The 72089-nt window shown below is 47.0% G+C and overlaps 1 protein-coding gene across 1 annotated transcript; it reads right to left on the reverse strand.

Annotated features, from left to right (window-relative positions):
- Nucleotides 1-14530: 14530 nt before the first annotated feature.
- EPHA8 (EPH receptor A8) lies at nucleotides 14531-37754 on the reverse strand. Its single transcript, XM_078145612.1, is given in 15 exon segments — nucleotides 14531-15005; nucleotides 15980-16144; nucleotides 16544-16734; nucleotides 17540-17689; nucleotides 18150-18359; nucleotides 19498-19600; nucleotides 19969-20224; nucleotides 21491-21655; nucleotides 22592-22659; nucleotides 24892-24985; nucleotides 27422-27584; nucleotides 27693-27817; nucleotides 28682-29014; nucleotides 29655-29810; nucleotides 37091-37754. Coding segments are annotated over 15 exon segments (2892 nt in total). The 5' UTR covers nucleotides 37689-37754; the 3' UTR covers nucleotides 14531-14890.
- Between the last annotated feature and the right edge of the window lie 34335 nt (nucleotides 37755-72089).

Here is a 72089-nt window from a genome sequence, read left to right on the forward strand (position 1 = left end):
ACCAAGAACAGAATACAGTATTGAAGATGTGATCTGACTGGGACAGGTGCAGCTGGACTCTGACCTCTTATCGTCATCTTTCTTGACTATCATCTCACACCATTGATTTCTACTGAGGTTGCATCTCATTAGAGATGGGAGGTGGGACGGGGCTTAGAATAAGGATTTGCAGAGATGGGATGGGAATTAGAACAAAGATTATCAGAGACAGGAGGGAAATGAGAACATAAAGTATTAGAGCTAGAAAGGACATAGAACGTAGAATGTGACAGCTGACAGGGAAGGGCCGTAGAACAAAGAACACCAAAAATTAGAAGGGAACTTAGAACAAAGACTGGAAAAACACTGAGAACATATGCTATCAGAGATGAAAGGGAGCTTAAAACATAAAATGTGACCTTGATAGTGATCTGGTCCAGAGCTTTCATTTTACTGGTAAGATACTGAATTGGTGGCGTAGTAGGTTTGTGCTGGACCTGGATTCAGGAAGATCTGAGTTCAAAACCTGCCTCAGACACTAATTATATTACCCTGGGGCAAGGCACTTAATTTCTGTTTCCCTCAGTTTCTTCATCTGTAAAATGGGGATAATAATAGCACCTGTTTCACTGGGTTGTTGTGTAAATCAAATGAGATAATAGTTGTGAAGTGCTTAGCACGGTGCCTGGCACATTGGTACTATATGAACATTGACTATTATTACTATTTTCCCAAGGTCATAGTGAGTTTCCCAACCACCCCTTTACTCTTCCATTGGCCCCACTTTCTGCCCGAAGTTCAGGCCTTTCATTTCCCCCTCTGGGTCCTGACTGCTTCAAAGCCAGAGGAGAGCAATTTTGTTTATTCTCTGTTTGAAGTTTGATGGGGCTTTTTAGGGGGTATTCAGAGAGAAGTGTTTGTCTCTAATCTTCCCGCTCTAAATGCTCAGCACATTTCTCTGGACGCCAGAGGAGCTCCCCAATTTTCATCTTTTATTCATCATTTTCTGATGGCTCTAACACAGGAAAAAACATGGAAATTTAAACCCTTCGAGGTCTGAGAATTTTATGAGTGTAGCTGACCCTTTCCCCAGCCGCCTGGGATGGTAGAGAAAGAAAGTCATTCTAATGAGGAGCCAGGCCTTTTGATAATGAAGTTAGAGAAGCCGTCAGCTAAATGAGGCCCGTGCGGTTGGTCTTTGTAGCATAAATGCAGGGGTGAGGAGGGGCTCAAATTAGAGAAGGTAATGATGTAGGTTAACAGGGAGGTGGGCTGCTCCTGATGCTGAGTGGGTCTCCACTGTGCCCTGGAGCACTAACACATCTACCCCTTCCTTCTAGCCCCCTGTAGTAACTGTCTAAGCCCATCAGGTTCTTATATCCAGGAAGAGAATGAGAACATCTTACAGTCATAGAATTTAGAGGGATGTTAGAGCCAGAAACAGAGAGGGTTAGAACTGGGAGGGCCCTTAGAACACAGGATGTCAAAGCTGGGAAGGGCCTTAGAACATAGAATATCAGAGCTGGGAGGGCCCTTAGAACACAAGATGTCAGAGCTGGGAGGACCCTTAGAACACAAGATGTCAGAGCTGGGAGGACCCTTAGAACACAGAGTGTTAGACAGACAGGAATGGGACCTGTGATTTCACTGGTCCAGAGAATTCCCTTGTGAGGAACCTTCCTTTACCAATACAAGTTGGCACCTTGTTGTCTTAAGAGAGTTGCCAAGATCACTGAGAGGTTAAATGACCTTTCCAGGGCTACACAGCCAGAATTGTTACATTTAAGACTTGAACACAAGTCTTCCTTGGTTCAGAGGCTGGCCCTCTATCCACTATGCCATGTTTCTTCTCAGGAATGATAATAATAATAAGTGCATAAAATACCATATTAACATGGATTATTGTTGGCGCTGTGAGTGCCACCCATATTTTACACACAAGAAAGAGGCTTAGAGAGGTGAAGAATTTGCTTATATTTATACAGTTAATAAATGTTGGAACCAGGATTTGAACCCAGATCTTCCGACTTGAAGTAATGTCTATATGGGTCACTATGAGTGTCTATGAGAGTCTCTATATCTCTGTCCCTTGTGTGCCCCTCAATAGCATAAATGTTTTCATTTAAGAATGTCACCACCCCAGAGATTCTACCTAGTAGGTAATTGTTTGGACCAACAGGCTTCTATGTTAAAATGCAGATCTCTCTGAAAGGGTTAAAAATAGCCAATCACTTATTAGTATGAATTAGCTTATTGCTTTCTTGCTCATGGAATCTGAGGTCATCTAGTCCAGCTTTCCCCTTTTACGGATGAGGAAACTGAAGCTCTAAGGACGAATTCATTTGCGCAAAGTCATATTAATACATAGCTGTTCTATGGTAAGTACTGAATGAGATAATAATGGGTGCTCTAGAAGCTGAAAAGACATATTGTATATGTGAGATGCTCTCCTCTTCCTCCTCCTCCTTCCATTCTTCTTCCTTCTCCTCCCCTATTCTTCCTCCTCCTCTACTTTTTCCTCCTCCTCCTCCTGCTCCTTCTCTTCTCCTCCTCTTTCATTCTTCTTCTTCCTCCTCCTCCTTCTGCCCCTACTTCATTCTTCTTCTTCCTCCTCTTTCTTCTTCATTCTTCCTCCTCCTCCTTCATTCTTCTTCTTCTTCCTCTTTCTTCTTCATTCTTCTTCTTCTCCTCCCCTATTCCTCCTCCTTCTCTTCTTTTTCCTCCTCTTCCTCCTGCTCCTTCTCTTCCTCCTCCTTTCATTCTTCTTCCTCCTCCTCCTCCTTCTGCTCCTCCTTCATTCTTCTTCTTCTTCTTCCTCCTCCTCCTGCTTCATTCTTCTTCTTCCTCCTCCACTCTTCTTCCTCCTCTTCCTTCTGCTCCTCCTCTTTTCTTCCTCTTGTTCCTCCTCCTCCTCTTCCTCCTCCTCTCTATGATCTCTGTGGCCATCCTTACTATTTTTTCTCCTCTCATTCCTCAGACTGAGCTTCCTGGGGCAGGAACTAAAATCTCACTTTTGTGCCGTAGGTTGAGATACTAAGCACAATGACTGTTTAGTAAATGACTATTTGAATGGTCCGTTTCATCTGGGAGGCACTTTCTAAACTCCTGTAACCTTATTGTCTGTATTGCTCATCGATCACTTAGCACACATGTAAATGGGTCTCCCACAACTAAATTGTGAACTCCCGGAATCATAGAATATCAGTGAGAGAAGGGCCTTTAGAACAGCCCAGAATGGGAAAGCATAGAATAGCAGGACTGAAAGGGGCCTAGGAACACAGTGCCAGAACCAGGAGCTACCTTGGAATAGAGAATGTCAAAGCTGGGAAGCTTCTTAAAGATCGTGCAGTCCGATTTTTTATTTTTTGCTTCACGTATTCTATATCCGGGGGTGTTCTCATAAATGTTTAACAACTGTTCGCAAAGGCACAAGCCACTTTTAAGTTTAAATTTCAGTATTTACATTTTCTCCATCACTTTCTTAAGTCTGGACAATCAACAAAACACTGAATCAAACCCGGATTTGTAGCATTTGCTGATTTCCAAATTATCAATGCTCACACTGAAAATTTTGCTATTTGTTCTTGAAAGCTGGTAAAAGCTGGCCCCTGCATACCCCTGTATATTAGATCTCAGCTGCCTGATCTGTTGCAGGTAGGGATTTGGATTAGATAATTTCTAAGGTTCTTTCCAACTACATCAATCTTTTCTGATTATTCCATAGATTTATAAATGTATGACTATGTTCTTAACTTAACTTTCTGTATTACAAGGATCCTCCCAGCTCTGGCATTCTCTGTTCTAAGGACCCTCTCAGATCTGACATTCTGGGTCCTATGGCTCTTCTAACTCTGGCATTACTTATTCTAAGGGCTCTCCCAGCTCTGACATTCTGTGTTCCAAAAGTTCTTCCAATATCTTGAATATCATATATAATGGATGAGTGGTTGCATGGCATTGAACTTAGAGTTAGGACACCTGAGTTCAAATCCAACCTGTGTTGCTTACTAGCTGTTTCATCCTGGGCAAGTCACTTAAAAGCTTTCTGCCTCAGTTTCCTCATCTGTAAAATAGTAATGGTAATATGTAGATTACCTCCTTCACAAGGTTTGTTATGAAATCTTTTCAAACATTAAAGTACAATAGAAGTGTGAGTTGTTTTCTTATCTACCACTGTCCTGGGTGGCCAGTGACTCAGTTGACTGCTGTGACTGATCTCATGGTTTGGGCTGCTTTTGATGTGTGAATTTGAGTTAACTTCTGTTTACCTCAGTTTCCTTAAGTGTAAAATAAGAATTATAATAACACATACTTGTAGGATCAAATGAAATAATTATAAGGTATTTAGCATGGTGCCTATTAGGTGCTATATAAATGCTGGCTGTTATTATTATTATCATTATTTCTATGTTTAGAATTAAAGCACATTGAGGGATTAAGCCCCTGCATGGGAGTGGATCCATACAACATTTATTTTTTACAGAAATTGCAAATGCACCACCTATTTTTGGGTAGAGTAACATTTATATTAAGCAGAGTTTATGATAAACCCTTTGGTTAGACATTAAGAATTAATAGTTTTCTTCAAAGTGTAGTCCCTTGTAACTTCATAATTTGCATACTGAAGGTTCAATAGAATTTTTTTTCCTTTGTAGTTTTTTAATCTAATTCTTTCCTCAATTACATGTGTACAAAAAATTTTAACGTTCATTTTTTAAAATTTTGAGTTCCAAATTCTTTCCTTCCCTTCCTCCCCTCCCCTGTCCTTGAGAAAGCAAGCAAGTTGATATAGAATATACCTGTGCAGTCATGCAAAACATTTCCATATTAGCCACATTCCAAAAGAAAATGCAGATTAAAAAGGAATAAAAAAAGAAAGTTTTAAAAAAGCATACTTCAATCTGCCTTCAGACTTCATTAATTAGCTCTTTCTCTGGAGATGGATAGCATTTTTCATCATAAGTCCTTCAGAATTGTCTTGGATCATTGCATTGCATTCACAATTGATGACATTGCTGTTACTGTGCACAATGTTCTTCTGGTTCTGCTCATTTCACTTTGCATCAGTTCATGTAAGTATTCCCAGGTTTTTCTGAAACCATCCTGTTCTTCATTTCTTGCAGCACAATAGTCTTCCATCACAATCATACATCACAACTTGTTCAGCCATTCCACAGCTGATGGGCAGCCCCTCAATTTCCAATTCTTTGCCACCACGAAAGAGCTACTACAAATATTTTTGAACACATAGATCCTTTACCTTTTTTGTTTATCTCTTTTGGATACAGACCCAGTAGTGGCATTGCTGGATCAAAGAGTATGCATAGTTTTATAGCCCTTTGGACATAGTTCCAAATTGTTTTCCAGAATGGCTGGACAAGTTTGCAACTCTACCAGCAATGTATTAGTGTTCATATTTTTCCATATCCCCTCCATCATCCATCATTTTCCTTTTTCATCACATTAGCCAATCTGTTAGGTGTGAGGTGGTACCTCAAAGTTGTTTTCATTTGCATTTCTCTAATCAATAGTGATTTAGAGCATTTTTTTTTAATTGACTATTGATAGCTCGGATTTCTTCTTCTGAAAACTGCTTATATCCTTTGACCATCGATAATTGGGGAACGACTCATATTTTTATAAAATGGATTCAGTTCTCTATATACCCTTTGCAATTTTAAAAAGCAGCTTACCAAACAGCTTTTCTTTACCGTCTTCAACAATAATTCCTCCAAATTCCCCTCCAAAATATATTTTAAAATATATAATATGTATATAATATATACATCTATGTGTATACACACATGTGTATATATTATACAAGCTTCTTCCAGGTCATTCTCAGGATAATCATTAGTACCTCAACTAAGGAGGATCCCCAACCTGAGATGTCTCCTCCCAAATTCACTGACTATATGCTATCCTTAGGCTAATTATGAGAAACTGTGGATTATGGACCTTATCTCCAGATAAGGCCTTCTGTATCTGAGGATGCTGAGAATTTTCATGCAGGCCAGGGTTGTGTTGCCTGAAAGACTAATCGTGGATTCAGAAAACACTCTTCATGAACTCAGTCACTCATACTTTGGTCACCCCAAACCTTCAAGACTGATTATTTTTAAAAAAGGTAAACTTTCTTGATTTCAGAGGCAAAGCATTTTCTTTATATAAGCAAGAAGAACCCAGTCTCAGCTTGCATTACTACTGATGATTTTCCTGTACCTCTCAAATGGATGCTGATACCTGCATTACTGTGTCTATGGTTGACATAGAACCAGAAACTCTACAGGCCTAGAGAAGTGTAGCCCACACCTGGGGTGTCCTTTGAGAAAATGTTTGTAAAAGTGCTTAGCACAGAGCCTGACCCATAGTAGGTGCTTAATAATTGCTTATTCTCTTTCCCTCTCTAACTTGTCACACTATGTGCTGTCTATCTAGAACCTGGCACTGTACCGTGTCCTCCAGAATAGTGGCTACTCAGTAATCGATTCTTTGAATTGTTCTCACCTTTTAGGGTTCAGTTACACTGGAAAGCCTTCCTCGATGACTCTTGCATCTCTAATCTCCCATAGATTCATTATCCGTATTGCTCATTTGATAGAAAGAAGAGTATACTAGTTATCTTTTCGTGTGGGTGGCATCTTTCCCCACTAGATTTCCATCTCCCTGAGTCATAGTATGTCACAGATAGAGGGCATTTTGGAGGGAATAAGCAACTAGTATGCATTAAACAAATACAAATATGATCTCATTTGATGCTTACAACAACCCTGGAAGGGAGGTGCTATTATTATCCCCATTATACAGATGAGGAAACAGAGGTTTGGGAACTTTCCAAGGATTAGACAGCTAGTAAGTGTCTGAGACCAGATCTGAACTCAGGTCTTCCTGACTCCAGGCCCAGCACTCTACCCACTGTGCCACCTAGCTGCCTTTTTGGGGATAGAAGGTTAGAACATAGGATGTCAACTCCCACCAAAACATATATGACTTGTTCATTGGATTTTACATTTTAGTGATGTAACGTACCATACAATGTGCATTTGGAGGGGCATTTGCTGCTAAATATTGGGATATGGGCAGGAGAGACTTATCACCTCTATAATTATTGGAATTAGATTTTTGAACATGGATAGAATAGTCGTATTAGCTCAGAGCTGGGCAAATATTCTAGTAAAGATTTGGTAATTGATTCAAAGCAATAGCCCCAGTTTCTATAATGCTGTGCAATTTACTAAATGCATTCATCACAACAGCTGTGTGAAGGAGATGGTACAAGGATTATTTCTCCCATTTTATAGAGGAGGAAACTGAAACCCAGGGAGTTCAATTGAACCACAGAATTAAGAGTTGGAAGTGACTTGCCCAAGTTAACACAACTGGTTAATGGCAGAGCCAAGACTCAAACCCAGGTCCTTGGAACTACAAGGTTACAATACTTGAATATAATAACACTTGCATGCAATATGGCACTGATTATAGTACACACTCAAGTTTCATAGAAGCCACATTTGGGGAAAAAAAAGGTCCAGCCAATATTCAGTTCAATATGACGTGTATTCGTTTATCATAGTCTAGAAGAGTGTTGAACTTGGAATAAGAGACCTGGGTTCTAATCCTACCTCTGACATATGCTACCTCAATTTCCCTTTCTTTAGGAGGTAGAATGGTACAAGTAGAAAAAGCCCTGGCTCTGGAGTAAGGTTCCAATCCTGTCTCTGACGCAGTATGATCTTTTAATCTCTAAGGTCTTCATACGGTCCCATTGGGGTCTGTTTCCCATTAGGCTCTAATACTCCTAGTGCTGAGAGCTATGGATTGCCCATAATATTTAGCTGGTCAATGTTTGTTGAATGAATGAATGAATGGACATATGCTCAGGTCCTCTAGCTCTGGTCCTGGTCTCTTGCTCAGAAGTGAAGCTAGGCTAGATAATGAGAGCTGCTGGAAGGTTCAGCTTTTATCCGAGTCAGAGAAATCTATGGCTCACCATCAGTTCGGGCCATGTGGTGAAATGGAAAGAGAGGTAACCAAAGGTCACCTTGCCAATTAGCGATCTTGGACATGTCACTCATTCTTTCTGGGCCTCAGTTTCCTTATCTGTAAAATGAAGATAATGATTCTTGAACTACTCATCCCACAGAAGTGTTGTGGGAAATGTGCCATGTTGTACAAAATGTGCCTCTCCAATGGTGGAATTTCTGGCAGTGTGATATTATGGGTGGGATGGAAGAGGGACTTTCTGAAGACCCCCCCAGAAGTTGTGTATGCCACCATCAGGGAAGGTAAATCTTAGGCAAAAGGTGCCCAGATTGTAAGGAAATATGCTTTCGCCATTTAGGGAGGAGGGATCATGTGATCTTAAATGTAGACTATAATGTGGCATAATGGAAAAAGCACTGGCTTCAAACTTAAAACACCTGTATTTACTAGCTGAATCTTAGTTTCCTCATCTGTAAAATGGGCATAATAATACCTTGCATGGCCTATCTCACAGGGCTGTTGTAAGGAAATTGCTTTGCAAAGCTTAGAGGACTATAGAAATGTTCTCCCTCTCTCTCTCTCTCTCTCTCTCTCTCTCTCTCTCTCTCTCTCTCTCTCTCTCTCTCTCTCTCTCTCTCTCTCTCTCTCTCTCTCTCCTAGACCCTCTTTTTTAGGGAAGGTGTGGGGGACTTTTAATGTGGAAACCCTTTCCACAGATTGGAAAATGTAACATGACCTTAAATTACTTGTCCAGTGTAACATAACCAAGATATGGAATAGGCAGGATTCTAACTCAGGTCTTTCTGGCTCCCAGTAAATTCACTCTGCCAGACAGCCTCCCAGGGCTGGCGTTATGTGAGTATTAGCTTGTATTTTCCTCCAGTGGTTGGAGCATGCTCATGGATAGAGCCAGGACCCCTTGGCCTCTCCCAGATGCATGATGGGGTTGGCTGAAGAAAGGAGAGGGGCATCACTCCCAGGCCAGGGAGGGGACAGCCATTGGCAGCTGGCTTTGATGCAGTCGGGGGCTCACTTCCCACAGAGGCAGAGGTTTGAGGTTCCTAAGTGGGTACCTCTCGTGGCCAAGGCAGCACAGTGGGTCCTGGCTAGGGTCCGAAACTCCTGGGTTTGGTTGTTAGCTATTCCCTAATGCTTAGCACAGTGCTTGGCACATAGCAGGCACTTAATAAATGTTTATTGACTGACTGACTGTTACTCTGCATACCCTAAGGCGATCAGACTATGTTCCCTTCTCTTAGCATGAAGGCACAGTGGGGGGTACTGAAAAGATGATTAACCCCAGGCCGGCCAGTTCTCTTCTCTCTGGGACTTCATTCTCTCACCTGTGAAATGTGAATAAAAATGCTTTCATACTACCTCACGAGACCATCGTGGGGAAAACACTTTGTAATAATTTCTCTATATCCAAAGTTTCAAAAATGGCCTCTCCTTTTTGTTAGTAGAAGGAAGCAGCCTGGTGGAGTGACAGAACTGGGAGCCATTTCACCTGGGATCCAGCCTGCCCTGACCCCTGACTCTGCCAGTCACTCACTCTTGGGTTTGGTGATTTGGGATGTCACTTCCCTTCTCAGGCTCCCATCTGCCTAGTCTGCTAAAGATAGGGGCTGCATCAGGTGATTTCTGAGGCTTTTTCCAACTACATCAATCCTTTCCTTGATTATTCTATATTCTTGTAAATGTATGACTATTTCTTAGTTTAACATCCTATGTTCTAAGGTCCTTTCCAGCTCTGATTTTTTTTGTTCTAAGACCCCTCCCAGCTCTGACACCCTGTGTTCTAAGGGCCTCCCAGCTCTGACAAGTCTCCGTTGTAAAAGTCCTTCCAACTCGAATATCCTATATTCTAAGGTTCTTTCTGGCTCTAATTCTTGTACATAACTCCTGTATTTCTGACCTTAGACACATTCCCATCATCCCTCTGGACCTTGGTTTCCTCATCTGTAAAATGAGGGGTCTGGTCTCTAGTTTTCCTTCTAAATAGAAATCCACAAGATGTAGAACTATGATCTTATGAGATAGTTCAGTTACAGTGAAAACTCATTTCTGAGGAGTCTAAGAGGAAAGACCCAGGGCTGGGGTGTTGAGGGAACCCTAGGCTCCCTCTGGTAGCCCTGGGAGTTTGTGAGTATATAAAGGGAGTGCACCTAGCCCCAAGCGCTGGACCACGGTCTCACTAGGACCATAAAGTCAGGATGGAGCAGTGGGGAGGGCACCAGATCGGGAGCTGAGGGAATCCTGGCTTTGCCACTTCCTGCCAGTGTGACCTTGGACAGGTCACTTCCACTCTCTGTAATCCCTGCAGAACCTTCCTCACAAGGTTATTTGTTGAGTCTGAAACAGAACAGCGGGTACACAGCCCTTGTAAATGTCAAAATGCCACACGGACGTCAGCTGTCCAAGGGGGCCAGAGTGGGATAATGGAAAGAACACCAGATCTGGTGTCTGAGGACCCATGTCCAAATCCTACCTGTGCTATTTATTTAGTAGGGGTTTGAGAACTGACTGGCACGCTGGGATTTGTAGTTCAGAGGCATGAGAACGCTTTCTCGGTGTTAGACTTACTACCTGTGTGACCTTGGACAAGTAACTTCCCCAGTCCTCAGTTTCCTCATCTATAATAGTAACAGCTAGCACCTAAGTAACATTTTAAGGTTTGCAAAGCACTTTACAAATACTATTGCATTTGATCCTCACAACCCCAGGAGGTAGGTACTGTTACTATCCCCATTTTACAATGAGGCAGATAGATTAAGTGACTTGCCCAGGGTCACACACCTAGTGTCTGAGGCTAGATTTGAACTCAAGTCTTTTCTGGTTCCAGGCCTAGTGCTCTATCCACTCTACCACCTGGATATCTCTAGAATCCAATAAAATCAAAGTCAGACTAAATGACCCGCCTCTCCCCCCAAGGTCCCTTCTAGCTCTGTATCTCAGATTATTAATCAGCCTAGGAGGGTTAGCATTGTCCTCACAAACATGACGGACTGACTCCATCCTAGGCTCCCACCCAGCTGTTCCCTCACACAAGCCACAAAGAGAGGGATCTGGGCACAAGATGAAGAATTTATTACTCTTCTGGGCAAGTTGCTAACTCAGAGTGAAGAACACAGTGAGGGCTTTGGCGCCCACGGGCAACCTCATCTCCAGGGTGGAAGTGGGAGCCACACTTGGTCCAAACCAGTTCTTCTGACCAAGTGTCTTAAGGGATCCCTGTGCCCTGGGCGGACTCAGGCCCGGGAATGTGCGTGTGTGTGTGTGTGTGTGTGTGTGTGTGTGTGTGTGTGTGCATGTGTGTGTGAGAAGACCAGGGCCCAGCCTGATGTTGTGCTGTGTCCAATCCCAGTCCCCAACTTCCATAGGAAGGAAGGACAAATTGGCTGAGAAAGACAGAGACAGAGACAGAGAGAGAGACAGAGAGACACAGAGAGAGATGTACAGAGAGAGAGAGAGGAGAGAAGAGACCTTGGTGGCCTCAGGGGTACATTGGGCCAGAATTATTGCAGGAACAGAAGGGGCTCAGGGCCTTGGAGGTGCCCCGTGCTGGTGTGTCCTTGGGACAACTGTGCTGATTGGGGGATGATGGGGAAGGAACTAGAGGGGGATGGAGGCCTGGCCTAGCCCCTCACCCCATTCTCCATTGCAGGCTGAGGCAGTGCAGGGGCTGAGGGGAGCCTGCCCCTGACAGCTCTCCCAGCTGCCCAAGACAGGGGCCCCAGCTGGGCCTGGCCTTCTTTTGGAAGATCCATACTCACACTTGGTGGCTTTTTCTGTGCTTTGAAGACCATGTTTGCATTGTTAGGAAGTCAGGAAAAAAATTCTCCAACACAAGTAGAAAAAAAAATATTTACATACCCTGGGGTTGGATGTAGTGAGAGGTTAAAGAGGGTACAGGGTCAGCTTCTGAGAAAGAAGAGGGTTTTTGCAGGCCTCCTCATTGCCCCCCCTAGAGTGAGAAGCTTTCAGTGTGGAATGTGGTTGGGGCAAAGAGCATTGGAGTAGAAGTCAGCAAATTAAGGCCTAGTTCCCATTCTGTTACTCAGTGACTCCCTGAAAAATGAGGAGTTTGGTCTAGGTGCTTTTCAGGGGTCCCTTCAGCTCTGATATTCTCTGTTTGAAAGTCCTTTCCATTTCCAATATTCTGGGTTCTAAGAGCCCTTCCAGCTCTGACATCCTGTGTTCTAAGAGCCCTTTTAGCTCTGACATTCTCTGTTCTAAGGGTCCTCCAGCTCTGACATTCTGTGTTCTAAAGATCTTTTGGGTTCTGATAGTCTAAATATTTCCAGCTCTTTCTAGGCCCTTCTGTTCTAAAGATCCTTCCACTCCTCATTCTATCCTTCTGCGGCCCTTAACCCAAAGGAAGGCCTAGCTGATGTGAGGAGTCCGTTGGTCAGGGGAATGTCTGGAGGCCCGAGGCTCCTCAACAGAGACTGGGGCCTTGGGCAGGAATTGCTGTCTTCCATGGCCAAAGCTTGGCCGTAACTCTGCTCAGGGTGTGTGTGGTGGGGGTGGGGGAGGGAGGAAGGGGGGTGTGGTTTGGCACTGGGGGCCCCATGGGGGCAGTAGGGGCCTGGCAGCCAAAGGTCACATTGCGCCCCCCTTCCCTGGTCAATAGGGCGGTGGAGGGTGTTTCAGATTGGGGAGCCCCTAGGTAGCTGTAGTAATATCTTCATGAAAAAGAATTTGTGATATTGACAACCCTGTTATCCCATTGAAGCAGCAAAAGGACTAAAAACGCCCCCAGGACTGGGGCGGAGACTGGGCAGATGGGGTGGGGAGGATGAGGGGAGAAGGGGCTCCAGACTCCGCGCAGACACTTTGGGCCAGGAGCTCCCCCATAGCTGATGGAGGACAGAGGACCAGGAAGAGCCCAGCCCCCCAAACCTGAGGCTGGATCTCTGGAGGTTCTCACATGTCCCTGGGTGGGGTGGTGGAGTCTTGGTGCTGGTGCATTTCAAAACAAGACTGGTTTCTCCTGGAGTGCCCCAGTGTGTGTGTCGGGGGGAGGGCATCGATCACAGAACCCAGGCACCCATCAGGGGCTCCAAGACCCATGAACTCAAAGTTGGTGTGTGGAAGTGAGGAGGAGGGGGATAAGGGGAAGGCTCGGAACCCTGTCACCTCACCACAACCTCACAAAGAGGGTGCCTTCACATCAACACACACAGCTGCACATAAGCAGCACGTGGACTCATATACACTCATGCAAACACACAAATGCACCCTCTTGGGGTCACATACCTTCCCATGAAATGGGGATATGTGCATTCACAAATATCCTCTCAGGCACATACACACGTGTTTTTATCGGTCATACAAACATGCACCTATGTACACATTTGCACCGTGAACACAGGCATGCACCTTCAACACAGAGTGGTGTGAACACACCCACCCTGCGACGCACCTGGGTGTGAACACCCATCGAACCATAATGTGGACCTGAGAGGTCATTCTGCACAACCTCGGCCTTGACAACCCGCTATGGTCACCCAAACTCTGTTTTTAGACCTCTGAGGAGTGGGAACTCACCACCTGCTGAGGCAGCCCCCTCTGCTTTGAGATCATTCTGATCAGAGGATTGTAAAATAAACCTCAGCTTTCTGCCCAGCCCCTTTCCCTTCACAAAAGGGCCTTAGGGATCCCCCAGTCCAACCCCACTCATTTTAAATAAGGGGAAACTGAGGTCTAGAGAAGGTGAATGACTTGTCTAAAGCCAGGCACTCCCAAGTAGCCCAGGAAAGAACCACTGTTGTGCTGCTCAGGAAAGAGGTCAGAGAGGTAGAAGAAGCCTAGAGACTCAGAGGTCAGCCAGTCCAAAACCCACGTTTTTTTCGATGAAGAAACTGAATGAAGTCCAGGGAGGCAAATGACTTCTCCAAGGTCACATAGGTAGTAACCATTAGGCAAGTTTTTCCCCCTATCAGGCCTCCATTCGCCTCTTTGCAGCATCTCACTGGTGCTCCCAGTTCTGCTCTTGGGACCAAACAGAGTTAACTTAATTCCTCTTTCAGACAACAGCCCTCTAAACAGCCCTTGAGGACAATCACTCGTGTCCCCTGGACCCGAGTCTTCTTCCCTCCAGGCTAATCATGCCCAGTTCCTCCGACCCATTCTCCCATGGCATGATCTCAAGGCCTGTCTCTACCCTGGCTGCCCATCTCTGGCAAACCTCCAGCTTATCAGCATTTTTTCCAAAATGGGGCACCCCAGAGAGAGTGTGACCAGTTCAGAATACCTTTGAACACCCGCCCCCCACCCCCCACACCCCTTAGTGCAAGGAACACACACACACACACACAAGTCCTTAGAACACACTCACACACCATCACTTGACCCTGTGACACACACACACACTTTCACACACTGGTACACATGCACACTAACGCGCAGGGCAGAGGGACAGCGTCTTTGGCCAACACCAGGAGATGAGGCCCAGCTGGGCCCCACCAGCCTTCGGGGATGAGTTCCCAGGACCCTGTGGGAACCCTGGTGGAGAAGATTCCCTCTTCCCCCACCCACCCCCCCTCTCCACCCCATGGGTCCTGGATTGTGATGAGACACGTCAAGGACAGATGAGGGGCTTTCAGTGACACCTCCATCCTGAGAGCCAGCTGGCTTCTAGCCAAGACCTCGCTTGGCTCTCGACCCCAAGCAGAACTACCCTCTGCCCCCATGACCCAGGCCAGGGGGCTAGTCTGATGGTCAGAAGGAAGCATGGGGAGGAAGGGATAGGGGACTGGGGAGGGTGGCCTCCACCTCCCTTCTGTCCTGGGCTGGGTCCTAGGCCTTCTTTCCACGGAGCCAGCTCCAGTTTGCCCTCTGACCTCGAGCCCTTGCAGACCCCCCTTTCCCTCCCAGGTAGGCCTGGCTTTGGGCTCCCTCTCAGTCTCCACAAGCAAACAGCAGGTCAGAGGGGCCTCCGAGGCCCGGTGGGGCTGGTCAGCTGGGAGCGCATGGCCTGGATGCTGCTGACAATCTTCTTCTGGTGTCCCGTGAGGGTGATGCCCAGGCCACGAACATCCCTGACAAGGCAGAAGAACTCCAGTCAAGGCCGTGGACCTTCTCTCCCAAGACAAGGGTGGATGGTGAGCCATGAGCCCCTTCTCCAGCAGCAGAGATGCACTGCACTGACAGCCACATCTCTCAACTGGTTCTAATAATCCATCATGATGACATGATGTCCCACCACCACCCCCTTCCTCTGCCCCTCTCCCTGCAGCGATTCCTAACCTTTCTCCGTGTCATGGACCTTCCCTTGGGTGGTCAGTCTGGCGGAGTCTATGCACTTCTCCGAATAATGTTTTTAAATGCATAAAATAATGCATAGAATTACGAAGCAAATAAATTAAATTGAAATAGTCAAAATATTAAAAAAAATTCAGAGACCTCAGGTTAAGAACCTTTGATCTAGAAGTAGGAGGAATCTTAGAAATCACTGCCTCCAACTGTCTTCTTTTACGAATGAGGAAGCGGAGAGTCAGAGAAATTAAGTGAAAACCGCCTTGTTCTACGAGGGCACCGGTGTCGTGCTGTTCCTCTCAGGAGACACCTACTCCCCATTTCTCTCCTTCTTGCATCTTCACCGGCTGCTCCCCCAAGCCTGGGATGCTCCTTCGCTTCCTCTGCCCTGCAGGGCTCCTTCCGCGGGAAGCCCTTCCCAACCTCTACATTCTAGAGCCTTCTCTTGACAAGATCTACAATGTATCCAGTTTGTAGCTGTTATCCGTATGTTGCACCCTCCATTAGGCTGTAAGGTCCTCGAGGGCAGGGCTGTCTTTTGCCTTTCTTGGGATTCCCAGTACTCGGCACAGCACCAGCCCATGGTAGCATTTAATATATATTGTTGACTTGCCTCGACATAGCTGGTCAGTTGCAAGGGAGGGGTTGATTTAAACCCAGATTTTTTGGCCCTCGGGTTTGGCATTTTTTCCCACCCTATCCTCCTTCCACATCCCTGCCTGCCCCTTGGGCTGCGCACACCCTGCTTTGTACTCACTGGACATTCATGCGCAGGACCATGCCCAGAGACGAGTAGCCGCCGGCTGCAAAATGCTCCCGGTACCGACCCATCCTGATGGAGTCCAACCAGTCGCCCACGGTGACGCCGCCCCCGCCTCCTCGAAGGTCAAAGCAGCTCCGGGCAAAGGCTGGGGGTGGGCACCTGAGGATGGGGGAGGGCCTGGTGAGCGGCGGAACAGCCATTGCCCAGAGCAGGATCTGGCGCCTTCCAAGAGTCAGTTCTTGAGGGAGTTTGACCCTGGGTGGGGCCTAAAGCGGCAGGCTTCCCTAGCCCCCAGCTCAGGTCAGTCACTGGTTTCTTTGCTCAGCAGTGACCCAAGGGGGTTCCAGACTGGGATCACAGTGATGAGGTGGAGGGATCTTAGAGAAGCTTAGAGAACCCACCCCTTCATTTCAGAGATCAGGGACCTAAGAGCCCACAGAGGGGAACAGATAATAGATGAGAAAGTAATAGAGCTGGGATTCGAACCCAGGTCTTAGGATTCCAAATCCAGGGCTCTTTCCACCACACCACGTGGCATCAGCGGGGCAGGGCCGGTACCTGTTCACTGTGGCAGTGACCCTGAGGGTCTCAGGGTTGCGGACAAGGGAGTCAAGGATGCTGACGATCTGGGGGAAGCGTGGCCTCTGGCTCCGCTCTTTCTGCCAACAGTCCTGCATGAGCTGGTGGAGGGCCGTGGGACAGCCCATGGGGGCAGGGAGGCGGTACCCTTCCTCCACCGAGCTAATGACCTGGGCAGCAGGGGAGGTACCGGGATGCGGCTTCGTTCTGGCATCTCCCCCTTCCCAGCCCACTTATTCCTCCAGCCCCCACTCGGCCTTCCCCTTTCCCTCCTTCCTGACCTGTCTCCCCGAGGCCTGGCTGCCTCTTTTACCGGCTCTCCCTCTTTCTGCCTCCCTCCCTCACCTCATCACTAAGGCCTCTTTTGTCCTGATTACCCAGCCACCCCCGAGAACCTGTCAGCCACCAACCTTCCCAGCCAGACTCTCCTTAACTTCTCTGGCCCTTGGCTGGCCTCTCTCCTACTTAACCTCTTCCGGGCCAGCTCCCTCCTAGCCTCCCCTCACAGAAGGACCTCAGAGAATATCGGGTCCAACCCTACTCATTTTGTTTTTCATTTTCAGAGGCAATTGGGGGATGAGTGACTTGCCCAGGACAGAACGCGCTCTGAGTGATGTATTTGGACTCTCCAGTCCGGGGTCTGGCTAGACCACTGGCCGCTATGCTGCGCTTGGGAATGAGAGCGCCTCAGTCGGAATCCTGACTCTATTTCTTACACCTTGGGTGATCTTAGGCAAATCATTCAGCTTCTGGGCCTCAGTTTTTTCTCCTCGGGAAAATGAGTGGGTTGGATAAAAACCCATGTTTAAAATCCCTTCCTGCCCCTTCTTGTGAATCCGTGTCGTTTCCATGATTCCACACCTCTCCCCCAAGCCTTCTCTTTCCCCTCCCCCATCTTGTCCCACCCCCAATCCTTTCCCCTGCATCCCTGACCTTCCACATTCATCCTCATCCCTGTCCCAGGCCGGTACTTACGTCTCGGTTCGTCATATTCCAGTACGGCCGCTCCCCGTAGGCCAGCACCTCCCACATCACCACCCCAAAACTCCACACGTCGCTGGCCGAGGAGAACTTGCGGAAAGCAATGGCTTCAGGGGCCGTCCAACGGATGGGAATCTTCCCTCCCTGAGACAGGACGAGGCCAGAGATGGGCTAGTCATGGGAGGCTCCCTCACACTGACCAAGCCTAAGCTTAGCACCCAAGGGATGGTAGGGAAGGTGTGGGGCAGCAGCTGGGGTTGGCTCTGGGGCCAGTGGGGAGTCAGAGCGTGTCTAAACTGGTACAGATCACCCGGTCAAAAGGAGGAAACAGGCCCATAGAGGGATAATGACTTGTCCAAGGTCACACGGTCAGTGAATGGAAGACTTTGAACCTAGACCTTTTCATTCCAAGGCCAGGGTTCTTGATAAGCCAAGGGCAGGGTTAGGAGGGGAACCTCAGAGCACCCCCTGATGCTGAGATCTTTCTACTATCAGGGGTCTGGGAGGGGGGAAGACAGAAAGGAGTTAAGACTGCCAATCTGCAGGATGCTCCACGCTCAGGGGAGGAGAATGCCTGTGCCACTGAGGGGCACTGGCCACCCACCGTGGTGGTGTAGGCAGCGTCAGGGTCATCTTCCAGGACACGAGAGAGGCCAAAGTCAGACACCTTGCACACCAGCTGGCTGTTGACCAGGACATTGCGGGCAGCCAGATCTCGATGGACATAGCCTAGGTCAGAGAGGTAGCGCATGCCAGCGCCCACCCCTCGCAGCATACCCACCAGTTGCACGATGGTGAACTGCCCGTCATGGGTCTGAGGGGGAGAGAGGGGCCTGGCAGCCTTAGGCTGGCTCTAGCCAAGGGCTCCCATTGCCTGGCCCAGGGAACCAGCTAACTGGGTCCTTCCCCTCTCCCTCCCTCCTTCTCTTCCCTTCCCCTTCCCTCTTTCCCTTCCTTCTTTCCTTCCTTCCCTTCTCCCTTTTCCTTCTTTCTTCCCTTTATTTTCTCCTTCCATCTCACCCTCCCTCCAATCTTCTCTTCCTCCCTTTTCTTTCCCTTCCCTCTTTTCCTCCCTCCTTCCTACCTTCCTTCCTTCCTTCCTTCCTTCCTTCCTTCCTTCCTTCCTTCCTCCCTCCCTTCTTTTCTTTCTCCTTTCCTTTTCAGCTTCTGGACAAAGCCCCTGAGTACATACACTTCTCAGCCTTGGCAAGGGGTGACAGAGAGACCCCATGGGGCAAGAAGGGGCAAGAATGGGGGATCTCCTAATGCGGGGAGGTGGGAGCTAGTCTGATCAGCCTGCCTCTAAGATTCCAACCCCCTGTCCCTTAGAATTAGAGGATCCCACAGTCAGTGCTGGAAGTGAGCTCCAACTAGAAAGATTGGGCCACCGACTGCTGGGTTAGGGTAGGACGCTATGCTATAGAACCTGGGAGCTGGAGGAGCCTGTGGAACTCATAAAGCCCCGCTCCCTTCTTAAGCAAATGAGGAGAAATTATCTGCCCAAGGCCACACTCACAGTTCATAATCTGTAGAGACATTTGCAAATCCAGGTCTTCTGGGTCCCACACCAAAGATCTTTCTACTATACCCCATTAACTCCTATTGTCTTCTGACCAAATCCAAAATGAAGAAGTGGAAGGCATGTGAGTGATTGGTCTAAGCCCTTCACTTTACAGACGGGAAACAGTCACAGAGAGAGGATATGACTTGCTCAGACTAAGGCTAGTGAGTTAGGACAAGAACCCAGGTGTCCTGATCCCAGTCACTACTGCCCCCACCCATCTTCCTCCCAGGTCCAGCTAAATTGGAGGGCCCAGAGCCACAGGGCACCTGGGTATAGGGACATCCCTATCTCCTTCAAGCCTCTGGGGAGTTCTACTTTTCCTCAGGTCTGTGAGCAGGAGAGAGGGCCAATGGATAGAGGTAGGGAATTGGGGGGGTTGGTCACATACCCTCAGGAAAGAATCCAGGGAGCCGTTCTCCATGTATTCAGTCACAATCATTGCCAGGCGGCTTGGACAAGGGGGACAGAGAGGAACGGTGCTCTTGGGGGGTCTTATCTCCTCATCTTGCTCACTCCAGTTTCCCCCACATCCCTCAGTTCCTTTCGGGTCTCTAACTATGGCTGAGGGCTCTGAAGAAGGTAAAAGCTCCAGGCAGGAAATACCCAAGGGAAGTCAACCTTAAGGCCCTCTTCTCAGAGCCGACTTCCAATGGGGTGGATGGTAGCTATTTGGTATTCAACCCAGGCAGGCCCATAGAGCCACCAAGGAGCCCAGCAAAACTGGGGCAGCTCAGTCATATCTGGGCAGGGACACAGCTGGGCCAAGACACTGACCCTTCTCTTGGCCTTTTGAATTATTTTCCCTTAAGTAGTCAGGAGGGGAAGGAGTTTCTCTTGTGGGGTGGGGAGAGTGGGGAGCAGTGGTGGTGATGCTACTATAGACCCAAGGAGGGTGGAGGTGGGTATCTGGGGACATCAAGGGTACTTACCCCGGGTGACAACACCTTCAAGATGGATGATGTTGGGGTGGTCAAACTGTCCCATGATGGAGGCCTCACTGAGGAAGTCTTGTCGTTGGCGCTCTGAGGACCCTGCCTTCAGGGCCTTGATAGCCACTGGCACCTCTCGCTGCCCTGGCATCCGCAGTCGTCCGTAGCACACCTCCCCAGACTCGCCTGAGGGGTTCCGGGAGGCAGTGAGCTCTTCACCTCTCCTCTGGCCTCTGCCATTTCCCAATCCCTATTAATGTCCCTCACTCTCTATTATGTAGGAAAGCTCACTTCACAAAAAAGTGAGGGGTAGAGGAGAGACAGATGGCAATTCCAGTGGGGTGCTCTACAAGCAGGGTTGTTGTGTGGACTCATTTCTGTGGTGATCAACTCTTTGTGACCCTCTTTGGGGCTTTCTTGGCAAAGATGCTGGAGTGGTTTGACATTTCCTTCTCTAGCTCCTTTTACAGATGAGGAAACTGAGCAGAGAGGGTTAAGTGACTTGCCTAGGATCACACAGCTAGGAAGTGTCTGAAGCTGGATTTGAACTCAGGAAGATGAATTTTCCTGACTCCAAGCCCAGTGCTGTATCCACTATGGAGCCACTAGGTTGGTAGATAGCAAATGGTGGTGGATCATGGAGACTGGCCTTGGTTTAGAGAGAGAAGCCTGAGCCTGCTAAAGCATTTGAAGAGTGGACCACGAGCGATATGTAGTCTAGTGTGGGAAGGGCAGTGCTTAATGGCGAGAGGTGAAGCATCTGGAAGGCGACATCTTGGGTCTCCTGCCCTTGGTTACGGAATCTGGGAGAAGTTCTGGTGTTGGAGGGGGCAGGGCCATGCCTGGGGCTGCTAATGAGTCCACACATGCATGGGACTATAGGCTGACAAACTGAGACTGGGAAGGTACATTAGAGATCATCTAATCTAACCTTCTCATTTTACAGATGAGACAAGTGAGGTATAGAGAGATTAAAGTGACTGGTGCCTGGTCACACATTTAGTATCAGCCTGGATTTAAACCCAGTTCCTCTGCCTCTTTGGCAATGGCTCTTTCCACCATGCATATAGAGCATGCCAAGCATAGAGGAAGCAAGCTATGGTGACTGGAAGAGCAGACCCAACCTAACCCTGCTGATCCCCACTGGATTAGAGGAATATTGCATTTTAGAGCTGCCAAAGACCTTAGTCCAATCTCCTTATTTTTCACAAATGAGGAAATAGAGTCCCATTTTGAGACGTGCCCAAAACACGTGGGTAGTAAGTGGCAGAGTCAGGAGACTAGCACACCATGTCCATCTATGCTGATGTTGTGTTATCCAGGCCAGCTGAGAATGGCTCACTGAACTGAGGCTGCTGAGCCCATTAGAGAGGGGTACCCATGCTCACACCCCTTCACCCTCCCCAGCCAGTAGCCCCATATGCCCCAGCCCTGCTCCCCTCAGCTTCTCACCAGAACCAATGATCTTCTCAATGTGAATCCTGGAGGCCTCAATCTCACGACTGAAGCTTCGCCGGGCTCGCCCGGGTTCTTCGTAGGTGTGAGGGTCCGAGTAGAACTGGGGTTCAGGGATCTTCCCGGGGGGATGGTGCAGGGGAAGGAAGACTGGGGGAGGGGCTAGAGAAAGGGAGCAGGAAGATGCCTCTTAGCAGTGTTCCAGGAGGATCCCTCCCTTGGTGGGGCCCTCCACAGCCTCCTCTTTCCCTAGTGGGACCAGACCCCTCCCTGCAATTCTCCTCTGGAGGGACTTCCCCACATAGAAGGGCTATGGGATCTTGGGAATGTCTCTGTGGAGTCATGCGGTCTACCAAGGACCATAGATTCTCCAGAGCTGAGCTCGAAGGTCATCTAGTGTAACCCATAGCTGAACAGGAATTCTCTCTACAGCATTTAAATGGAGACTTCCAATGACATGGCGCTCACTCCCTGAAGGCCATTCTACCTTTCGACAGCTCTCATCATTAGAAAGTTAATTATTTCCCCTTAGATTAGGTCAGTGTCTGCATCTCTGTAGCTTCCACACACTACTCCTGTTTTGTCCTCTGGACCCAAGCCAAATAGATCAGATTCCTTTTCCCCATGACACCCCTTCAAATACTAAATGAGTTCTCGTGACTCTCACCCAAGTTTTCTCTTCCCCGAATGAAACAAGGCCTCCTGGCAGTGCTTGGGACTTAGCTTATAGACTCTGGGGGTCTCTAGAGAGTCCTGAGGTTGCTGGAGCGTCCTGAGTGCCCTTTTAGTATTCTAGGGCCCTGTTTTCTCCTTATAAAATCCAGAGCTGGCCTATAACAGCTTGGGGTCTAGATCAGGTCGTGAGCATCTTTGCAGGGTCTGGTATTCTCCCTACAGTAGTCAAAAGATACAGAAGAAGCTCTGGGGGTGGGGGTGTCCTTTGTTTTGGGTGTTTCTGTAGGGGACTCTTTTCTCCCCTGCTCTGATGCACTCCTCCAGGATCAGTTAGCGGAGGGGGAATTTGGCTCTTGGCCCTCATTCCCTACCTCCTTCCCCTTCCTCTCATCCCTGTCTCTGAGGCCCCTTATACTTACTTACCCTGTCCATTCTGATAGTGCATCTTCTCCTCATCAGAGTCCTGGAAGGCCTTGCTGTAGCCACAATGCCTGGGAGAAAAGGGTCTCATTGTTTCTTAGCCAACCTTGCCCTCTCAATTTCTTCCATCCCTTCCTCTGCCTTCCAGTGGCCTCCCTACCCACCAATGGCATTGTCCCAGATGAAAATCTGGGGTGTCTACCACAAGGATCCCATGGCCTCACTCCCACCTGGGATGGGATGCTAGACTTGGATGTGGAACAGCCTCTTGGTAGGCTTTCTTGCTGCTCCTATAACCTGTGCACCAGACGCCAGCATTTTCTTCCTCCAAATCTCTTCTTTCGAACACAGAACTCTCCTCTAATCAATCTCTCTCTCTCTCTCTCTCTCTCTCTCTCTTTCTCTCTCTCCTCTTCCCTTGTTTCTCTAGATCTTTGGTCAAACTAAAATTCTCTACCTAGACCTCTAAGCCTTGAAGACTATCATTTTTCCATGACTGCCACATGCTCTCTCCTTTCCATTGAACCTATGGCCCCCTTGCTTGACCATGCCTCATTGAAACATCTGCTCTAGGACGTCTTGTCTAACTAACCCTGCCTCTTGCTAAGCGTGGGGGAGTAGAAGACGGCCTGGACTGGGAGTCAGGAGAGCTGAGGTTTAGTCCTGGCCCTGCCCCTAATGAGCTGTAGGATCTTGAGATGGTCACCTGTAGAAATAGTCTCCTAAGCCAAGTGACATTCTATGGTCCCTTCCAACTCCAATGTTTAATGTTCTAACATTATGCACTAAGATTCATTCCATTCCAATCCAAGGTCTAGCATCACTCTGATATTCTGTGTTCTAACATTCTGTGCTCTAACATGCTATGTTCCAAGCTCCAACATTTTATGTTCTAACAATACATTCTAAGATCCATTTCAGCTGACATTCTGTTCTATGGTCCATCATGGCTCTGACATTCCATGCTCTAGTATGCTATGTTCTAAAATTCCTCCCAGCTCTGATATTAAATGTTGTAACACAAGTTGTTCTAAGATTCATTTTAGCTGACATTCCTTTCAAAGGTCCATCTTATGTTCTAAGGTTCTTTTCATTTCTGACATTCTATGTTCGAATGCTCTCTCAACTATGACTTCTGTGGCATAAGGGAACTCATGGCTCTGACATTCTGGGTTCTAAAGTCCCTTTGAGCACTAACATTCTGTGTCCTAAGGCTCCTCCCAGCTCTGACATTCTGTGTTCTAAGGGCCCTGGTCCCAGCTCTGACATTCTCTATTCTAAGGGCCCTCAGAGCTGCTCTGAGATTCTGTGTTCTAAGGCTCCTCCCAGCTCTGACATTCTTTGTTCTAAGGGCCCTCCCAGCTCTGACATCCTGTGTTCTAAGGGCCCTCCCAGCTGATACTCTAGGTTCTAAAGGTCCTCCCAGCTCTGAGATTCTGTGTTCTAAGGCTCCTCCCAGCTCTGACATTCCTTGTTCTAAGGGCCCTCCCAGCTCTGACAGTCCGGATTCTGGGGGCCCTCAGAGATGCTCTGACATTCTGTGTTTTAAGGACCCCCCCCAGCTCTGACATTCTGTGTTCTAAGGGCCCTCAGAGCTGCTCTGAGATTCTGTGTTCTAAGGCTCCTCCCAGCTCTGACATTCTGTGTTCTAAGGGCCCTGGTCCCAGCTCTGATATTCTATGTTCTGAGGTCTCTCCCTGCTCCAAAATTCTAGAATTTGAAGCTTCACTTGAAGCAGCTAGGTGGTACAGTGCATAGAGTGCTGGACCTGGAGTCAGGAAGACCTGATCAAGTTCAAATCCAGTCTCAGACATCTACTAGATGTATGACCCTGGACAAGTCACTTAACCTCTGTATGCCTCAGTTTCCTCATCTGTAAAATGGGAATAATAACAGAAACTACTTCCCAGGGTTGTTGTGATGATCAAATGAGACAATATTTTGTAAGCTGCTTCGCAAACCTTAAAGCTGTATATACAAATGCTAGCTATTATTATCACTACCTAAATATGAAGTCCCATCCCTTAAGCATTGTTTTGTCAACACTTGCCTCTATTGCCAGGGCTGCATTATCAGGCTGAGCTTGGGAAATGAGAGGGTAGAAGGAGAAGCAGAAAGGGATGAGGGCAGATGGGAAGAGAGGAAGCTGGCAGAAAGGAAACCCTGTAGGCTGCAAAACAAATATGCAGGGAGCCTTCACAGACCTGGAGAGTGGAGTCTGCCGGCCCCCCGAAGGCCTGGCATGTGAACGAGAAGGTGCGGGTGGTGGGAGGGGGCAGGAGAAGGTTGGAGGCCCCACCTACCTCTTCTTGCAGATAAGCAGCAGCAAAAGGAGGACCAGACCAGTGATGAGCGTCAAGCAGATCCACACAATGGTCCTGGTGTCATAGCGGAGCCCTGCTACGGGAGGCAGGAGAAGACGGCTCACCCAGCTGAGGTGGGCAGAGGCGAGAGAGAGAAAACCCCCTCCACCTAGCCTGGGCCCAGATGGGGGGGGCCACCCAAAACCGGAACATTTCGGGCAAATCAGTCAATCAGGAACCAATGAATAAACATTGATTAAGCTCCTACTGTGTGCTAAGCACGGAGTGTACAGTAAAAGGCAAAAAGTCCCCTTGCTAAAGGAGCTTGCAATCTATCTCCCCAATGTCTTGTTAGGAGCCTCTCTGAACCTCCCCTTCCCCCAAATGATTTTGAACTTATATAATGATAACAGCCAACATTTATAGAATGCTTTAAGCTTTACAAAGCACTTGACGTATTGCTTCATTTAATCCTTACAACCCTGAAGGGTGGGTACTGTTATTATTTTCATTTTACAGATGAGGAAACTGAGGCAAATCAAGGTTAAGTGACACTCCCAGGATCACACAGCTAGTAAGTAGCTGATACAGGATCTGAACCTAGTCCTTCCTGACTCCAGGTCCAGTGCTTTATCCACTTAGCCACCTAGATACATTCCTGTATTTCATACTTACCTCTGTAAGTGTGCTAATTGAGAGCAATTTTGTCTTTTTTATTCCTAAAGCCTAGCACAGCGCCTGGTATCTGGCAGGTACTTAATAAATGTTTATTGAATTAATGGATGAATTTAGTCCTTCATCCAGAGCCCACTGACATGGGTGGGAAGTGAGACGGGCACCAGAGCACAGTGGACTAAGAGGAGGCGACCTGGTCTCTAGTACAGGCCCTGCCAGACCTTAGGTAAGTCATTTTCTTACACTGGGCTTCAGCATTCTCATCTATCAAATGGAGCCAGAAATCCCTGCCCTGATTCCTTCTCGACACTGTTGTGAGGAGGTGGTTCAAGAGCCCTGACAAGAATCTTTCCTGAACCTCTCACTGACTTTTCTCAGCCTGACTTTCTGGAATGAAGTCTTGTATTTCTATGCAGGGCACGTCTCTCTGCCTTAGCGTCCTCTAAAACGAGCAGCTTATGCTGGACGGCCTCTAATGTCCTTTCCTGATTTAATATGCTACGCTTTTGCAAGCTATGGTCTAAGGCCCTCCCAGCTCTAAAGTTCTGTGTCCTAAGAGCCCTCCCAACCCTGACATGGTATGTTCTGAGGGCCCTCCCAGCTCTGACATTCCGTGTTTTAAGGGCCCTCTCAGCTCTGACATTCTGCGTTCTAAGGGCCCTCCCAGCTCTGACATTCTGTGTTCTAAGGTCCCTCCCAGCTCTGACATTCTGTGTTCTAAAGGCCCTCCCAGCTCTAACATTCTATGTTCTAAGGGCCCTCCCAGTTCTGACATTCTCTGTTCTAAGGTCCCTCCCAGCTCTAATAGTCTATGTTCTAAGGGCCCTCCCAGCTCTGACATTCTCTGTTCTAATGCTCCTCCATCTCTGACATTCTGTGTTCTAAAATCTCTCCCAGCTCTGATGCTCTGTGTTCTAAGGTCCCTCTCAGATCTAACATTTTATGGTCTATGGTCTCTCCTTGCTGTAACATTCTGTGTTCTAAGGTCCCTCTAAGCTTTAATGTTCTGTGTTCTAAGGACCCTACTATGTCTAACATTCTATGATCTATGGGCCCTCTTTGCTGTGACATTCTATGTCTTAACGTTCTATGTTCTATGGTCCCTCCTTGCTGTGACATTCTATGTTCTGAGGTCCCTCCTACCTCTGACAGTCTATGGGCTATGGTCCTTTCTAGCTCTAACACTCTCTATTCTTCATTCTCTGTTCTAACATTCTATGTTCTATGGTCTGTCCTTGCTGTAACACTCTATGTTCTAAGGTCCCTCCAAGCTTTAATGTTTTCTGTTCTAAGGACTCTACTAGATCTAACATCCTATGTTCTATGGTCCCTCCTTGCTGTGACATTCTATGGGCTATGAATAGTCCTTTCTAGCTCTAACACTCTCTATTCTTCATTCTATGTTCTAAGACTCCTCCCAGCTGTAACTGTCCATCTGGCTCAATGGATAGAGGGTGTGACTCAAAATCAGGAAGTCACGAGTTTGAATCCTGCCTCATACTTAACATTTGGGAGATCCTGGGCAAGTCATTTAACTTCTCTTGGCCTCAGTTTCCCCATCTCTAAATTGATATAATGACAGCAACCTTATAGGGTTGTTGTATGTCAAATATATGTAGAATATGTAGGTAATGCACCATATTATAAGTTAGCAATTGTCATTTACACTTTATGTTCTGGGTTTCCTTCTAACGCAAACATTCTCTGGTCCCTTCTTGCTCCATCATGTCCCTTCTGACTCTGAAATTTTATGTTTTAAGGTCCCTTCTTAGTCACAAGAGGGCATAAGGCTATGACTCAGAGACATTCTGCCCGTCCATGGCCTCCCCCTCGATCCCTCCCACCCTACACTCACTTGGTTTTCCAGTCTCCACTTCCATGGCCGGACTAAAGCGGCCACAGCCTGCTGAAGTGCGGGCTCGCACCTGGAACACATAGTGGGTGCCAGGCTTCAGCCCAGACACAGTTGCCCTGGTGGTTGTGGCCTTGAGGGTGGAGAAACTTTGCATCTCCTTGTCCTGGAAGATTGGAGGGAGAAAGGAGCTCAGGAGACTGGACCTGCCCAGCTCCCTCTATGCCCGAGCCCATCACCCCCTGTCTCTCTGCACCAGCCTTACTGTCTTCACCTTCTCGTAGTATTTAATTTCATACTCCAGTATGATCCCATTAGGCTGGGCTGGTTCTTGCCACAACAGGGTGACACTGGTCTGCCCGGCTTGCTCCTGGCGGATCGCCACCACTTGGGATGGGGCTGGAAGGGCCAAAGCCATGGAGTGTTAGAAAGGCATCACTTGACTGTCCTTCCCCTTTCTGGAGTCCTGCTTCCTGCTCATGCAAACTCTTCCTTCCCACCCCCACCCTGAGGGGTAATCCTAGAACTGGAGTGTGAACTTGAGTCAGTCATTTTTGTCTGGGTCTCAGTGTCCTTACCTGTGAGTCGGTAGGGGATGGAATGCAAAGTCTTGAAGATCCCAGTTTATAAGCTAAGGTATTCTTACAGCTCTGACATTCCATGCTCCAAGGTTCTTCACAGCCTTGACATTCTATATTCTAAGGGCCCTCCCAGCCCTGACATTCTATGTTCTAAGGGCCCTCCCAGCCCTGACATTCTATGTTCTAAGGGCCCTCCTAGCTCTGACCTTCTGTTCTAAGACCCCGCCCAAATATGACATTCTGTGTTCTGAGTTGCCTCCCAGTTCTGACATTCTATGTTCTAAGGTCCCTCCCAAGTCTGATTTCGTGTTCTAAGGCCCCTCCCAGGTCTAGTATTCTATGTTCTGAGCTGCCTCCCACATCTGACATTCTGTGTTCTCCTAACTCTAACATTCTATGTTCCAAGTTCCCTACCAGCTCTAACACTGTTATGTTCTAAGGTCTCATCCAGCTTTGATAATTATAATTTAAGGTCTCTTCTACATTCACGACTATGTTTCTAGATCACTGTTTCAATTCTCTTACACTTCCTCCTGTAAAACCAGGGCATGCTTGTCTAGGCCAAATGGCCAAACGCCCCGCGGCCGCCCATCAAGCTGCCATTTCAGAGGACTCCTTTGTTGTTTACTCAGTATCTAGCCCCAAAGTCCCTGGGGAATGGGGCCCCCTGTGCTCCTCCTACCTGCCTGGTTCGTGGTGATGTTGACGGAGGCTCGTCGGGGCTCCAGACTGAGGTCAGACACACCGTTGATGGCCTCGATCCAGAAGGTATAGTTCATGTGGGCGAGCAGGTTGGCTACCGTCAGGGCCGTCTGCACCAGGTTCATCTGCTGGGGCACAAACCGGGTGCCGCTGCCACAGGCCTCACAGTGGCCCTGGTCCCAGGAGCAGCGGCGGCAGATGGCGTTGTAAGTGATGTCACTGCGGCCTCCCTTGTCCAGGGGAGGGTCCCACTCCAGGGTCACAGAGGTCCCATTCACACTGGAGATCAGGTTCACAGGGGCAGAGGGAGGCCCTAGGGAGCAGAGAGACCCAGCCCCAGGCCCCAGCTATAGTTCTGGTTGTGGCTTAGTTACTATGGTGAATTTGGGTATGTTCATCTGGTTCTATCTCAGACTTCTCCAGCACCTAGAGAGCTCACTGGGGGGCATGGACTGCATCTCCTCTAGCAGACTGGAGAACCCTAAGTGCAGAGACTACATCTCATCCATAACATCTAACCTAGCTTCCTTCTCTTCCCCTGCCCAAAGAGATAGTACTGCCAATGCTTACTTCTGTGAAATTGTCATTACAGGCCCTTGGGCTAAGTGAGAAGATCCCAGAGGCCTGACCCACACCCACAAGGCTTTCTTTCTTTCACATTCTACTTATTTATATCACATTCCCTCACTAGACTGTAAATAACATGAGGGCAAAAGACCACATGTTATCCAAACTTTGTACCTCCCTCTCATGACCATAATGGTACTTTGCATATTGAAGGTACTTAATAAATGCCTATTTAATGAATTTTCACTTCATGCCTGAAGGTTGAATGACCAAGAGAGTGGGTCTGGAACGCTTGGTTATCAAGGCTGGCCAACAGGAGGAAAGAGGTCTTGAGTGCCCTGGACAGACTGGCCTCACCTTCCACCCCAAGTGGAAGGGGTACTCACGAGTACAGGCGGCAGATGGTGGGTCGAGGGCTGCTCGGTGATAGCTGAGGTCACAGTGGCAGGTCTGGGCTGCAGGTGTAGATGCATGACTGTGCAAGGGGCACCTAGCACATAGCTGGTCCCCTGGAGCTGACTTGTAAGTCCCCAGTTCACAGGCTGCAGAGGAAGAAAGAGATGATGATGGAGAGAGCGGTGTTGTCTCATGTAACAGAAAAGCCTTCTTGGCTAATGGACATCCAAAGTAGTCCTAGAATGACCGACTCTTGCTGACACTGTCTGGATGGAAATCTCCTCCTCCCAGGAGTTGACAGTATTAAAAAAACAGAATATTAGAGTTATAAGGGACATTGGAACACAAAATGTTTAGAGCTGGGGGTGGGAGAAGACATTTGAATGTAGTGTGAGACCTGGAAGGGTCATCAGAACAAGAAGGTCAAAACTGAAAATGATGTTAGAACACAGACTACTAGACGTGGAGGTACACAAAGGATGGGATGTTACTGAGCCCAAAGAAAGGATATGATATATGATGAATACAGAGAAGCATGAGAAGACTTATATGAACTGAGGCAAAGCAAAGTCAGCAGAACCAGGAAAACAATAGACATAAACAAAGGATCAGCGAGTATTTATTAAGTGCCTGGAGAATGCTTGGCACCAGGGATACAAAAACAAAGAATATAACAATCCCTCTCTTAAGAAGCTCACACATTCAACAAAATCAAAACTGAACTCTACATGATCATAACAACCAAGTCTGACCTGGAAGAGGAGCTGTGGGAATATCCCTTTTCTTCTCTTTTTTTTGGAGAGGAAAAGACTATATATGCTATTGGACTTGACTAATGTGTTGATGGATTTGACTGAATTGGTTTTTTTTCTTTTTCTTTTTTCTTTTCTGTTACAGGGAATGGCTTTCAAGGCAGGGGAGGGGAAGACTACATTTGGAAATGAAGATGATGTAAAAACAAAAAATCAATAAAATTATTTTTTAAAAAGAACACAGAATATTAGAACTAGAATTCAATTGGATTAACCAAATGAAGCAATTGTGTGCTCTGTGTGGGTGATACGAAGACAAGAAACTAATCCAACCCCTGTTCTCAGCGTCCTCATATTCATTCTACCAAGTGGATCCCTGGAGGTAATCTAGTCCCATTTCACAGAATAGCAAACAGAGGTCTATGAGGTGAAATACTAAGGCACATGGTTCATTTATAGCAGCACCCCGGACCTCAAGCTTGTTGCCGCTTCCCTTGGAGAGGCCTCTGGGGTCTGCAGAACCTCTATTAACCAAATAGTCCCTCCAGTGGGCAGTGCAAGGAGACCTGGTTTAAATTCCGGCCCTGCCACTGACAATTTGGGTCATCACCACTGAGTCACGTCCCCTCTTTGGGTCTCACTGAGGGTGTTATACTAGATAATTTCCAACTTCTCTTCTAGCTCTAAATATCATGATTCACTAGCCCTCCACTGGTTTTCAGAACGAAAAGGACCAGGAACATGGCGGCAGCCCCCTCCATGGATGGAGGGCGTGAGTGCCCTGCTGTGACTGCAGGAAAGTCCCTAAATCTGTACAGTGAGGTCCTGCAGTTACTCCCCTAACTCCTCCAGGAAGACACACAGAGAAAACCCCAGATCCATTGGCCAGTCATAGAACTGTTCAGAATCCCCAGGTGGGCTCAGAACCTCACTAGTGAGAAGTGGGTCACTTAATAGAAAACACACCAGAGAAAGAGTCAGAAGCCCCAGGTTTGAGCTCTTGCTGGACCGTTTTCCTGGCTGTGCGATCTTGGGTAAACAGCTTTCTCAGCCTCAATTTTGTCATCTGTAAAATCAGCACAATCATATCCCTACTGCCTATCTTACAGGGCCATCAGGAGGAAAACATTGTGCAAACCTTAAACTTGCTGTAGAAATCTGTGTTATTATTTTAATTATTATTATTGACACCGGGGAGGGGGGCTTTCTCATATCTGAGCCTGGCATAGAGCCAGAAGAGTGAAGTCAGTTCCATTTAATATATATTTGTAAATTCCCTATACTGTTTGGAGGATTGTGCTAGGCTCTGGGGGAGGTATTAAGTTGAGAGGAGTCCCTGCCCTCATGAAGCTTACAGTCTAGTAGAGTGTGAACACTCTTAATGCCTCCCTTGACTTACAGCTTCAGCCTCTTGGTTTAGAAGTCCTGGAGAAGGTCTTGGCCTTATGTTCTTGGAGCACCCTCACAGAAGAGCAGAATTCAGGACTGGAAAAGACCTCAGAGGTCACCTCGTCCAAGCTGCCCTTCATTAGAGTCCTCTCTGCAATGTCCCAGGCAAGTGGCCGCCCAGCTTTGCAGGAAGCCCTGCGAGGAGAAGTGCCTCACCAACTCCCAAGGCAGCCCACGGCCCTTTGGTTCAGAGTTCACTGGAAGGACGTTTTTCCTACCATCGAGTCAAAACCTGCCTCTCTGTACCTTCTGCCTTTGAGGCTAGCTCTGCCTTCTGTAGACAAGGAGTACCAGGCTATTTTTTTCTTTTACAAGACAGCCCTTCAAATACTTGGGACAGCTTGCTGGCACAGTAGATGAAGTGCTGGGCCTGGAAAGTTAGGAAGACCTGAGTTCAAAATAAAGCCTCAGCCACTGACTAGCTGGGTAACCTTGAGCAAGTCACTTCACTCTGTTTGCCTCAGTTTCCTCATCTGTAAAATGAGCTGGAGAAGGAAATGATAAACCCGTCCAGTATTTCTGCCAAGAAAACCTCAAATGGGGTCACGAAGAGTCAGACATGACCAAAACAGGTGGACAACAGCAGCCTTCAAGTAGCTGAAGACAATTCTCGTGTCCACCTGCAAAGTCTTCTCTGTCACAGGCGTAACATCCCCAGTTTCTTCCCATCATCCCCGCGTGTCATGGATTCAAGGCCTTTCAAGGCCCCGGTCACCTCCTGTGGACACTAGAGCTTCTCACTGTCCATCCTAAACCGTGGTGCCCTGAACCGATCACAATTCTCCAGATGTTGTCTGAACAGGGGAGCCGGCAGCAAGCTGCTCCCCCCTCCCCGACTTAGTCCTTCAAGTAGCCGACAGTCAAATGAGGTTTTCTTGGCTGTCAAGTTACACTATTGGCTCATACAGGGTTGATGGTCCATCCAGAGACTCAGATCTTTTTCAGACAAAAGATCGCCTCTCCACATCCTCCCCTCCAAAACTGGGCATATCATAGATGTTTACTACACAGCTGCCAGATGATTAACTTTATCGTCTTTACCATCCTCTGGTTCATATTTGAGATCTTTTCTCCCCAACCAGATTATAAACTCCTTGAGGACAGGTGAAGAGGATGCTGAGGCCCACGTAAGGGGAGTGACTTGTCCAAAGTCATATGGGTAATTGGTAGCAGAGCTAGTACTAGATTCCAGGTCTTGAGGCAGTGCGGCACAGTGGGATGGGCAGTGGATTTAGAGTCAGAGAACTTGAGTTTAAACCCTGGTGTGTGACTTTGGGTAAGTCAGTCTCTCTGGGTCTCAGTTTCCTTACCTGCCAAATGAGGGAGTTGAATTCTATAGCCCTTGAGCACTAAACCCATGCATCCAAGATCCTGATATGTAATCCAATGCTCGAAGTGTCCTTTGACCACCCCTGGGATGTCGAGTCCAGAACTAGAATGTTGCCTCCATGTTATCCACCTCATTGTTTTTTTAGAATCATGGAATTTTAGTGGGATCTTAATGAACATATGTTGATTTATTCCCTGAAATTCATGCTTGGTGAAGGATTTGGCCTGGATGACATTAAAGGTCCCTCCCACCAAGATTCCATTTGTGACATTCTCTAAAGTCACTCCTACATCTGACATTCCATGTCCCAAGGCCCCTCCCAGCTCCAACATTCTGTATCCTCAGGTCTCTCCTAGCCCCAATATTCTGTGTTCTGAGGGCTTTCCCAACTCTGCCATTCTGTGTTCTAAGGGCCCTCCCAGCTCTGACATCCTATAATGGTCCTCCCAGCCCTGACATCCTGTGTTCTAAGGGCCCTCCCAGCCCTGACATCTTGTGTTCTAAGGGCCCTCCCAGCTCTGACATCCTGTGTTCTAAGGGGCCTCCTAGCTCTGCCATCCTGTGTTCTAAGGGCCCTCCCAGCTCTGACATCCTGTGTTCTAAGGGCCCTCCCAGCTCTGACATCCTGTGTTCTAAGGGCCCTCCCAGCTCTGACATCCTCTGTTCTAAGGGGCCTCCTAGCTCTGACATCCTGTGTTCTAAGATCCCTCCCAGCTCTGACATCTATGTCCCTGGGCCTCTCCCAGCTCAAATATTTTATCATTCATTCAAAAGTTGATATTTTTATATACCTGTCACAGAAGCCTGGAAATTTCCCCTTTTGAATCCCAATAGTAAGGGATTATAACGTGCTCAGCTGATGCCCATATGGTTATAACATGTCAGGGCCAGATTAATCGGAGCAATGAAAATAAAATAATCTTTAATAACAATACTAATCGCCAGCCCTGGGGGATGTGAGGGATCTGGATGCTGAGGTCGGGGACTAATCGACAAAGACAGATGGCATTGCTCTGGGCCAATGCCAGGCCGGCCCCATCAGAGGAAAGGCTGGGCTGGGGAATACGTGTGGGCCGCGGGGCCTTCTGGCAGAGGGCCAGCCGGGGGGCTCTGCCCAGCACAGTGCACTCCCACCCTCCACCCCCTTCCTGGCTCAAAGCCATTTCCCATTCTCCCCCTGGCCCCAGACCTGCTGGTCACACCAGCAGCTGCTTAGAGACCAGGCCCCCCTCTGTTCTCCTATTCAAACAGCATTAGATTTGACAAATAAGGTGTCCGGCTGTGGACGGCCAAAGGAAATTAATTCTAAATCAGATTTTAAACACAGTCAGGAAGGCCAAAGAACTCGTCTTTCATTCCCTCTCCCCGCTCCAAACCCACTCAGAAATGAGCCTTTGATATTTATAGAAAGATGATTAGGGCCACAGAGGGTGATTTATGTCTTCCGTCCGGGTGACAGGAGGGAAGGGAAGCTGGGCTCCAGGTGTGGGGACACTACTTGCTTACCTGGCACCTCTCCCAGCATTCTCCCCCTCCTAGAGTAGAGGGGGAGGGGGAAGGGGCAGGGGCAGGGAGGAGGGCGTGTCACTAGATCCCAGGAGCAGCAGAAAGTACCCTGACTGGCAGGCGGGACATCCAGGTCCCTTTTGCCGGGTGACCTCCGCCATCCAACATCTCTGGGCGTCTCAGCTGCCTCCTAAGGAGGCTGGACCACTTCCTGTTCAAAGTCTAGTCTGATTCAGCCCTTAGGTGGTCTGTTTAAGGCCTCTGGGCCTTGGTTGACCACAAGGCAGCTCCCAAGATGGCTCTGGTTACAAGCTGTTCTGTACCTGTCATACCACTCAAATGAATGAGGTCAGAGATGGTAGCCTTGGAGGGGTAAGGCAGCCCAAGTTAGAGCTCAAGAAAGAGAAGAGGCCAAGAGAGGGAAGGGACCCCACAGTCACACCGGAAGTGAGTAACAGAGCCAGGGTCTAAGTGAAGCTGGACCTGGGGCTCCGGGTGGTGGCCGAGTGGGGCCTTCTGCCTGCTCCCTCCCTAGCTCCCCTCCCCTTTTCTTTCTGTGCCTCTGCTCTAGGGGAAGAGTGGAGGGCAGCTGAAGGAGGCTTCCTCCAGGGGACTTGGGAAACAGAACAGGCTTCTGGCTGCTCAAACAGCGATAAGGGGCCTGGCGGGCTTTGGAGCTCACTTTCCCTGGGAGGCTGTGCTTCTCCCGGCTCTGTTTGCTCAGAACAGAGTTACCAAGGGAGGGGGGGTGTCGAGGAGACTGGCAGGGAAGGGTACCAGAGAAGGGCAGTGGCTAGCATCAGCAAATGGAGGGCTGGGGAAAGACTTTAGCGGTCATTTAGTACACTGCTTCCCCCATCCTACAGAGAGAGAGAGAGAGAGAGACAAACAGACAGAGAGACAGAGACAGAGACAGAGAGACAGAGAGACAAAGACAGAGACAGAGATAGAGAGAACAGACAGATGGACAGAGAGATAGAAGGAGATTAGATAGATATGTAGATAGATAGATAGATACATAGGCTGAGATCACCAGAGTATCCCATAGGATCAAGTGGGGACTCAGGATGTACGAAATCCCACAGGGACCTGGGTTTATTCCCTGAAAGAGGTAATTCCACTGTACTCTTCCACTTTGGGCTTCCTGTCTGTGTATCTCCCCTGTCCCACCCAAAAGGCTACCTGGTTTTAGTTTGTGTAGCCACTTCCGCTGTGTTCTCTTCAGATGTATCACAGGCGCACTCAGTGACATAGACATTCTGTTCTATGGCCCATCATGGCTCTGACATCCCATGCTCTAATATGCTATGTATGGACACACACACACACACACACACACACACACACACACACACACACAGAGCCTAGATTTACTTCCCCCACATCCATTGGAACCTCTAGAGTCCTTACTGGTGAGGGACCTTGGCCTGTTCTTTTGCCCCTCCCCCAGTAACCTCCAGTTTCTCAAGGGGTGGGAGAGGGGCTGGCTGCCTCTTGATTACCAAAAAGTGGTACTGTCCTAGATGGAAAACTTGGGCATCCTGTCGAATGTAAGCTCCTTGAGTAAAGGGACTGGTCCACTGGTGTCTTTGGACCTGTCATTCCTCTCAGAGGGTCTTGAACATGAGATTTAGGGCTAACTCCATGTTTGTTGAATTGGAGGTGGGGGGAGTCAGGGCAGCTGCCACAGACCCTTCAGTATAACCCCTACCTGAAAGGGCCCAGCTCTCTGACGTCTTTCCCAAGGCTGCTGTGGGGCAAGGGCTGTGTATACCTTAGGATAAGAGTGCCTGAATTTGATGTGTATGTCTTTATAAGAGGCAGCATGGAGCGGATGATGGTAGAACAAGAGAGTGAGTAGAGAGCCACCCTTAAAGCCAAGAAGACTTGGGTTCAAACCCTACCTCTAGCACCTAGGGGCCATGTGACCCTGGGCAAATAACTTATGGTCTCTGAGACTATAAGTTATCCACTTGCCTTGGCAGAAAGAGTCTTCTCACTTTGGAGTTCCCTAAATCAATGAAATCACAGGTATGCCCCTATGTCTTGCATATACTACTGATATATGTCCCTGTGGTCTACCTCATTGGAATGTAAGCTCCTTGAAGGCAGGGCCTGTTTCATGTTTGGTTTTTGTATCCCCAGTACCTAGCACCGGCAGGCACATAGTAGGTGCTTAATAAATTCTTGAGGATTAATTATGTGGAAAGTATACTGGGTTTGGAATCAAAAGGACCAGGTTTGAATCTCAGCTGTTGCAATACCTGTGTGACCCTAGGGCCAATTACTTCCCTTCTCTGGGCCTCAGTCTCCTCCTCTGTAAAATGAGTATTAAACTAGAATCTAAGGTCTGTGATCTACCATAGAACTGTGAAGCGCAACCACTCACCCACGCAGGCGTCTTGGAGCTCCTCATAACCGGCGCTGCACACGCACTTCCCAATGGGCACCAGCCACTCCCCCTCGGCGCTGCAGTACATCTTGGGTGTGTCCCGTTCCTCGGAGTGCCCGACACACTCCCCTCGAACCTCCACCAGGGAGGAAGAGTCCGCCCCCGTCACTGCCTCCGAGAAGGCAGCCAGGTTGCGCACCATGGCTGGGCATTTCTTGTAGTAAATTCGCAGGGAGAGGATTGCGATGCAAGCCCCGATGTCCTGGAAGGCTAGGTAGAAGCCTCGCTTGCTCAGTGGCCCCACGCCACGCACCTCCGTGTTGAGCTTGAGGCGCCGGACCCCCAGGTCGGCCCCGGTGAAGCTCTCGTCCGCAGCAATGGTGTCGATTTTCACAAACTGACTCTCCTGGGTGCTGGTGCCCAGGTCGCGGTCAGATTCCAGGTAGTAAAGGTTGAAGGTCTCCTTGCAGGTCCCCAGCACGCCTGGCATGCTGTTACAATCTCGCAGGGTGAACTTGATCTCCGCATATACCCGGCGGGCACCATCCCTCGGCACCCAGCTCGTCCGAAGCCAGTTATTCTGGTTGGGGCTCATGACGTTGCACACCTGGTAAGTGTGGATGGGGCTGAAGAATTCATCCACTTCATTGATGGAATCCCACTGCAGGGAGAGGACCAATCATCAGGAAGAGACTTGGGGGATGCTGGGTTTGTCTGTCAGCCGGAACCCTGGGGCACTCGCTACGGGCAGGCTTTTGTACAAACAGAAGGCAATTCAACACAAGTACTGATTGCACCACCTTCTGTGCCTAGCCTTGGGCTCAGTGCTGGGAGGGACAGGAAGAACAAGAAACTTGTTCCTACCGTCAAGCAACTGGCAGTCTAGTAGGGGAAAGGAGAACTGGGGTTGTACCCAATAAGTATACTAGAAGAAAGAATGGGATAGATGCTATAGAAAAGTGTTAGATGAAAAAAACAAAAAAAGTGTTAGATCATGTTTCAGGTTCTTTCTATCTTTCTACCTCCAATATATTCTATTCTAAGGGCCCTCCCTTCCCAGCTGTGCCACTCTGGGTTCCAAGCTCACCCTAGCTCTGACATCCTGTGTCTTAAGGGACCTGCAAGCTCTGACATCCTATGTTCTAAGAACCGTCCTAGCTCTGACATTCTATGTTCTCAGGGCCCTCCAAGCTCTGACATCCTGTGTCCTGAGGGCCCTCCCAGCTCTGACATCCTGTGTTCTAAGGGCCCTCCCAGCTCTGACATCCTGTGTTCTAAGGGCCCTCCAAGCTCTGACATTCTATGTTCTAAGGGCCCTCCCAGCTCTGACACTGTATGTTCTAAAGGCCTTCCCAGATCTGACATTCTCTGTTCAGCTCCCACTCTGTAAGGCTCCCTAACACTCTTAACTTGGGGCTTTTACAGAGGAGCCATTTTTGAATTTCCAGGTTGCAGTGGCTGATGCTGCTTCTCCACTTAGGCTCTTTCAGGATCCTGAACTTTTCATTTCTGGCCTCCAAAGTGAATTGAAACAATGCACAGGGGAACAGTAAGCATAACTGGAGTGCTAGGGGCAGAGCTGCTGTAAACACCAACCCCATCTGTTCCTGTCCCTGAGCGTCACTCTTCTGGGCAGCACCAATGGCTGAGGGGGTCAGATAGGGAGTCACAGTGCTTACACCTGAGCCAGGGAGAAGAGCCAGGGTTGACGAGGTATGGGCCCCCTGTTCCCCTCTGGTCCCGGCATTCCCAGGCTGTGATGCTTCAAGGGGAGAGCTGTGCCTGGGCACAATGTTGGCATTGGTGGGGCAGGCTGATGCATGCCTTGGTGCTGACAGAGCTGATTAATTTTTCTGGATCTCCGGCAGGAGGCAGACAGGAAACAGCTGGCCTGTTATTTGGTACTCAATTAACTGTGACAATGGCTTTAACCCCAGAGGTACCAGGGAGAGCCCCAAAGACAGACTCACAGAACTTCAGAGTCAGAAGGGACTTCAGAACATTCAGTGTTAGAACTCGAAGGGACCCCTGAGACAAGAGAATGTCAGCAAGTGGAATGCTAGAGCTCTAGAACAGATGTTAAAAGATGGGAAGACTTGCATTCAAATCCTGCCTCAGATATTAACTAGCTGTGTGACCTTGGGTAAGTCCATTAGCTTCTCTGGTCCTCAGATTCTTCATCAGTAAAATGGGGATAATAATATCGCCTACCTTAGAGATTTGTTGTGAGAACTAAATTTAATACTTGCAAAAGACTTAGCAAACCTTCAAGCACTATATGAGTTCTAGCAATCATCATCATCATCATTGGAAATAGAAGGGCCCTTAGAACACTGGATGCCAGAGCTGGATGAGGAGAGCTGGAAGAAATCTTAGAACAGAGAATGTTAGAGATGGAAGGGATCTTAAAACCCAGGATGTCAGAAATGAGAGTCCTTAGATCATGGACTATCACAGCTGGGAGGGCTCTTAGAACACAGAATGTCAGGGGCAGCTAGGTGGTGCAGTGGATAGAACACCAGCCCTGAAGTCAGGAAGACCTGAATTCAAATCCGGCCTCAGACCAAGCACTTGACACTTACTAGCTGTGTGACCCTGGGTAAGTCACTTAACCCCAATTGCCTAAACAAACAAACAAACAAACAAAACAGGGAATGTCAGAGCTGGGGTGAGCTTGGAACCCAGAATGGCAGAGGAGGGAGGGCCCTTAGAACACGGAATGTCAGAGCTGGGAGGGATCTTCGGGATCATCTAGACATGTGCTCTCCTACTGCCGATCTCTCCTAATGCTCTTGTTGGACCTGTGTGTCATCTCCTCCCACAGACAGCAGACTCTTTCAGGGCAAAAACTTGATCTCATCTTCTCATCTCCCTCAGTAGCCAGCCCAGGTTCCTTGAACACAAATCCTGAATAAATATTTACTGAAATGTGGAGAAGGCACTCTCGGAAGCTTTTGAAATAATCCAGGTGAGAGCTAATGAGGGCCTTCACTGGCTTAGTGCTGGGGAAAGGAGCAGGATGGAAAAAGAGAGCTCTGGGGCAGGCAGGACCCCATGGGCCGTGGAGGAGGAAGGGGGTGTGTTAGGAGGGAGAAGAATCAAAGGGGACTCCATTTTCCAGTCCAGGGTGACTGAGAATGTCAACACTTTTAATAGAAACTGGCCAGTCAGGAAAAGCAGTAGTCCCTTGGAGCTTGAGGCATGCTGCCTTTGGGGCGCTGGAAGGACAGCGGGACGGCACTGTCCTGGCAAGCAGCAGGAGAGCTGGAGCTTCAGCCCTAAAACAAAGTGGGAACCAACCACGTAGAGCTGAGAAACGAAGCCACGGGGGTGACTGAGAGAGCCCACGGACCACACGGGAAAAGGACAAGCTGAGGACAAAACCGGCTATGAAGCAGGTTGGAGTAATGGAGAGGACCCTGAGGGACTGAGCTCAAATCTTGGTTCTGGTATTGACTCCCTGTGTGACACCAAGCAGGTTACTGAACCCATCTTGGCCTCAGCTGCTTTCTCTAATGTGATCTGTTCATTTTACAAGGCAGGAAACTGAGGGAGGGAAATACCTTGCCTCAAATCCCACACAATAAGAAAGCAGCATGGCTGGGGCTAGAACCAAGATCTTACTGACCTTGAGGCCAGGTCTTTATCCAATACTGTGATGATGATGATGATGATGATGATGATGATGAGTGTGATTTTGGGGTGGGTAGGAAGTAGGCTACAACCCCATTTCCCAGCTACAGCCCTTGGGCTCCCTCCTTCAGGTAGAGAGTGCCAGCTGCCTATGACCTCCTGGGGACCAAGATGACAGGAAGGGCCCATCCCCTGCCCACCCCCTGCCTGCCCACCCACCCAACTATGAGTCAACAACCAGTCCTCATCACTCACCCCATGTGCTGGGTATGTGAGCCAGCCCCAGTCCCCGTGGATGGTCGACGTGTCCAGCAAGTTCACTGCAAAACAGGAAAGGAGAGCCCTTCCAACCCAATCTCATTCCCCAGAGTCCTAATTGTGGCTATCACTGCACTGTGTCATCATCTTTGGCTTTTCCCTTTTCTTTTTCTCATTCTCTTAGTCCAAATCCATTGACTCTTCCACCATATTCTATCCCCATAGTCTCGACCTGAGCTTGGGCCTCTCACCTGGGCTGCTGCAATAGTCTCTTTCCTGGTCTCCCTGCCTCCAGTCTCTTCTCTCTAACTTCCATCCTTCACCCATTTGCTACAAAACCTCCCTTCGCTACAGGTATGATCACATTCCTCCCCTGCCCTCAAAGCCTCAATGGCTCCTTATCACCATTAGGATGACACATGAACTTCTGAGTCTGGAATATCAGGCCCTTTTGAATTAGGGCTCCAACCTGTTTTTCCAGTTTAATTTCATATGACTTCCCCTTCACTCCATTGTATATTCTGTCCACACGGTCGAGCTAGTGTCCATTCTTCTTACATCTCAACCCATTCACAAAGGTTGTCTTCTGTACCTGGACTGCACTGTTGCTTCATTTTCCCCTCTTAGAAAACCCTCAAGGTCCCACTTGGGTGCCACCTCTACTGTGGGGCAAGTTTCCCCTGAGCCATCAATCAACAAACATTTTATTGAGTGCCTACCATGCTGTAGGCACTGAGCTAGGCACTAGAGATCCCAAGACAAAAACAAAACGGTCTCTCCCTCAAGAAGCTTACCTTCTATGATTTCCCCTAATAGTTGTTAGTGAGCTCTCCTCAGATTTTCTTGGAGCACTTAGAATCTCTCCTCTGCCTCGATCACACTCTGCTGTATTACCTGTACATGTATCCCTTCGGTAGGCTATAAGCCCCCTGAGGGCAGGGACTATTTTCATTTGCTGTCTTTGGATCTCCAGCCAGTAACATAGTGTCTGGTGTACTATGGTTACTTAATTAATGATTATTGAATTGAACTGAATAAAATTGAATTGAATTGTAATGCCCTCTAACCATAGTTGCCTATGGAGACGCTACCTATTTTTCATTTTCTTTTCTTTCCTTTTTTTAACCACTTAATAGCATGTTATTTTTGCCAATGACATGTAAATAGTTTTCAACTTTCACTGTTATGAGATTTTGAGTCCCCAATTTTTTCTCCCTCCCTTCTTCCCTCCCCCCTCCCCATGACAGCAAGCAATCTGATATAGGTTATACATGTACAATCATATTAAACATTATTTCCACAGTCATATTATGAAAGAAGAATCAGAAAAAAAGGGGAAAACCATGAGAAAGAAAAAACAAAAAAAAAAAGTGAAAATAGTATGCTTCAATCTGCATTCAGACTCCATAGTTCTTTCTCTGGATGTGGATAGCATTTTCCATCATGAGTCTTTTGGAAATGTCTTAGATCATTGTACTGCTGAGAAGAGCTAAGACTATCATAGCTGGTCATTGCACAATGTTGCTGTTATAACGTGCAATGTTCTCCCGGTTCTGCTCACTTCACTCAGCATCAGTTCATGCACGTCTTTCCAGGTTTTTCTTAAATCCTCCTGCTCATCATTTCTTATACCATACTAGAATTCCATTACATTCATATACCACAACTTGTTCAGCCATTCCCCAGTGGATGGGCAGCCCCTCAATGTCCAATTCTTGGCCACCACAAAAAGAGCTGCTATAGATATTTTTGTACATGTGGGTCCTTTTCCCTTTTCATGATCTCTTTGGGATATGGGCCTAGCAGTGGTATTGCTAGATCAAAGTGTATGCATAGTTTGATTGCCCTTTGGGCATATTTCCAAACTGCTCTTCAGAGAGGTTGGATCTGTACACAATTCCACCAACAATGCATTACTGTTCTAATTTTCCCACATCTTCTCCAACATTTATCATTTTCCTTTTCTGTCAGATTAGCCAACCTTATAAGGGTGAGGTGGTACCTCAGAGTTGTTTTAATTTGCATTTACTTAATTAATAGTGGTTTAGAGCATTTTTATATGACTATAGATAGCTTTAATTTCTTCATCTTAAAACTGCCTGTTCATAGCCTTTGACCACCCATCAACTGGGGAATGACTTGATTCTTATAAATTTGACTCAGTTCTCTATATATTTTAGAAATGAACCCTTTATCAGACACACTGGCTGTAAAACTTGTTTCCCAGCTTTCTGCTTTCCTTCTAATCTGGGTTGCATTGGTTTTGCTTGTGTAAAACCTTTTTAATTTAATGTAATCAAAATTATCCGTTTTGCATTTCATAATGTTCCCTAGCTTGTGTTTGGTCATAAATTCTTCCCTGCTCCATAGATCTGACAAGTAAACTATTCCTTGCTCTCCTAATTTGCTTATGGTATCACCCTTTCTGTCTAGATCATGTACCCATTTTGACCTTATCTTGGTATATAGTGTGAGATGTTGATCTAAGCCTAGTTTCTGTCACACTATTTTCCAGTTTTCCCAGCAGTTTTTGTCAAATACTGAGTGCTTATCACAGAAGCTGCAGTCTTTGGGCTTATCAAACAGCAGATTGCTGTAGACATTTACTACTGTGACTTATGTACCTAACCCAGGGATAGGGAACCTGCAGCCTCGGGGCCACATGCGGCCCTCTAGATCCTCAAGTGTGGCCCTTTGACTGAATCCAAATTTCACAGAATTGTGGACCTAGAGGGCCACATGTGACCTCAAGGCTCTACCCACTGATACTCCATTCTGTTTCTTAGCCAGTACCAAATAGTTTTGATGATTGCTACTTTATAATATAGTTTTAGATCCGGCACAGCTAGGCCACCTTCTTTGGCATTTTTTTTTTCACAAACTCCCGTGATATTCTTGACCTTTTGTTCTTCCAAATGGATTTTATTATTATTTTTTCTAGCTCTACAAAATAATTTGTGGGTAATTTGATTGCTATGGCACTGAATAAGAAAATAAAGTTAGGTAGAATCATCATTTTTATTATATTAGCTCAACCTACCCATGAGCAATTGCTATTTTTCCAGTTGTTTAGATCTGATTTTATTTATGTGAAAAGTGTTTTGTAATTGTGTTCATATAGTTGCTGGGTTGTCTTGGCAGGTAGACTCCCAAATATTTTCTATTGTCTACAATTATTTTAAGTGGAATTTCTCTTTCTATCTCTTGTTGCAGGGCTTTGCTAGTATCATATAGAAATGCCGGTGATTTATGTGGGTTTATTTTACAGCCTGCAACTTTACTAAGTTGTTAATTATTTCAAGCAGTCTTTACTTTATTCTCTAAGTATACCATAATATCATCTGCAAAGAGTGATATTTTTGCTTCCTCATTGCCTATTCTAATTCCTTCAATTTCTTTTTCTTCTCTTATTGCTAAACTTAACATTTCTAGTATAATATTGAATAACAGTGGTGACAATGGGCATCCTTGTTTCACTCCTGATCTTACTGGGAAAGCTTCTAGCTTATCTCCATTACATGTAATGCTTGCTGATAGTTTTACATAGATCATGTTTATCATTTTAAGGAACACTGCATTCATTCCTATGCTCTCTACTGTTTTTAATAGGAATGGGTGCTGTATTTTGTCAAAAACTTTTTCTGCAACTATTGAGAAAATCACATGATTGCTATTAGTTTTGTTACGCTGATAGTTTTCCTAATATTGAACCAGCCCTACATTCCTGGTCTAAATCCCACCTGGGCAGAGTGTATTGCTACCTATTTTCCAAGGCCCTGCTCAAATACCACCTGCTTCAGAAGGCCTTCCCTTCTCATGCCATCTTCATCCTCTGCACCCCTTTAATGCTGGCTGTCTTTGCCATTCTTGTGTCCCTTACTACATGCTACCCTCTGCTCTAGTTATCTGGGCACGTCTCTTCTCTTTCCCAAAAGACCAAGAGTTCCTTTCCAACAATGCCTGTTTCTTATTCTTCCTTCCATCTTCCTGGAAGTCCCACCATATTTCTCTCTAAATTTCCAGGTCACAGTCTTTTCTTTGCTTTACCAAGGAAAAGGTCTGAGACATTCTCCTTTCGTCTCCATCATGAAGACTTTCACATTTCCCCAGGCATTCTGGGAAGATCCCTGGCACTGGCTGTGCTTTGTACTTAGCAGGCACTCAAGAAATATTTGTTGAATTAGTGAATTAATATACTGGACACCCACTGAGGACAAAGGACCAGATTAATAATACAAATGGCTGAAATTTATTGCAGGAATTTATGATTTGTAAGGGGGGGGCATGTCCAGAGAGAGAACTGATGGACTCCTAGTGCAGACTGAAGCATTTTTTTTTTCATTTTATTTATTTTTCTTGCTTTTTTTTTTGGCATTGTGGCTAATGTATGTTTTAGGTGACTTCATATGTATGATGGATATCATATTTCTTGCCTTCTCAATGGGTAAAGGAGGTAGAGGGAGGGAGCGAATTTGGAACTGAAAATACATTTTTAAAATTAATTAATTTTTAGTTTTCGACATTCACTTCCATAAGCTTTTGAGTTTTAAATTTTCTCCCCCTCCTTCCCCATCTCCCTCCCCAAGACAACGTGCAATCTGATATAGGCTCTATACATACATTTCTATTAAACATATCTGAAATTAATTTTTTTAATTGAAATATAGTTCACAAGAGGGAGGAAACTCCTCCTTCCAGTACAGGTAGGCAACTTCTCTGCCACTTAAAGTCTTAGAGATGCCCAGGGAAGTAAGAGTTGAAGTGAGCTGTCCAAGACCATACAACTAGCACACTAAGGCAGAAGCTGAACGCAGATCTAGATGGTTTCAAGGCCAGCTTTCTAGCCGCTATACCACATTAGCTCTCATAGTTTATAAAGTGAAGTAGACTATAAGATCCCTGAGGTCAGAGGCCATCTCATCTTTGTTTCTGAATCCCCAGGGTCTGACACAATGTCTGGTACGTTGCTGTTCAGTTGTGTCTAAATCTTTGTGATCCCATTTAGGGTTTTCTTGGCAAAGATACTAGAGTGGTCTGCCATTTCCTTCTGCAGCTCATTTTACAGATGAGGGGAAACTGAGGCAAACTGGGTTAACTGACTTGCCCAGGGTCACACAGCTAGTAACTGTTGGGGGTAGGATTTGAACTCAGAAAGATGTCTTCCTGACACCCAACCTGGTGATTTTTTGCACCATGGCGCCACCTAGCAGCCGTATCTAGTACCCAGGATGCCTGTAACAAATACAGATAGACAGATGATAGACAGATAGATAGATAGATAGATGTGTATATTTAAGAAAACTTAGTTCCATATATTAGGATGATAGATTTAGGGCTGAAAGTAATGCTAGGGGTCATTTAAGCCAGTTCCCTCATTTTACATGTAACAGGGGACTGGCTCATGAGAGCCCAGTGCTTGGCCATACGGATAGCATGCTCCTAAGGACACGGCTTTCATTGGTCAGTTCCCCATTACATAGTCATGAAGAAACAAAGGCGAGGAAGAGTGATATACACAGTGTCATGCAGTCAGCAAGTAGCACAGAGGGGATTTTAACCCAGGTCCTCTGGATCCAAATACTGCATTTTTTTCCATGTTTCTGGAATCTGTAAGAGGCTAGGAGACTTGGCCCGAGTTCACCCAGCTAGTAACCAGTGCAAATGAGGATGGAACCCAGATCTTAACGCTTTGGCATAATACTCTAGCACTTTTTCCCCACTGATTTTGTGAAGGTTGACTTAGAAGACATTAGAAAGAAGCTGTTTTTGTAGAACTGCTCAATCGCCTAAAGTCTGGGGGAGTGTTTCTATGTGTCTGGGCCTGGGGAGAGAAGGGTGGGCCATAGCATGGTTTCCTCCCATCCTTCACGGCTCAGGAAAGGGAGGGCAGGGTTGACAGGTTGTGATTTATGGAGGGTTTTATTCAGTTCACTCACTTTCTGGCTCCTGACCTTTTCCTGGCTCAGCCACCTACTACCCCTCACCTGACTGCTCTCCTCCCAGCTCTCTGCCCTTGGCCGCACTCCTCACTCAACGTGCTCCCTCTGAACTAGAGAGGGCTTGGCATGGAGTGCAGAACTAGGCGGGGGAACCAGGAGACCCGCATTCTGGTTCCAGTTCGACCAATTAGCTAACTGTGTGATCTGGAGCAAATTGCCTCCCTTTTCTGGACCACTGTTTCCTCATCTGGAAAATGATGAAGTTGGAGGTGATGACCTCTGAAGTCCGTTCTGGCTCTGACATTTGACATTCTCAGATTCCTCTCTGATCTACTATTCTACATTCAGAGGGCCCTTCAAATTCTGATGTTCTGTGTTCTAATTGCCCTCCCCTCTATGACATTCTATGTTCTAAGGCCCCTCCCAGCTCTAACATTCTGTGTTCTAATGGCCCTCCCAGCTCTGATATTCTGTATTCTAAGGCCCCTCCCAGCTCTGACATTCTGTGTTCTAAGGCCCCTCCCAGCTCTGACATTCTGTGTTCCAAGGCCCCTCCTAGTTTGACATTCTGTGTACTAAGGTTTCTCCCAGCTCTGACATTCTGTGTTCTAAGGGCTCTCTCTCAAACCTAACATTCTATGTTGTTCTGCCTCCCAGCTCTATCATCCCATGATCTTAATCCTATCCCCCCTACAGCCTTTCTCTTTGCCTGGGTGCCCTCTGTAAAGACCATCTATCCCCATGCTTCTCTTCAGAGGCTCAGCATCCTCTCCTTCCCACCTCTGCTCCCAGGGAGCCTCACCTCCCTCTGGCTCCTCCCCTTGAATCTGGCCAGGCTGATGCTTCTGCCAGATGAGGGCCCCAACAAACCATCCTCTGTCCAGCTCCGCCCAGCACCTTTAGTGTGCAGCTGGGGCATCAGCACTGGGATTTTCCCAGAGGTCTGCATCGAGGGGTGTACGGTGGGCAGGAGCACTCTGGGCATTTGGATGTCATTAGCACGCACCCATGTGGAGAGAAGCAGTCTTTCTTGGGAAGTTTTTTAGTTCAGAGATTATTGCTTCAGGCAGGTTTCCCCTTCCCTGGTAATCCCTTTACTCCTGGATCACCACCCATTCAGAGTGCCCCAGAAGCTCCAGCTCAGGGGCTGGGGCTGGACAGGCAGGATCAGGGAAGGAGGAAGGAAAGACAGGAGAGATACTTTCTGTGCTTCTCATGGAAGGACCCCAGGGTAAAGGACCTGAAGCAAATCCGCCTTTAGGTTTGTCTTCTCTCTCCCTCCTCCTTCCTCTCTTCTCTCTCCTCCCTAGTAGGCCTCCTGAAGGAGGCAGAGAGAGAAGCTCACTCCTCCTCCTCCCTCTCCACTAGCGTGGGAAAAACTGGGTCAGCCAGTGGGTTAGCAATCTCTCTTCTCTGGCTAGCCTGATGGGTGGGGGAGGAAAAGAAGGGGGGCTGGCAGGTCGCATTGCAGCTTCCCCCTGACCAGGGGCTAGGCCCTCGTTGGAAGGAGAGAGAAAAGAGGAGTTACTATCTTCACCATGCCTTCCTGGGGCTCCTGGGCCAAGAGTCATCAGGAGGGAAAGACCCTTTCTTTTCCCCCTGCTTCTATCGCCCTTCCAGTGCCGCTTACTCCACAGAGTAGAACCTAGAACTGCTGTTCTCTCTCGTCTCCAGATACATCCACTGGTTATAAAGCATATACTGTTAAGTTGGGAGGAAGCTTGTCACTGGAGAGCTGGGAGGGTCCTTTAGGTCACAGAACGTCAGAGCTAGGAGGGACCTAAGAACATAGAATGTCAGAGCTGGGAGGGGCCTCAGAACACAGAATGTCAGAGCTGGAAGGGCCCTTAAAACACAGAAAGTGAGAGCTGGGAGGAACCTTAGAACACAGGATGTCAGAGCTAGGAGGAACCTTAGAACACAGGATGTCAGAGCTAGGAGGAACCTTAGAACAGAGGATGTCAGAGCTGGGAGGGCCCTTAGTACATAGAATGTCAGAGCTGGAGGACCCCTAGAACACAGAACATCAGAGCTAGGAAGAACCTTAGAACACAGAACGTCAGAGTTAGGAGGAACATTAGAACACAGGATGTCAGAGCTGGGAGGGGACTTAGAACACAGGATGTCAGAGCTGGGAGGAACCTTAGAACACAGAATGTCAGAGCTGGGAGGGCCCTTAAAACACAGAAAGTCAGAGCTGGGAGGGCCCTTAGTGCATAGAATGTCAGAGCTGGGAGAGTCCTTAGAAGACAGGCTGTCATAGATAGGAGGAACCTTAGAACGCAAAATGTCAGAGCTGGGAGGACCCTTAGAACACAGAATGTCAGAGCTAGGAGGACCCTTAGAACACAGAACATCAGAGTTAGGAGGAACATTAGAACACAGGATGTCAGAGCTGGGAGGGGACTTAGAACACAGGCTGTCATAGATAGGAGGAACCTTAGAATGCAAAATGTCAGAGCTGGGAGGACCCTTAGAACACAGAATGTCAGAGCTGGGAGGTACTTTACAACATAGAGTTTCAGAGCTAGGAGAGTCCACAGAACAGAGAATTTCAGTTAGGGGGCCCTTAGAACATAGACTATTCTCACCAGAAGGGCCCATAGAGCATAAAAAGGTACAGCTGGAAAGTACCTTGAAACACAGAACATTAGAGATGCGGGGAATTTAATGAGTCCCTAGTCCAAATATTTTATTTTACAGATGTGGATACTAAGAAAATGCCTTACTTGGGCTCACCCACTGAAGAGACATAGTTTGTAATAATGGAAAGATGACTGGATACATGTAAATGGAAAGAAAAACCAAACAAACCAAACAAACGCTGTGTATTAAAATTTTTTTTAAAGAACTGGGTTAGCAGTCAGAGAATTTGGGTTTTAATGCCAGCTATGTTACTAACTAGCTATGTGGCCCTGGGTAAGTCTGGAAATCTCTCTGGGCCTCACTTTTCTCATCTGTAAAATGAAAGGATTGGACCAGAACAGGAGTTTTTATCCTGTAGTCTTTGGACCCTAGGGATCTTTGGATAAATTTCAAGGGGTTGACAAACTTAGATGGGGAAAAAAATACATCTTTATTTCAACATAATTTGTTTCCTTTGTAATCCTATGAATTTTCTTTTATACAGTTAAAAATATTTTTGTGAGGAGGGGTCCAAACTGGACTTCCAAAGTGGTCCATGATGCCAAAAAGGTTAAGAATCTCTGGTTAGTTTGAATTCCAAGGTCATTTCCCTCTTAGAAGGCAAGCTCTCTGAGGGCAAACATTAGCTTGTATTTGGAATTGTATCCCCAGTGCTTGGCAAACAGTAAGTACTTAATAAATGCTTTGACACTTGGCAAATAGTAAGTGCTTAATAAATGCTTTGGTGCTTGGCAAATAGTAAATGCTTAATAAATATTTTTCATTCATTCGTTTGTTCATTCCTTCCCTCATTCCAGCTCTCAATCCTATCATCCCATGAATGAATGGTAAAACTGGGACAAATAAGACCCTGGAATTATTACAGGATTTTTAGATTGTCTATTCCATCAAATGTAAATCTTTCAAGACCTTCCATGAACCTGGTCCTACCAGCTCTTCAATGGCATAATGAGAATCCCTGTATCATTTTTTAAAGTTAATTTTTATTGATATCTTTTGTTAAGCCATCCATATTTCACAATATTTCTACCTTCCCTCTCCCTCCAGAGGGCCACCTTATATAAGGGAGTTGGCCTTTGAAAGCCCAGGACCTACCTAATCACAGAAAGTAAACTTATAACAAAAAATACCAAAGGTGGTGGGAGGCGGAGTGGGAACCAGGTCTACCTAACATATGGGAAAAGTAACTACATACCATGCAGTGTTCCACACACATAGCCCCTCCCCTCTGCAAAAAAGGGAGGGGGGATAGGAGAGGTGCTTTCTCATATCTCTTCTTTGGAATAGCTCCTATTTCTATAAGACTTTGCAGTTTATAAAGTACTTTCTTCATAATAAAACTGTTGGAGGTAGTAAGGTGTACAAATGTTATTATATCTATTATTTTATTCAAGAGGAAACTGAGGCTCAGAGAAATTGATTTATCTAGGGTCAGAGAGTTAAAGTATCATTATATATAAATAATACTGATATAGTTATGTATATATGTATATATATATATATGTATATATAAATTCCAATACTACTACTATAAAACCAAATGAGTTAACAGTATATATAAAGCACTTCACCAATCTTAAAACACTATATAAATGCTAGCTGTTATATAATTACTATTATAACTATTATATTGTTATAATAACATATTATATGCAACTATATCACATGTACTATTATGTATTGTAATGCATTGCTATATTATCCTTACAATGACAATAATATTATTATCATAGCTAGCATTTATATAGCGCTTTAAGGTTGCAAAATACTCTACCTCTTCTCCTACTTGACCCTCACAACAACCCCATAAGACAGGTATAATTATTATAATCCTCATTTTAGATGCAGAATCTGAGGCTGGAAAAGGTTAAGTGATTTGGCCAGAATTAACCAGCTAAGGAAGTATACAGGGCAGGATCTGAACTCAGGAGCTCCCGATTCTAAGTTCAGCACATCATAGCGTGCCACCTAGCTGCCTTTGACTCAGCAGTGGATACCAGAATCACAGACTGAGCCAGAAGGGGCCTCAGAGGCCATACAGGCCCACCCACCCATTTTACAGATAAGAAAACTGAGGTCCGTGGTGGCTAAGTAGCTGGCACAGGAGGGCAGTAATAGTCACTCTCAGAAGTGATATCTGACACTTGACACTTACTAGGTGTGTAATCCTGGGCAAGTCACTTAACCCTAATTGCCTCACTAAAAAGCAAAAACAAACAAACAAAAAAACCCTAGAATGCTTTGTGCACTGTCTTGGGGAGGGAGGTGGGAAGGGAGGGGGAGAAAAATTTGAAACTCAAATGCTTATGGAAATGATTGTTGATAATTCAAAATAAATTAATTTAAAAAAAAAAAAGAAGCGATATCTGAACCAGGCCTGATTCTACAGCAGCTGCTCTTTCTAGGATACAGAAACTGCCCTCGACTACTGTCTGGCTGGCTTCTCCATTATTCCCCTCTCCTACCTCTTCACCTTTGCTCAAGCTGGGGCCTCCACAGATAATGCCATCCTTCATTCCTTCCACCTAGTTAACTGTTCCAAATCCTTCTCCGGTAAGGACCTGGCTCAGGTCCCATTAATTAGTCCAATATACAATAGCAGTCTCTCCCACTCTCTCTGAGTATTGTGCCGACTCACTGAGGCTGGGAGTCCCTTAAGAACAGGAATGCGTATTCTTCAGAACTGGCCACATTGAAGATGCTTGCAAAAAAATAAAAAATATGGGCTGCCCCTCTGCTGCTTGCCAGGTGGTCTGCAAAAACCCTGACTGCATCCTACAAGTGTGCTCTGATTGGCTACTGTCTGCCTGGCCCAAGTACGTATGTAGGGGATGGGGGACCATCTGATCTAGGTTGAAAGCCGGAAGGGACCTTACAGGCCACCTAACCCAACCTCCCTTTTACAGATTAGGCAAATGATGGGTCCGAGAAGGGAGTGACTTGAACAAGGGCACACTGCCAGTGCACGGCCGAATCAGGAATTTGAAAACCCAAGTCCAGCATTCCTTGGGGACGCTGAAGATCCAACATGAAGTCGGTTTTCCACCAACTTTTTTTTCACCTGCCAAACAAATGGGGTCACCATTTTCTCACCAATGCCCCATGTCATAAATTGTAGGTTTCATGGATTTAGAGATGGAAGAGACCTTTGGGGCTACTCACTCCAACTCCCTCATTTTACAGAGGGAGAAAGTGAGGATCAAAGAGGCTCCTGGTGGTTGCCCAGGTAGACCTTCCCCCTCCAACCCGGACTGTATATACCTTCTGTGGTGCATGGAAGTTTCAATGTTGTTTCGGGACTGTCTTTTGCCCTCTTTGTATCCTCAAGGCTAAGCATAGTGCCCGGAGCACGGTAGGTGCTAACTGACTGACTAAAATAACCCTGGACTAAAAGTGTAGTCTTAACTATCCAGCTATCTGACTATCCAGTTATTTCAGTAGATATCAAGATATATAGTTATTTTGTGTAATTATTTTCAGTCTTTCTATATAGCATAATATACATATATATGCACATATGCACACACATATATATTCATTTGCTCTCCTCTTTTCAGAAATTTTATCTTAGGGATACGGCCTATGTTTGAGAACAGTCTATATTCAGACCAATATGGAGCTCCCCTCCCTATGTTCCTCTTTTCCCTTTTCTTTGTACTGTCCTCCTTTCTTTCTCTCTTCTCTCCTCCCCTCTTCTCATCCCTTCCATCTCCCCTCCTTTAACTGACCTTCCCTCAAGTGCCCTTTCCTAGCTCACCCCTCTCCTCTCCTGGTTTTCCTTCCTGTCTCCTCTTCAATTCCATCTTTCTCACCACCCACGATTCTGCTTTTCTCCCTTCCCCGCCATCCTGTTTTTTCTCCTCAACACTCCCCTCCCCTTTCTTCCCCTTCTCTGTCCTCTTCCTTCCCTTGTCTTTCTCTCCCCTGCTCTCTCCTTCCACCTCCCTCCCTCCTCCCCTCCCCTTGAATACTAAGCACCGCTTGGATGACAGAATCAGAATCCAAAAAGATTTCAACAGGCTAGAAGAACAATCTGAATCTAATAAGATGAAATTTAATAGGGATAAATGTGAAGCCATACACTTGGGTTTTAAAAAGAATCAACCATACGTGCAGAGGGTGGGGTATGGTTTGAGGGGCTCTGAGCAATAAATAAATCCTGTGACAAAGATCTGCCAGTCTTAGTGAACTGCAAGTCGAATGTGGGTCAAACAAATGACCTCAAAACAAACAAAAAATGAATTCCACAATGAGGCAGGAGATAGCCCTGTGTTCAGATGGGAGCAGCCCATTTTGAAGGGCATCGATAAGCCAGACCCCCAGTGAGAGAAGAGGTGGCCTAGTGAGAGATAAGCCGGACCCCTGGTGAAAGGCTTGGAGACCATGCCTCACAAGGACTGGCGGAAGGAGTCGGGGATGTTTAACCTGGATGAAAAGCAACTTATCAGGGAACATGATAGCTGACTTCATGTATCTGAAGGGCTGTCATGAGGGAGAGGGATTAGCCATGCTCTGCTTGGCCCCAGAGGGTAGCACTAGAAAGGAGAGGCGACAGAGGCAGAGAGGCTGATTCCAGCTAGAGTAGGATAAGCCTGGCTAGCAATTAGAGCTGTCCGAGAGTGATGTGGGCCAGCTCAGCAGGTAGTGAGGTCCCTATCATTAGGAGTCTTCAAGCAGAAGATGGGTGTCCACTTGTCCTGATGATAAAGATAGGATTGCTATTCGGGTAGGGTATGTATGGATTAGATTGGTCTTTGTCATGCCTTCCAATTCTGAGATTCTGCAATTAGAGTTGGTAGGGATGGACCTGAGAGGGTAGAACACCAGGTCAGAATGTCAGAGTCTAAGGAGCTCTTGAGAGACAGAATGTCATACCTGGGAGGGATCTTAGAGCATCGAATGTCACAGCTGGGAGGACCCTTAGAACATAGAATGTCAGAGCCAGAAGTAACCTTGGAGAATAGGATATTAGATTTGGGAAGGCCCTTAGAACACAGAAGGTCAGAGCCGGGAAGGCTCTTAGAACAGAATATCAGAACTGGGAGGGACATTAGAACATAGGATGTCAGAACTAGGAGGGATCTTTGAGCATTAAATATAGATTTGAAGAGATTTCAGAAAAGATAATGTTAAGATTTGATTGGGATCTTAGAAAACTGAATTTTGGAGCTGGAAGGGCCCTTAGAAATCATCTATTGCAAGGTCCTTACTTTATAAAGAAGGCCACTTAAAGAAACTATTCTGTTCTCATAGCTGGCCACTCTGACTAAATGTGCCCTCTGAAGCCTCCCCAGCTCTGGGTCTCCATATCACCCTCCTTCTCCTCCTCTCATTCTCTCCCTCTGAACTGAATACTAAGCACTCTGTCCTGTCCCAAGCCTTATCCTACATAAAAGGTGAAGGTGCTGGTGCCCTCTCCCTTCTCCAAGCACCCACTGATTCTGGAGCTCTTTATTCCGACCACAGCTACGATTTGCTCCCGTGGTCCCTTGCCCACCATCCCACACTACAGCCTCTCTGGAAAGGCATCTGGACAAGCTGAAGGTGGGCTAGGCTCATAGTTACAAGAGATCTGAATTCAAATCCTAATACTGACCCTTGTTAGCTGTGTGACTAAGGACAGGTCTCTGCCCCTCTGAATCCTCGTTTCCTGTAGAAACAAGGGTACAAATACTCAGAAGGCTGCTGAGAGGACACCACAAGAGAAAGCCCACCAAAGGCTTCCCAGACTTTAACAAGTGGAAGCTGTTATTATTACTGGATGGGAGGCAGCTAGGCGCTGGCCTTGAACTTGGCGATTCCTGGCTTCAGGTTCTGACATCCTAGCCCGGTGACCCCAAGCAAGCCCTATCCCAGGCAATTTTCTAAGATTCCAAATTACCCAGGAGTTGTTGATCAGTGTTAGTGGAGGGAGTTTCCACACCAAGAGTTTCCCATACAGATAGAATTACAAGTCTGTATTCCACCCCCTCAAAAAAAAATACTCCTTGGTACAAATATGGGAAAATTAGTATATTTTTAATCAGTTCTTGATACCCAGGCTAACAGAGCCCTGGATAATCCCAAACGACATATAATTCTAAAGTACTTTCCATCTGGTTTTGGAATACATTACATTTCCCTTCCACCTCTCTACCCCGACCAGCACAGTTTTCTTCTTCCATTTTGGGAAGGCCAATTTTCCAATCGGTTTATATTCCCTGGTTTACAAAACAGCTTCATATCCACTAAGCTCCCTCCAGATTTGATTTCTCATTGCCCTTTCCCACCACATACCTTTGTACTCACTGGTCATAATGCCTGGCATGCCCTCTCCCAACCTGTGACCTTTAATATACTATCCATGCATCGAGTCCCGGTTTAAATGCCACCTCCCCCAGGAAGCCATCCCACAGTATAAGCTGCAGGGCCTCAGAATTCAAAGACCTGGTTTTGACTCCTGGATCTACTCACTTCCCAGCTGCATGGCTTCATTTCTTTGACCCTCAGTTTCCTCATCCGTACAATGGGGATGATAATCCTTGCACCATGACAGTCAGAAGTTGTGGGGGTACAAAGTGAATTACATACTTTAAAACACAAGAGAAACATGAGCTAGGTATCCCCTTAGTGGGAAGTGGGCCCTCTCTCATTTGATTTTTTAGCACCTTATAATCCTTTTATGAAGCTATCAATCTAATTTGCATTGTATATTGTATATTGTCTTACTCCCCCTTATTAGACCTTAAATGCCTTATCTAACTCATTAGCATAATGAGTTACCTTTTAGGGGATCTAGACATTTTATTTCATAGGTGAAAGAATTCCTGGTGTGGAAAAAACCCTTCATGTGTGTTGATTAGCACCTCATCCTTAACTTGAAGTTTTAGAGAGTTGTCGGAGACACCAAGAGGTTAGGTGACTTAACCAGTGTCCCATAGCCAGCATGTGTCACAGGAAGAATTTGAATACAGATCTTGACTTCAAGGCTGGGCCTCTATCTCCTACGCCACACTGCCCCTCATCTTAAAGAGAGTACTTACAACATGGTTGTTGAATTAATGTATAAATGACAATGAGACAGCAAAACATCCATGCCTTGGGTGGCCAGAGGATGGATGCGAACACAGAAGAAATGGATCTGGAGGATAAGCCCCTAAGGTAGAGAATCCACATGGAGATCATTGAGAAGTGACTATGAGCCCATCTCCCTTCCTTATGGAATTGCATTAACTCCTCACTAGGTTATGTTGTGATCTGGTGAGTCTGGTGGTGTGTGTGTGTATATGTGTGTGTGTGTGTGTGTGTGTGTGTGTGTGTGTGTGTGTGTGTGTGTGAAGGGAGTGACTGCAGAAAATTTGCCATACTAATGGCTTTCTGATGCCCCAGGGGAGTGGTATCTGGGTAAGAACTCCTGCTTCTACCCGTGGAACATTATTAGAACTTCCCTTCATTCAAACTCAGTCAAGGAAGCCCCTGCCTAAGTCATTGGGAGTGCTGCTGAGGACTGAGATCCTTCTGGTCTGGACTCCAGGGGATCTATTCTCAATGCCTCCCCCATTCCTAATAGCCCTGGGCCATGTTTCTTCAAGTAAATCCAATTCTGTAAGCATTTATCATTTGGAAAGGAAAATGACCTAAAGAGCTGGTCTTGGAATCAGTAAGACCTGGGTTCAAGTTCCCTTCTCTGACACATACAGGTTGTGTGACCCTGGGAAAGTCACCTAACTTCTCAGGGCCACCACAGAACTCTTTAATACTCTAAGTTATAGAAAGAGGACTGATCTGCACTGATAAAGAGAGTTTTCCCATATATCAGTGCAATTACAGATAGAGCATATGAATAAAAAACATTTATTAGGAGCCTATGTAAATGGCTTTATTAAGCACCTATATTAGCTGGGGATACAAAAAAAAAAGGTTCCTGCCTTCAGGAAACTTACATTCTCCATAGACTCCATCCCAAATCTTGTCTGAAATACTTAGGAGTCAATCAGCCCAGCTGGTGTAGTCAGAAAAAAACTGATGGCATCACACAATGGAGACAGCCACCCTCTCGTCCCTCCCCTTCACACTATCTAGCTCCCTAGTGACAAGTACAATGACCCTGAGGAACATAAATCCTCTTCTCTAGACCATTCTCAGGACAATGGACTCTGCCCAGAGAAGACGCCCCCTATCCCTCTAGACAACTGCCCTTTCCTTCAGGGCAATAGTCATGCTCTTAAAAATGACTCCTCCCAAGGACAACGTTTAGCCCTCAGGATGATGGACCCCGCTCGATGACCCTGCCCTAAAAGACAATGACCTCTCTACAAAGGATAATGACCATCTACTCAGGACAATAATCATCCCTCTGGAAATGCCCCTCACTTGACAACAATAACTGTTCCTCAGACCAACAACCCTCCTCCTGCACTTAATGACTCAGATCATGTCCCTGCACCCCCCCCCCCCCAGCCTTCTGGAATCACCTCTTATGATGTGGCTCTGAGCTTGGTCCCCAGTTCTATATGAGATGCTGTCTCTAAGGAGGAAAGAGCATGATGCCCCGACGCCCTGGGTACCCACACCCAATGCTTAGACTCTAGCAATGCTAATCAGTCTCTATGCAGCCAGCAGCGATGTTCTCTCACCCACCCCCATGCTCCACCCTCATGGCTCAGAAGAGCCCCCTTAGAAAACCAAACCTACAGTCTCCAAATTCTTTCTCACTCCCTTCCACCCTGCTCATCTCCCCCTCCTTATTCAGGCTCTACAACCCACCCCCATTCCTCTTAGTAATCACTGGATGGTAAATTTCAGAGCTGAAAGGGACCTTAGAAATAATCTAGCCCCCTCCCCCTTAATTTTACCAAGGAAGAAAATTAGTTGCAGAGAAGGAAAAGGACTCGCTTAAACTAAGGTCATGCAGGTAAGTAAGCAGCAGAGTAGAGGATTCAAGCTCAGGTCCCCCACCCTTGGTCTGATAGTCCTGTTGGCCTAGCCGCTGCTATTGCCCTCAGAACCAGCCTCCTGCATTAGCCCGGTTCCTCTCTGGGCAACGTCTTTGTCCTCCATGGTGACTATTGACTCTACCTGACCTGCAGGCCCTCTGCACGGACACCTGTGTCCAGGCCCTGGTCTCAGGTATCAGTGGGAAGGCATGTGTGTGAACTGAGATGCTGGAGGGGAATCGGCTACTCTTGGGGGATAATAGAGGGAGTTGGCAAAGGCTGTCTGCTTGGGAGTTCACCCTGGCTCAGCTGGAGCACCACTTTGGACTCAGAATATTAGTAGGTAGGACTCCAGGCCAAGGGTGGCACCCTGCTAAACTCCATATTGACAAAGTATCTGCTGGAATCTCAAATCCTGGAATCTCGGAGAGGGCAGGGACCTCAGGAGGGCATCTAGCACTGCCTGCAACTGATTAGGAATCTCCTCCAGCACTCCCAGCTAACCAGCCTCCACCTGAAGACCACAGTGATGGGGCACTCGTTGTCCCCTAAGACAACCAGAGGTCCTGTGGTCTAGTGGCAAGAGGCTTAGATTTAGAGTCAGAGGACCTGGATTTGAATTCTGGCTTTGCCACTTACTACCTCTCTGGCCTCCAAGTGACTGGATGTTTCTGGGTCTTAGGTTCCCTAGCTACAAAATCACTGGAGTGGGATTGGTGCCTCCTAGCTCTAAATCTCACCATCCTGGATTGTTGATTGTTAACAATTTTTTCCTCATTTGGAGCCCAAATCTGATTCCATTCAATTAGGCCAAGCAAAAACCTCACCCTAACTTATCTTCTTTTATTTATATCTCACCTTAATTGCCACCTCTTCCAGCAAGCTTCCTTGATTTACTTCAATTACTACTTCCCTGTATTATTCGAATCTGGGTGCACCTAAGAGCCTATCAGACCCTAAGGGCAGGCTGGATGTCATTTTTTTTTTTTGTCTAGGTACCTCGGACATACCAGCCATTAAATAAATACATATTGAATTTATTTGAATGGTATCCCTCTTGCACAAGCATATCTGAAGATAACTAACAGGTCCCCTTCCCCCCCACCCCATTCAGTTTTCTTTCTTCTGGGTCAATCAAACCCATTTCCTTTGACTGATATCATGCTGGTCTGATTTTGGCTCTATCTTAGCCATCCTCCTGGTACACTGCAGTTTTTCAGGGTCCTCCCTAAAATGCAGGGCTCAGAACCAGAAGGGTTCTGAGGAAGGGGAATAATCGATCATTCTCTCTTTGTGGACAATATGTCCCTGTCCAATTCAGCACTGGATCAGGGAGTCCTGAGGGCCAGGGAGCATGGACATTAGGAGCAGGATGGTCCCTGGGCAGGTTGGGGTGGGAAGAATGATGCTAAGGTTCCCCCTACCCCCTATCATCACTATCCTCAGTTACAAAGAAAACTCTAGGAATCCCTAGAAAGGAGCAGAGAAGCTGGTTATGGGAGTTGGTGGCAACCAGTGGGGAGCAGAGAGCCTCAGAGCATGGGGGAGATAAGTGGGGGTCAACAATGGCATGCAGGGGGTAGAGAATGGAGAATGGAGAGCTCTGTAAGTAGCCTCTGGCTTCTCTCTGATGAAGCTCAGCTTCCAGAAGCCAAACTGCGGACCTCTAACTGCTCAATCTCTCAGGGTCTGATCTCCAAGTTCTACTTAATAATCCGTCTGCCCTATTCTTACCAGAAGCCAATTTCAGCTGCTTCCCACTCTCTCTCCAATTTGGTATAGAGGAAATTTAGAGCCAGGTCACCCGGGTTTTAATCCTAGCTGGTTGCCTTCCTTCCTGTATGACCTTGGGCAAGTCACTTGCCCTCCCTGCCTGGCATGTTATCTCAGCTTTTAAAATCATGGAGTTTATGGTTGAATTCTGGAAGGTCTCTTTGCAGCTCCAAATCCCCCACCTACTGTGGTCTATTCTTCAGCCTGTTCTCTTTGTGACCTCTCTATGCTTGTCTCTCCTCCCAGTCCCCATCCCCTTCCCCCACCCTCACTCCCACTGTTTCTGGGCCTTTTCTTGTCTAAGTCCTCTCACTTTTTGCTCCCATCTCTGCTTCCCTTTCTTTGTCCCCTTGCTACCTTTTTCCTGTATCCTCTTCTCTTGTCTCACTTCTTTCCTCTCTTCTTGCCTCCGTTTCATCACTTCTCGCTTCTTCTCCCTTCTTCCGATACCTCTAGCCTCTTTCTTCCTCTCTCCCACCCTTGTGCCCTCCTCTCTCTCTCTCGGTTCTATATGAGGATACTGTCCCTTCCTCCCACAGTCCTTTCCTGGGTCCCTCGCTCCCCTCTGCCCAGTGGCTCCCTCCTCCACCTCTCTGCCCCTTCTCCCCGACTCCTTCTCCTGTCTCTTTGCCGGTGCCCCTCTGCCCGTCCCAGTTCGTCCACTTCCTTTTACTGCCCTACCCCGAGCCCCTCTCCAGCGTGTGCGTGCCTAAGACGCGGAGCAGGAGCCCGCCTGCAGCTTGAACCAGAGTGCTAAGCGATGCCAGAGCCCGAGCCCGAGCCGGAGCCCGAGGCGGAGCCTGAGCTGGGGCGGGCCCCGTCACAGGGCCGCTGCGTGCTGGGCTCCGGGGCTCGGGGCTCCGGCTGCCCCCTCCCCCAGGCCCTCCCGCGGGGTGTGTGCCCGGTTATCTAGCTGGGAAGCTGCCCCCCGCACCCGGGGCTGGCTTAGGGTTGGGGGAGAGTGGTCCCCGGGGCAAGTGAACTTCGGGCGCGAGAAGATTTGCAAGCCCCGCCCCCACCTGCCCCCAGAGCCCACCCGCATACCCCCGGCGCCCACCCGCGTGCCCCCGGCTTACCTTCGCTGCGGGCTGCCGACATGCAGGTGGCGGCCACGGCCGTGACCACCCAGAGCGAAGAGGACAGGCCGGCGCGGGCCGGGGCCATGGTCCAGGGGCCAGGACTGGGGCCGAGGGCCGGGGGCCGAGGCCGGGGCCGGGGCCGGGGGCGGGGGCGGGCAGCCCGCCGCGGCTCTCAGCGCCTTCCCGGCTCCTCCGGCACAGCCCCGCGCACGCCCCGCCGCTGCCCGCACATCGGCGCGCACAGCTACACACGCACACAGCACCCCCCTTCCCCACGCGCGCACAGCACATACACATACACACACACACACACAGACACACACACACACCGGCGCGCGCGCGCACACATACACACATACACACGCACACCCCGACACACACACGCGAGCGCAGCCTGCACCCGGGAAGGAGCCGGGCCCGTCACTAAGCCGAGCCAATCAGAAATGAGGGTTTTGACTAGAGCCACCTCACAACACACACATACACACACACACAACACGGACACACATAGTCTCAGATATACACACGGAGACCCTCGCACGTACATACACCCAAAGATCCAGATACTCGTCTATTTAAGTATTTATTCTCAGACCCACACTCACATATGACCATACACACAGACACACAAACACCACAGATATACACAGATTCACACACACCACTCACACACATAGACTCAAATACATTCACACAGAGACTCATACAAAGACATGTGCACATCCTCATCCTCATAGACACACAACACAGACACACCAACACAGAAAGACACACAGAGGCACAGACACACGATACACATGCATGGACATACACATAGACACATACAGTGTGTCTTGTAATGCAAAGACCCCTACAAAGACTCACACACCGATGCAGACACACACACACACACACACACAGACTCACAATATTGTACACTTTCACATAGAGACATCGGCACAGATCCGCCTCCCCTTTGCCTCGGCTTCCCTCTGCCTGGGCTCCTTCCCTGGGTTCTAAGTATCTCAACTGCTCGCTCTCTCTGTCTCTCTGTCTCTGTCTCTGTCTCTCTGTCTCTCTGTCTCTCTCTCTCTCTCTCTCTCTCTCTCTCTCTCCTCTCTCTCCCTCTCTCTCTCCTCTCTCTCTCTCTCTCTCTCTCTCTCTCTCTCTCTCTCTCTCCCCCTTCCCTCTCCTCTTCTTTCCCTCTCCCCCTCCTCACTCCCCCTTCCCCCTCCTCTCTCTCTCTTTCTCTGTCTGTCTCTCTGTCTCTGTCTCTCTGTCTCTCTGTCTCTCTCTGTCTCTGTCTGTCTGTCTGTCTGTCTCTGTCTCTCCTCTCTCTCTCTCTCTCTCTCTCTCTCTCCTCTCTCTCTCTCTCTCTCCTTCCTCTCCCTTCTCTCCCTCTCTCCCCCTGCTGCTTTTTCCTGGAATGTGGCAGCTGATTTTGTTCCTTTCTCTGCGCTGTAGGACTGGCTGGGAGAGCACAGGAAGAGGGGAGGAGAGCCTTTGGATTAGATAACCTGGGGTCGGGGTTTCCTAACCCTGTGTACTCTGCATTTCCCTGGCACTACTCTGTCTTGGATCCTAGCCTCATCCTCCCCTCACTCTCTTCCCCTCTCTTCTGTTTCTTGTCCTCCCCTCCTTCTCAGGGAACAGTGCCACTGTCCTCCACCTTTGTGATGAGGCAGAATACACAGACTTACACAGTCACAAACAGACCAACAGATTCACACAGAAGGATTGACACAGGGAAATAGAAGCATTTGTTTCATGCTTTCAAACCTAAAGTTCCAGATTCAGGTGCCTGCTCCAAAGTCCCTAGATATCCCTGTGGGAGGGAGAGAGGCTGGGTCTCCAAGGCAAGAGCTGCTTGCCAGTCTGTGCCCAACTACTCTATTCTATTTTAGGAGGCAGATGAGTGAGAAAGGAAAATTCTGAACCTGGAGTCAAGAGGACTAAGTTTAAATACTGCCTCTGACTTATAATAGTAATGTGGTATTGGTCAAATCTCCATCTGGTATTGGAGGCATCCTAGCAGCAGCAGCAAACATTTATGGTTTGCAGAATACTTTTACACATTTGTCTAATTTAATCTTCACAACAACCAGGAACACAACAAGAGGAAAGTGATCAGATGAGACTGTATTATTGTAAAGTGCTTAGCACAGTGCCTGGCACATAGCAGGCACTTAATACATGCTTGTACCTGCCCCCATTTTACAGATGAGGAAACTGAAAGCTAAGTGCATGAGGCAGGGTTCAGACTTAGATTTTCCTAAGACCAATTCAGGTCCTCTATCCACTGAATCACCTAACTACGTTGGGCTTGGACTCAGAAAGATCTGAGGTCAAATGCTGCCTCAGAAACTTAATAATAGGATTCTCAGCCCCAGTTTCCTGGTCTACAAAATGAAGGGGTTGGATGAGATGGCCTCTGAGGTCCCTTACAGAGAAAAAACTAGATCTTAGGACCTCTGTGGGCCTCAGTTTCCTTATCTTGAATGTAAGCATGTCAGGCACAACCACTGCTCAATTTTTCAACTCTGTGTCTATGATCCTTCCAAGTTTTGATATTATGGATCTAAAGCTGGAAGGAACCTTAGGAGGCCATCTAGCTTTCATTTTACAGATGGAGAAACTGAGGACAAAAGATGTTAAATGACTTACTTGTGGTCATACAACTAGTACCAAGTAGAGTGAGGCAGGATGTGAACCCAGGTCCCCTGACTTCAGAGGCAGTACCCTATTGCACCAACCTCACCAAGTTACTTCCCCTTATCTTGGGTCTCAGTCTTCCTGTCTCTAAAATGGAGCTCATAATAGATTTTGTTCTCTACCTCCCAGGGCTGCTGTGAGGAAAGCTTCACAGACATGTGAATTGTTGTTATTATTATTCTGTGTGGCTCCCAAGGGCAGAGCAGCAGCCATTGCTACAGGAAGGCAGGTGTCAGCTCAACAGAAAGGAAAACTTCCTAGCAGCCATCGGAGAAGCTGAGAAAGGGAGAGAGAGAACAAGCTTGGGCAGTGACTGGTGACTCCTGTCACCCAGGCTACAAACAGGATGACTGTATTGGGCTTCTCTAGCAAAGGTGGCATTATTAGCAAATTTTTTTTTGCTAATACAACAATCTCAGTTTCAATGGCAAAATCCATAACAGAGCTGGTGTGGGAAGATTCTTGGATTCAGGTGATCAGGGTCCAAATCTTAGTTGTCACTGTCTAGCTGTGTGACTTTGAGCAAATTAACTGTGCTTTGATTTCCATTATAAAATGGGGGTAATCATATCTGTAACTATCTAGCTCAAGTCAAACAAGCATTAAGCACCTACTATGTGTCAGCTAGGGGGCTCAGTGGACAGAGTGTCAGGCCTAGAGTCAGGAAGACTCATCTTTCTGAATTCAAATCTGGCACTTGCTGGCTGTGTGATCCTGGACAAGTCATTTAACCCTATTTGCCTCAGTTTCCTTATCTGTAAAATGAACTGGAAAAGGAAATGGCAAACCACTCCAGTATCTTTGCCAAGAAAACCCAAAGGGGTCACAACTGAAAGGACTGAACGACAACATGCCCTGCACTGCGCTGAGCTGGGGACACTAAGAAAGGTGAAATCAGACCTCGTCTTCAGGGAACTCACCAAATGGTTATGAGAGGAAAGTAAGATAATATATGGAAATGCTCTGTAAAAAAATAAGTAACACCCTTTAGAAACGTTGGACAAAATTACTAGATATTGAAAGAGTGGGTTTGAAGTCCATGCTCTCCCCATTGGCTCTCCGTAAGACTTTGGGCAAGCCATTTTTTTCCCCTCTCTGAGCCTATTTCCCTCATTTGAAAAATGGCAAATGAGATCTCCTGTCCTTTCCTCATTGGCAAGTTTTAGAGACCAAATAAGTTCATGGATGTAAAAGCACCGTGAGAGATATCGTTTTGGACTGGCCCTGTGATTTCCTCAGGCTTGGCAGCCCTCAGTGAAGGACTTTCTCTGCCCATGCAGATCAGCACCTATTCAGCACCTCGATACTGGAGATTTGCCCGGGGTCCTGAGAGGTTCTAATATATCCAGGGAGATGCAGCCAACAGTCAATAAATAAGCATTTGATTACCACATGTCAGGCACTGTGCTAAGTGGTGAGGGTACAAAGAAAGGCAAAAATAGGGTCTTTGAGGAAGTTCAAATTCTAACAAAGAAGACAATGGTCCAAAAATTGTACAAGCAAAATATATATATTATATATATATGTATATATACATATATACATATATATTATATATATATGTATATATACATATATACACACATACACACTGTATATACTTACATACATACATACATACATACATATATATAGTATAAATGGTAAGTAATCTCCGAGGAAAGGCACTAGCAGTTGTCGGAGTTGGGGGTGGAACTGGGGGACAAGAAGGGCCTGCTGCCAAGCTGAGCATAGAAGGGAGTAGGGGAAGCTGGAAGGCAGAGATGTGGATGGAGAGAATTCCCAGGCACTTAGAAAAGTCACTGAGGCCAGGCCCAGAATGTTACGTTCAAGGAACGTGAAAGAGGCCAGTGACATGGAATAGGAAGAGTAAATAGATGGTAGTAAAGAGTAAGAAGACTGGAAAGGTAAGAAAGGGACAGGCAGTGAAGTGCTCCAGTGTGTACGTGACGGATAGCTCTCCATCTTTCTTCACAAACATTACTCAGAGAGGAGGTATTTCATTACTGCTAGATTCTTGGTCCTTTTGTGAAAGACCAGAAACAACTCCCAAATGCTCCTCCCCCACCCCAGCTATCCCCTCCCCACTCCAGCTATCCCCTCCCCCACCCCCCCAGGGGCAGAAATACAGTGTAAATAAAGATCAGGGAAAGAGAAACGGACTTGGAGACCAGGGTTCGAATCCCACCTCTGAGACTAGATATATGACCCTGGGCAAGTCTTCCCTTGAAGAACTTCTCAGAGCCTCAGTTTCTCATTTATTGCTTTCCCTCTGTTGATTATCTCCAACTTAATGTGTCTGTGTCTTGTCTGTATGTAATTGCTTACATGTTCTGTCCCCTATTAAATTGTGAGATCCTCCAGATCAGGGACTGACTTTTGCCCTTCTTTGTACCCCCAGCACTTAGCCTAGTGCCTGGCACATAGTAGGCACTCAGTAAATGTTTGTTGACTGACTGACTGACTGAAAAATGAGGTTAATCTTATCTGCAGTTACCTCCTTGTTGTTAAGAGTAAATGATTATGTAAATCCATTTGAAGACCCTGAAGTACTCTATAAATATCAGTTATTATTATTCTTAGGACTAGAATTTGCATGCTTCTTTGCATATATTTATAAGCATATGTGTACATTTGTGTATTCACTATATATTCCATATACATATATGCCTATTTGTTGTTGTTCAATTGTTCAGTAGTGTCTGACTTTATAAGACCCCATGGATTTTGTTGGTGGGGTTTTCTTGGCAAAGATACTGGAGCAGTTTGCCATTTCCTTCTCCAGTGTGTCCCCATTTTACAGATGAGGAAATTGAGGTAAATGGGGGTTAAATGATTTGTCCAGAGTCACACAGCTAGTAAGTGTCTGAGGCTTTATTTTGAACTCAGGTCTTCCTGATTCCAGGATCAGTGCTCTATCCACTACACCACCCAGCCGCCTATCCATGCAGATGTACATGGCTGTGCTGGTAAACTTTAACAACCAGCTCTATAAAAGTATCTGGGGACATGCTTTTAGAATTTAATGTGTATTAGTAATATTTCTTCTATCATTTTCTTAAACCTAGATAATCAACAGAAAGAGAAATCAAGCCCTTATTTGTGGTGTTTGCTGATTTCTGAGAGGCAAATGCTCACTCTGAAAATTTAACCACCAGTTCTTGGGAACCAGTTTGAGCTGGCTCTGGTACACCCCTGCTTACATACATGTTATATGACATATGTATACATATGTGTGTGCATGTATATGTGTGATGGGGTATCCCCAAAGTTTTAGTGTGGTTCTAAGCTATACATGTGTGAATACATATGTGTATGAATATAGCTATCAGACAGCCGGGCACTGTGTCAAGTGCTGGGGATTCAAAGAAAGGCAGAAGACGGTGCATGCCCTTGGGAATTCACAGTCTAAAGAGGGAGACAACAGGTAAACAAAATAAGGACAAACAAGCCATATTCAGAATAAATAGTAAATACTTAAGAGGGGGAAGGCACTAGTATTAAGAGGGGTGGTGCAAAGCTGAGTGTAGAAGATGGGATTTTATCTCGGACTTGAAGGAAACCAGAGAAGCCAGGAGTAGAGGGAGGAGAGCATTCCAGGGATGGGGGACAGTCAAAGAAAATGCCCAGAACTGAGATATGGAGTGGCTGGTTCGAAGAACATCCAGCAGACCAGTGTCAGTGGATAGAAGAGCATGTGTTGAGGAATAAGGTAGAAGAAGACCGGAAGGATTGGGGAGGGAGGGCAGCGGTGCTGTAGCAGGTTGTGAAGGGCTTTGAATGTCAGAGGATTTTGTATTTGACATCAGAGGCAATAGGGCATCACTAGAGTTGATTGATTTGAGGTAGGGAGTGAGAATGATCAGACCTGTCTGTGCTTTAGGAAAATCACTTTGGTGGCTGAATAGAGGATAGATTGGAGTGGCGAGAGACTTGAGGCAGGCAGACACACCAGCAGCTATTGCAATAGCCTAGGCATGAGGTGATGCCTGCACCAGAGTGGGGGCAATGTCAGAGGAGAGGAGGGGGAGTATTCGAGAGATGTTACAAAGGTGAAATAGGTCCTGGAAACAGCTTGGATATGGGGGAGGAAGGGTTAGAGATAGTGAGGAGTGGAGAATGATACCTAGACTGGGAACCTGGGGGACTGGGAAGATAGTGGCCCTCTCGATAGTAATAGGGAGGTATGGAAGTGGGCATAGTTTTGGGGAAAAGATAATGAATTCAGTTTTGGCGCTCTCTCTGTCTCTGTCTCTCTCTTTCTCTCTTTCTCTCTCCCTCCCTTTTCTTCTCCCTCTCCCTCCCTCCCTCTTTCTCTTTCTTCCTTCTCTCTCTCCCCTGCTTCCCCCTTCTCTGTCTCTTTCTGTCTCTCTGTCTCTATCTGTCTCTCCCTCTGTCTCTGTTCTTGCTTCCTCTCTCTTCTCACTCTCTGTCTCTCTCTTCCTCCCTCCCTCTTTCTTTCTCTCCCCCTCCCTCCATCCATCTCTCTCTCCCTCCCCCTCCCTTCCTCCCTCTTTCTCTCTCTCCCCTCCCTCTCTCTCCTTCCTCCTCCCTCCATCCCTTTCTCTCTCTCTCTCTCTCTCTCTCTCTCTCTCTCTCTCTCTCTCTCTCTCTCACACACACACACACACACACACACACACACACTCTCTTCTCTATCTGTATATCCATATAAGGCTGCATGTTCTTGGTGGATAATGAGAACTGGCCCTTAGACAGAACCAATTCTGTCACCCTAGGCAAGTGACTGAACCCCTCAGGCCCCCAGTGGCCCTCTCAGACAACATGCTGTTGTGGCCTTGTAAGAGAATCATTCACTGGACACTCCCAACACTGAAGAAATCACAATTCTGGAGTAAAATTCCTATCTTTATGTATGTATGTTTGACTTATTGTTTTGTTGATTGTCTAGACTTAAGAAAGTGATAGACAAAATGTTAACAATGCAGCTTAAATTTAAAAGTATGTCTGGCATATATTTTTCCCTTCAGAGAGCTAGCTGTTAAAACATATTAACCAGCACAGTCCTACATATGTGTGTATGTTTATATATGTATATATACATATGGCTATACATATGTGTGTTTGCACACACATAGCCCCTGCCCACACAAACACACATGGTGTTCCAAAAACTTTAATAACTTAAAACTGCCCTAAGATTTTTTGGGACATGTATGTAGTCATACATGTAACTAGCTATAAATAGGAAGATACATGCATGTATGTATACCAACATGTGTATACACACACACACACACACATATTCAGACAATTTCAGAGACCACCTAGTCCAATCTGTGCCTGAGTTGGAATCCCTCTGACAACGTCCCCCCAGGTGGTCATCCAGCTTTTCTTTGAAGACTTCTAGGGAAAGAGAAGCCCCTATAATCATCAGCTAGCATTTCCATAGTGAGGTGAGATTTGCAAAGTTCTTTACAAATATTATCTCATCTGATCTTCACAACAACCCTGGGAAGTAGGTACTATTATCACACCCATTTTACAGATAAGAAAACTGAGCAGATGGAGGTTCATCAACACACCCAGAGTCACCCAGCTTGTAAGTGGGGACTCAGATCTTGCTGCCTCCCAGGGACCAGGGCTCTGCCCACTCATTGTGACGCCTGATGCAGCTCAGTCCACTTTTGGACAGTTCTCACTGCTGGGATTTTTTATATATAAGCCCTAATTTCCTCTTTGCATTTTCCACCCAGAACATTCTGGGTTCTGCCCTCTGGAGCCAAACAGAACATGCCTAGTTCTTCTTTTACAAGACAACCCTTCAAATACTTGTAGACAACTACCATGCCCCATCCCCCAACCAAGCCTTTTCTTTTCCAGGTTAACATCAGGAGCTCCATCAATGGGTCCTGCCATGATATGGCCTCAGTATCACGGACTTCACCATCCTAGCTGCCCTCCCCACTCTTCAGCTCATCAGCATCCTCTCTTAAATGGAGTGCCTAGGACTGAAGACAATATGGCTGGCATCATGGTTCACTGGATTTGGCGCTAGAAGATGAGGGTCAGAGTCTTGGCTCAGTCACTTACTCCCTGGGTGCCCTTGGGCTCAATATCATATTGCCGTTCAGGGTCTTGGTTTTCTCATCCATCAAAGGAAGGTTCTAGAGTGGCTGAACTCTTCTGTACCTTCCACCTCTAGACCTAGTGTTCATCATAGGTGTCTAGGAAAGTGCCCCAGCACCTGCAATGCTTGCCCTCCTCATCTTTGCCTCCTGGCTTCCACAGCTGCTTTCAAGTGCCAACTAAAATCCCTCCTCCTACAAGGAGCCTTTCTTGATCTCAGCTTCATCAAGGACATCTAGGTAGCTCAGTGCATAGAGCACCAAGATGACCTGAGTTCAAATCCAAACGCAGACACTTACTAGCTATGTGACCCTGAACAAGTCATTTAATCCTGATCGCCTCCAAAACAAATTCTTATGCTTCCAGTCTTGATTATCTGCAATTTATCCTATCTGCATCTTGTTCGAAAGTAGTAGTTTGCATGTTGTTTCTCCCCTCCCCTCTTAGATTGGGAGCTCTCTGAGGGCAGAAACAACAGCCTTTCACCTTTCTTTGTAACTCCAACATGTAACACACAATTCTTGGTACTTAGAAGGTGAATAAGTAATAAATACTTACTGACTTCTGACTGACTGAAATCACTTGTGAAGATCACAGAGCTCCAAACTGGAGTCCGTGAACTTGGTTTGTCTTTTTAAAATATATTGGTAACTATTTAAAAATAATTGGTTTCTTTTGTAATGCTGCACATTTCCTTTCATGAATTTAAAAATATTATCCTAAGAGAGGGTCCATAGGTGTCACCAGGCTGCCAAAGGGGATTGGGACACCAAAAAAGTTTCAGACCCTGAGATGGTAATCTTTGTGGGACTCAGGACATGCTCAATTGTTTTCTTAAAAGAGAGGAAAGACACCACAAGCAGTTCAACCTCCACCTGATGGCTGAAGGAGAAAGATGAGTAGAGTGGAAAGATACCTGGAGTGAAACATCACTTAGCAGCCATGTGACAGTGGGCAAATTAAATCTCAGCTCTCCCCCTACCACCTTGGTTCTTAGTTTCTTCATCTGTAAAATATGGGGGTTGGACTGCTATTGGGTCACGTCTGGGTCTGCATGACCCCATTTAGGGTTTTCTGGGCAAAGACAATGGAGTGGTTTGCCATTTCTATCTCTAGTTCATTTTATAGATGAGGAAACTGAGGCAAACAGGTTAAGTGACTTGCCCAGGGTCACCCAACTAGTAAGTGTCTGAGGCTGTATTTGAAGTCATGAAGATGAGTCTTCCTGACTCCATGCCACCTAGTTGCCCTTGATGAAGTTGAGTTACTTGTCCCAGATGAGCTACATCCTTGGATGCCAAAAGAACTGGCAGTTGGGATTGTAACCCCACTGTCAATGACAGTTAAATGAATGATCACAGAACCTGGCAGCAGTGCCCCAAGGTTGGAGAAGGGCAAATGTTGTCCCAATCTACAAAAAAAAGAAGAAGAAGAGGACGGAGCTTGACTTCATTTTCTGAGAAAATTCTAGCAAAGATCATCAAAGACATGGCTGGAAAATAATTAGAAAGGGAAGCAGCGATTACAGGGCGCCAATATAGCCTCATCAGAAGAGGTCAGGGTTAATTAACTCCATTCCCTTTTTGAACAGGATTATTAAATTGGTAGGTGAGGCATCCCAGATCATAGACCATGAAAGCTGGAAGGGCCCTTAGAGATCATCTAATCCAACTCCTTCATTTACAGATGAAGAAATGGAAGCTTAGAGAGGTTAAGTGACTTGTCCAAGGTCACACAGCTTGTAAGGGCCAAAGGCAAGATTCAAACCTCGGTCTTTCTGGCTCCATGTCCAGCTTCTATCGACTATAGTTTACCCAGATCTGAGCAAAGTTTTAAATATACTATCTCATTATAATCATGTGGAGAAGATTGAGAGATGTGAACTAGATATTAATATGATCAGATGAATTCAGCACTGGTTGGATGGCTAGGCCTGGAGTATGGTTGTTAGTTAACCAGTCTATCAGTCAAT

The sequence above is a fragment of the Phascolarctos cinereus genome, unplaced genomic scaffold, assembly GCF_003287225.1.
Source record: "Phascolarctos cinereus isolate Bilbo 61053 unplaced genomic scaffold, phaCin_HiC Scaffold_726;HRSCAF=1367, whole genome shotgun sequence".
Taxonomy (NCBI): domain Eukaryota; kingdom Metazoa; phylum Chordata; class Mammalia; order Diprotodontia; family Phascolarctidae; genus Phascolarctos; species Phascolarctos cinereus.